General features: G+C 45.5%; 3 protein-coding genes across 3 annotated transcripts; 1 reads left to right on the top strand and 2 right to left on the bottom strand.

Annotated features, from left to right (window-relative positions):
- Positions 1-8,949: 8,949 nt before the first annotated feature.
- Pdik1l (PDLIM1 interacting kinase 1 like) lies at positions 8,950-22,262 on the bottom strand. Its single transcript, XM_027399631.2, has 3 exons — positions 22,137-22,262; positions 19,006-19,307; positions 8,950-12,944 (listed from the first exon to the last, which is right to left on the bottom strand). The coding sequence occupies exons 2-3, from the start codon at positions 19,288-19,290 to the stop codon at positions 12,204-12,206; spliced, it is 1,026 nt and encodes a 341-aa protein (XP_027255432.1). The 5' UTR covers positions 19,291-19,307; positions 22,137-22,262; the 3' UTR covers positions 8,950-12,203.
- LOC118238159 (translation initiation factor IF-2-like) lies at positions 22,030-31,343 on the top strand. Its single transcript, XM_035438642.1, has 3 exons — positions 22,030-22,110; positions 22,181-22,868; positions 31,259-31,343. Exons 1-2 carry the CDS (start codon positions 22,030-22,032, stop codon positions 22,778-22,780), a joined length of 681 nt encoding a protein of 226 aa, XP_035294533.1. The 3' UTR covers positions 22,781-22,868; positions 31,259-31,343.
- Positions 31,344-40,837: 9,494 nt separating this feature from the next.
- LOC100772004 (ubiquitin-conjugating enzyme E2 variant 2-like) lies at positions 40,838-47,383 on the bottom strand. The gene is made up of 3 exons (XM_035438641.1): positions 47,189-47,383; positions 41,830-41,938; positions 40,838-41,380 (listed from the first exon to the last, which is right to left on the bottom strand). The coding sequence occupies exons 1-3, from the start codon at positions 47,381-47,383 to the stop codon at positions 40,962-40,964; spliced, it is 723 nt and encodes a 240-aa protein (XP_035294532.1). The 3' UTR covers positions 40,838-40,961.
- Between the last annotated feature and the right edge of the window lie 6,847 nt (positions 47,384-54,230).

Raw genomic sequence — 54,230 nt, 5'->3', positions numbered from 1 at the left:
TTCCAATGGCTCCTTACATATGCACCGGCTCCTAACATATCCCCCTTTTTTATTAATTAATGATAAGGCTTCATATTTTTACAAGCAAGTAGGTCACCCATACATTGAGGGATAGAGGCAGAGGTTGTACTTCCCAAATCATACAATAAGACTGTGTACGAGAGTCGCCCCTAGGCTGTTAGGTTGACCCGAGCTCTCGACCTGTCTTCCGCCGTTTTTCTGGGAAAGGGAAACTGGGGCAGGCAACCCTTATGCAGGACAACATGCCTCCCAGAGAAACCTGCATATTAGGCAACTCTCTGTGCGATGCTTTGCTCGACATCCCTCATGGGCTGCTCAAGCCAGACACTCTACCCTGTGCAATGAGCCTAGGCTCCGGGTGTGCAAGAGCTGTCTGACCGGCGGCCTATTGCTTAAAAATTGTTAACCAAATTTTAGTGGAAGCCCCTTGTTCCAAGGCTACAAGCACTTGGGTGATCTTAGTTTGAGCCCTGAGCCTACAGACCAGCCAGAGAAGCAACACCAATCTGAAGCAAACGGTTGTGCCAGACATTCCCACCCCCACCCATTCTTTTGAAGTAGGAAACAGCTGAGGTGACCCATGACGACAGTCCCTCCGTCAGTGACAGATCGACAGCGGCTCTCAATTCACGCAGCGTCTGCTCAAATTCAAAGGTTCAATTCTGCAATATAAACTGAAAAAGGCTTTTAGACAAATTAGCTGCTTTGGTAAAATTCTCATATTGGATGGAGGTAACACATAGGCCAAGGAGCTTCTGCTCACAGCCTCTGCTCAAATTCAAAGGTCCAGTTGTTATTGACACATAGGCCTTGGTCAGCTACTGAGAAACAGAGACTTCCCTTAAGGGAAATAGTCCTATTTTCACAAAGCTCTGTTCATCCTCAGGCAGAAAAGGTAAGCCCAGCTCTTTATTGGTGGCAAAGAGTCAGGGAAAAACCTGTGCATTATACATCACCAGCATCGGAAGTGGGAACGTTGACGTGATTCCCCAACGTGGTTCCCCCTAGGGAACCATCTGTGTATACCACTAACCCGTCTTTTACTAATATTATTAAATTTCAATTTTTGGGTAATGCAGAAAGCACGGGAAGACGTCTTTGCACTGCACCAAGGGAAGACATTTGCTCATTAATAGCTCTTAAATCATGGAGCAAACGCCATTTACCTGATTTCTTTTTGATGACAAAAATTGGAGAATTCCAAGGGGAGGTTCTATGTGCCCCAAAGCCAATTGTTCCACATCTAAAGTAAGTTTTTATTTATTTATTTATTATGTATACAACATTCTGTTTCCATATATATATATATATATATATGCATCTGCACACCAGAAGAGGGCACTAGATCTCATAACGGATGGTTGTGAGCCACCATGTGGTTGCTGGGAATTGAACTCAGAACCTCTGGAAGAGCAGTCAGTGCTCTTAACCTCTGAGCCATCTCTCCAGCCCAAGAACAAACTCTTAACATCAAAGCTTTTAAAGACCCAAAGCCCACCCCCAGTGACACACTTCCTCCACCAGAGCCACACCTCCTATTCCTCATAATCCTTTCAAACAGTTTCATTCCCTGGTGACTTGAGCCTTTGAGGGCCATTTGTTTTTTTTTTTTTTTTTCCCGTCTGCCCTCAAAGACAGGAAAAGCCAGCTTTCTTTTTATCTTCTTATAGGGAGGGGGTGCTTTAGGAGCATCCTGCAAAAGCGCCATTTGGAGCTGCCTTCTTCGAGGTTTTTTGTTACTTTGTATATGGTCATCCAAATAGTATCTTTCTTTTTCACCTAGCTGAGCTGCTTCCTCAAAATCTAAAACTTCATCTCCTGAGCTTTCAGAGTCATCAGAACTATTAAGATTTAAAGCTTCAAACTTATTTACAGAATCATTTAACAAATTACTCACTCCCTTGTCATTAGACACCCCGGGAGGTCCTTTTTCCTTATACGTTGCAGTTTCTCTTCTTACACACACTCCCATGTCACTAGACACCCCGGGAGGTCCTTTTTCCTTATATTTTATTGGGCGCGCCCCACCTCTCACTACGTTCGGTTTCTGACATGTAATTCTGGACTGCTTTAAGATTGCTACAACCGTGAGAAAGGTCAAGATGGCTCCTAGTACTAGTAAAAGCACAGAAGCCTCTACACTAACCTCCCAAAATGGCAACATTCCCAAGCTAAAGTCCAGACATGCCTCTCCGAATCGTACCTCCCTGCAGTTCTGAATCCTCCTTGTTGCCAAGGGGTCTCCTATGGTGCTGACGATGATGAGGTCAATTTCCCGGGTTTCGGCACCAGATGTCCCGCGCTAACCGCCTCGCCAGCAAAAACGACACGGGGACACTCCTCAGGATCCTTCTGCAGTAAAGCTTTAATGCCTCTTGAGAGGAAGGGCATCAGCTTACAAAATGGAGACCCTGAACGCCCGAAAACCCCTCCTTATATAGGCTGGCAACCGTCGCCTCAGGAGTGTTACTTTCTGACTGGCTGAAACCCTCGGACCATGTGACGTCAGCTGATCGAACCATATGACGTCACGGGAGGGGTGGAGACTAAGGGCAGGAAAGTTACAAAGTTACCCATTGTGCATGCGCACAGCTTCCAATGGCTCCTTACATACGCACCGGCTCCTAACACACCTGGTTTTATTCAGGGTCGGGGATCAAAACCCAAGGCTTGACGCTGGTAGCAAGCTCTCTACTAACTGAGCCACAGCCCCAGACTCTTTTCTTTTCCAATTATGTGGGGTGGGTGGGGTGGGGTGGGGTGGGGTGGGGGTGGGAGGAGGAGGAGGGGGAGAAGGAGGGGGAGGAGGAGGAGGACTTGAGACTGGATTTCTCTGTGTAGATTTGGAGCCTGTCCTGGAACTCACTGTGTAGACCAGGATGGTCTCGAACTCACAGAGATCCAGCTTGCTCTGCTTCCCGAGTCCTGGGATTAAAGGCGTGTGCCACCATCACCCGGCTATGACTTGTGTGTCTTCCTCAGCTGAGGGCCGGACTGATGTGGCCTTCCTTTTTAACCATCAGTAGTGATTTTCCACAAATGGACAGAACCTCTGAATTTCACTGCAGGAGTTATACCCAGTTCGAGGACAATGATTAATTGTTACAAAGACCCTTTGAATTGTTTGGATCCCAGAATTTAAAGGAAATCCTGAGGCCAGGAAGTTTCTCCTCTAAGGCCTGGGCATGGCTGAGATGTAGGCTGAGATAACATCTGATTTAGCGCCAAAGACTGCATTCTCTCCCCCCCCCCCACACCATCCCTGTACTTGTGAGTAGGCAAGTGTGGATCCCATCAACACCACTGATGAGATTAGAGCTACAGGGCGGAGGCCCCACAGGCCTCAGCTTCAGGAAACCCATCCTTTGCACTGGGAAAAAAAAAGAGGGCCAGGCTGGTTAGTTCCCGAGCCAGCTGGAGGAGGCCCAGCACCTTGCCGAACTCCAGTAATTGTATTTTGATAGGTGGACCCTGAGGGGAAGGACCACCTCCCAGGAGACCTCGATGAGGGGAACTAACCCATCAGAGCCTCAAGATTCCTCTGGAAGTCCTTCCTCTCTAGCCTCCTGTGTCAGGCCCCCAGAGCTCCTGTGACAGATTGGAGCACTCTTTCAAGAATGCTTCATGAGTCTTTGAAACTCTTGGCTAAGTGTGACAGTGCACGCCTATATTCTCAGCATTCAGGAGGATCATGAGTTCGAGGCCAGCCTGACTAACAAACATACACTCCTCAGCTTTTGTTTGTCATTGTAGGGGATCTGCTGACCTTGCTAGAGCCTCTCCTTGGAAGCCAGCTTGAGAAGTCCTAAAGTAGAGAGCAGTGACGGGATGGTGGTAAAATGTGAAGTGCATTATGTACACGTATAAAAAGAATATGTCATGATGAAAAACAAAAACAAAAAAATGCTGAGCAGACTCCATAGCTCACCAAGCCTGATGACCTGAGTTTGAACCCCCGGACCCACATAGTGGAAGACAACCCACTCCTGCAAGTTGGCTTCTGACTTCCACATGTGTGCCTGGTCATGTCCACACCCACACATATTTGCACAAAATAAATAAAAAAAAAAACATCTTTTTTTAAAGAAAGAAAGAAAGTCCTGCCCTAATAGAGTCAAATGCCCCAGTGGGAAAGCCCCAAAGTGGAGATGGGCTCCCAGGTGGGGCACTGCAGGGGGTGTCTTTTTATTTGCTTGATGGAGGTAAGGGAATGCCCAAGATGCTACCCCCCCACCAGCCCCAACAAGGTTTGTCTGTGTAACCCTGGCTGCCCTGGAACTCACTCTATAGGCTAGGCTGGCCTTGAACTCACAGAGATTGATCTGCTTCTCTGCCTCCTGAGTGCTGGGGTTTTTGCCCTGCCCAGCCCAAGACGCTATCATTGCCTTTTCTACCTGTCCCTATGTCTAATTACCTTAGCCTCGTCTGCGTCTTTTAAAAAATATATTTATTTTATGTGTAGGAGTGTTTTGCCTGCTTGTCTTGAGTGCCTGGTGCCTGTAGAGACCAGAAGAGGGCATCGGATCCCCTGGAACTAGAGTTTCAGACAATTTCGAGCAGCCATGTGAGTGCTGGGAACAGAACCTGGGTCCTCTGGAAGAGCAGCCAGTGCTCTGAATTTCTGAGCCATCTCCCGTTCATCTGGAGCCGTCTCTTGCGGTTGTTGTCTTGTTTCTGTGTGGAGCTGTGGCTCTCAAGCTGGTCCTTGAACTCATCCTGTCTTTGCTGCCTGGAGTGAGAGGAATGCTGGTGTGTGCTTAATGTGGTGTCAGAAGCAACATTTTACCCCCTTTGCACATTAGAATATTTTAAAATATTAGAAATGCTGATGGATGGATCTTGGCCATCAGGGTTCCTTTGTTTTGATTTTAGTTTAAATAACTTCATTGGACTATAATAAACACAAAAGGGGTAAAAACCACTTCAGACATGTACAGCCCCCAAAAGGTTCTTCATGTAGGTTGGAATCCATGCTATACCACTTCCTGCCCAGGTAACCACTGTTATGATTTTCTGTCACCTTAGTTTTGGAATGTTCTGTGAATCCAAGCATCAAGCATATCCTTTTGGGGCTGAAGATCATATATATATAATATATATATATATATATATATATGTATGTATGTATGTATGTATATATATATATATATATATATATTTTTTTTTTTTTTTACAATGTTGTACTTTTGTTGTACAAGGTTGGCTTTTGTCCACCTGTCATAAACCCAGACACATCTGGGAAGAGGGAATCTCTTTCTTTCTTCCTTCCCTTCCTTTCTTTCTTTCTTCTTCTTCTTCTTCTTCTTCTTCTTCTTCTTCTTCTTCTTCTTCTCCTTCTCCTTCTTCTTCTCCTTCTTTTTGGCTTTTTTGTAGCCCTGGCTATCTTGGAACTCACTCTGTGTGTCTCTGATGGGGGATGTCCTTCTGTATGCTGTGAATGTATGTTTCTCTTATTGGTTGATGAATAAAGCTGTTTCGACCAATAGACAGGCAGGATTTAGCCAGGCCGGAAATACAAACAGGGATAGAGGGATAGAGAAACGTAGTAGGTGGAGTCAGGGAGATGTCACATAGCTGCTGAGGAAGCAAGAGACCTGGGCAGCACCGGTAAGCCAAGAGCATGTAGAGATACACAGAAATGGGTTAGTAATTAAGAGAGAGCTAGCCAATAAGAAGCCTGAGCCATTGGCCAAACAGTTTAGAATTAATATAAGCCTCTGTGTGTTTGTTTATTTGGGACTAAACGCTGAAGCACCAGGCAGAACAGAAACTTCCATCTATAGGCCTTCAATTCAAGAGATCTGCCTGCCTCTGCCTCTGCCTCTCAAGTGCTGGGATTAAGAGCATGTACCACCACAGCCTGGCATGGGAAGAAGGAATCTTTTTTTTTTTTTTTTTTGGTTTTTCGAGACTGGATTTCTCTGTAGGTTTAGAGACTGTTCTGGAACTCTCACTGTAGACCAGGTTGGCTTTGAACTCACAGAGATCTGCCTGCCTCTGCCTCCCAGGAAGAAGGAATCTTAATGCTTCTGTAATTTTGGCCTGTAGGCAAATTTGTCGACTGTTGTCTTGATTAATGATTGAATGGGGAGGAGGGCTCACTAGGTATTTTCTCCTCTCCGGCTAGGGATCCTGGATTGAATAAGAAAGCAGGCTGAGTCACAAATGGTGGTCCACACCTTTAATCCCAGCACTCAAGATGCAGAGGCTGAGGCAGGTGGATCTTTGTGAGTTTGAGGCCAGCCTGGTCTACATAGGGAATTTTAGGCAGCCAGTCAGTCAGTCAACACTACATTGAAAGATACTGTCTCAAAAAATAAAATTAAATGTAAATTAAAAAAATAGATAAGAAAAGTTGAGCAAGTCAGTGTTCCTCCATTGCTTATATGTCAGTTCTTGCCTTGACTTTCCTTACTAATAAACTATGGCCTGCAAGTGCAAGCTGGAGCAAACCGTTTCCTCCTTGAGTTGCTTTTGGTCATGGTGTTTTTATCATAGCAACAGAAACTGTTAGCAGCTTACAACTGTCTGTAACTCCAGTTCCAGGGGACCTGACATGTTCACACCAATACACATAAAAGAAATTTAAGTCAATTAAAAAAAAAGTCATTCAGGTTTTCTAGAATCTGTAGGTGCATGGACTCTAGTTAGGAGAGCTGGCACAGAGGCACTCTGGGCACCCGTGGACTCCTGACATCGGTATCTCCATTTTCCCGAGGAAAGGGGGCAGTGCCTTCACCAGGTTCTGGGGGGGAGGGGTGGGGGACAATCAAAGCTACATCTGCATGAATCCCTTCATCCTCTCCAAACTTTATTGTGGTGGGTTTTTTTGTTGCTGAGACAGGGTCACACTATGCAACCCTGGCTGATGGGAACTCTGCTCTCATTGAAATTTAGAATGCATGACCATTGAAGAACTCAACATCCAGTTGCTGTGCCAGGCACTATCTCTGCCCCTTACAAAAACAATGAAATGTAAATATTATTTCACCTTGCAGCTATGGGAACAGAGGCTCAAAATGAAGCCACTTACCCAATGGTAAGTAATAAACGTATTACTTATGTGGCTATTTGCAAACTCTAGTTTTCCATACCGGATCTTTCAGCTGCTAGACCACGACAGCTTCTGTAATACCAATTGCTTAACTTCAGCTCAAAACAGGTTAAGCTTGAAATACCAGGCCGAACAGGAGAAGAGTGAAGTCCTAAGCCCTGGATTTTTTTTTTTTTTTTAAACAATTCACTTCTAACCAATGGAAACTCTTTGACTGGGTGAAAGTACCACCTTTAAAAGACGCGCTGTGCTTCCTAGAGGTGTGGCCTCTGCGGGTTTCTCCTTCGGTGTTACTTACTACCTACCCACAAACCGTCACTGCAGGGCACTTTCGACGACGTCTATGATTGGCCGATCAAGACAGCAACATTTGAATTTGAAGGAAGGCCAGAGAAAGGTTGGGTTCCTTCGGTCTGAGAGATAAGCTCTGCTGAGAGGAAGGCCAACTGGAGGCAGAGATTAGGCGGCCGCACCGCTCCGCACCGCACCGTCGTGGTGAGACCACCGTCTCCTGCGGCTCTACTTTCAGCCCTTCCCCGGGAAGAGTCAGCTCCCTCGCCCAGCCCGAAGGTCACGTGGCCGGCTCTGTAACCTGCAAAGGGTTACAGAAGTGCTGATAGCTACAGTGGACAGTGTGAATTTTAAAAAGGTCGTCTGTAAGCAGAAGCAAAGTCCGTATGCGGAGCTCTAGCTGCAGTAGGAGGCAGTCGAGGGCTGCCAGGAACTCCGTGTTTCCTGTCCCTCAGCTATCCCAAAGGCCACCAGCGAGGCCGTATTCTCAGGCAACCATACATTTTACAAAGGCAAAGAAAACATAAAGGCTGAGGCCGGGCGGTGGTGGCGCGGGCCTTTAAATCCCAGCATTCGGAGGCAGAGACATCTCTGTGAGTTGGAGGCCAGCCTGGTGTACAGAGCTAGTTCCAGGACAGCCAGGGCTAGACAGAGAAACCCTGTCTTGGAAAATAAATAAATAAAAAATAAAGGCTCACCACGACATTTTTTTTTTTTTTTTTTTTTTTTCTGAGTAGGTTTCACTATGTAGTCCTGGCCTAGAATTCAGTATGTAGACCTGTTTGGCTTGAAACTCTCAGACAACTGCCTGCTTCGGCCTCCCAAGTGCTGAGATCAAAGGATCTGGCCACCACTCTCTGCTAAACCTTTGACTTCTTTAGAAGTCATTGCTTCATGCTAACAATTGAAATCGCATCCACTTAGTACATTTAATAGAAACCATCACATCTAGATTGAATACTCAACCGAATGAAATAAATGAAAAAAAAAAATCTCTGGGGCTAAAGAGATGGTTCAGTGGTTAAAAGCCCCTGACACTCTCACGGAGGACCTTGGGTTCAATTCCCAGCACCTACATGGAGGTTCACAATGGCTTGTAATTCTAGTTCCAGGGATCCAACGCCCTAGCTGGCCTCCTTTGGTACTGCATGAACAGTGCACAGTCATATGAAAGCAAAACATTCACACCTAGAAAATACCAATCTCAAAAAAGAATCTTAAACAATACATATTTCTCTCTTATACAAAGCAAAAGTAACTAGGTAGCATTATAGTTTCAGAGAACTTGAAATGCTGGAAGTCCGGTAATCCAATCACCTTCCCCAGCAACAGCTTCCATGAGAGAACCATTCACTCCATACATAGGTCTGAAGTGTACATCACTTCACACTGCACAACTCCCAGAGTCACCAAAGTAGCAAGGAGAACTTCCAAAGTATCTTGTTGAAATTCACTTTATTTAAAAAAAAAAAAGAAACCTCATGAACAATAAATTACAATACTTTCCCCTTTATAAATTCTTCATAAAATATATTTGACAATTTTAAAAGAAAAAATTTAAAGTTGCTTTCATTTCTGATGTGCCTATGACATCTTTTTTTTTTTTTGACTATTTTGTCATGCTGGTGAATTATTTTGTAGCTGCTACAATAGTTTGATTGGTAACATTTTACAATTAAAAACAACAAAGAAAAACAAAACAAAAACCCAGACCTGCAGAAAGAACTATTCTGTGCTATTTATCTGACACTTAACACTTACTTCATCAAAATGACAAAGTATCCCTTAGCACCAAGAATCTACAGAACCCCATGTTTCTAAGTGACAACTAGTGCAAAATAACATCCTAGGAACTAACTGTACAACCCTACAGTGACTGGACACAGCTGCCTATAAGCTTTATTTGAAATATTTGGTCTTTTTCAATTAAGACAAATTTCATAAAACACTAGAAACCATGGCAACAGACTATGAGGAATAACTGTTTATTGAGTACCTATTATGGGCAAGGCACTGTGCACAATTTCTTGATTGCATTTTTCTTTTAGCAAATACTCAAAATTTCCAAGTATCAATTATCGTTATTTCTTACAGGTGACCAGAGAAAGTGCATGGCTAAATGCACTTTATAAAAAAAGGTTTATTTTTATGTTTTAAATTATGTGTGTGTGTGCCCACGGAAGCAAGAGGATACTGGGTCCCCTGGAGCTGGAGTTAGGTGGCTGTGAGATACCCAAGTTGGGTGCAAGAGCAGCAATTCTTCTAAACTGTCATCCCTCCTGCACTCCCCCCCAACTGCAATCTTAAACTGTTGTCATATCAACTAAACTTTAGTGCTGAGCACACAGTAGGTACTTAATAAATACCTCTGACTGAAAAAGAACAAAAAAGACAAAGAAATTACTATCCTTTTGTTGATATCATAAGCTATTTTAGAATACAAGGACTTGAGAACATTCTGTAAGACATTTCGTGATCACCCCACACCCTTACCTCTAATGAAGGAAAGAATTGTATTTCACAGGTAAAAATCTTTCAAAATAAATTATAACTGGGGTTAGACATGTAGCTCAGTGGTAAGCCTTGTGTAGCACATGCAAGGCTCTGGGTATGATCCCAGTACCAACCAAAACAAAAGACAAACCAAATTACCATTATTTTCAAGGAGACAGGATCAAAAGCTATGTGCTCAGGACACTGGGCTTCAAGTGCACAGGTATTTGTAGAGCAAATGAACTGTTGGCATACATCATGTATTAATCTAATGGAGTGCCAAGTCATTGATACTACATTATAATGGAATCTTTTCTAATTTCCTGGAACTCAGATCTGTGTCAACTTGGTGACCCAGAGGGTCAATTACCATGAAGGTCCAGTACTTTTCTATTTTAGAAATAAATAGTCTGCAAGTGGTATGAAGTGTGTGTGACTTTTTCATTTGATGAGATTTTAATAAAGCCTTTCAGTTCATGTTTTTAAGCTTCCAGATGTAATCAATCTGGAAGTTTTACATGTTCCATTTTTTGGTGTGTTATCTCTTATTACCCTCTGAACACATTTTATCTATTGACTTACTGATTTTAGGGTGCTAGGGACTGGATGCAGGCTTTCTACACGCCAGACAAGTGCTCTCCCCTGAGCCACACATAGCCCTGTGGATGTGGCTCTCCCCTGAGCCACACGTAGCCCTGTGGAGGTGTGGAGGATCAAACGCTGAGGAGACATGACAAGTGCTGACAATGTCAAAATGCCGCTACTCTTTTGACTTTTGCATCTTAGTGCTTTGCAAAGATCCCAGAGGGGTCAGGGTCAGACTGCTTCCCTAACACGCCCAAGGCCCAAGTTTCTCTACCCCAGGCCTGGATGTGGGGTGCAGAGCTTTATTAAGCTCTAGAATCTGAATCATCCTAGAGACTTGTACTCCAGTTAGCAAGGACTCCTGTTCTCAATTTCCTGCATTAGCATGAACAATCTGGAGATGAGCATGCCGTCAGAATTTCACTTCAGGAGGAGTTAGGAGTCTCTTGCTTTCTCATAGACAACACCAGTGACCAAATGAAACATACAACTTTTCTACTCAAAAAGCAGTTGATGGCATAGAATTTCATCCATCTGCCAAACTCTGCATCATCTCCCACTTTGTAAAAAAGCAACCAGTATTTATGACAGTGATTACCAGTCCCATTACTGTCTCACAGGAGACAAGAGAAAACAGCATCAGTGCCAAGGTGATAGGGACTCCAGTGATCCAACAAAAAGCCACAACAAGGCCAGCAACTGGAGGGTAAGCTCATTTGGTTCCTTCAACTTTATGCTGAGACTTAGAAAAAGTCTTAAACTTGAAATGAATACATCAAGTATTACAGTCATGTAAAGCAATATTTTCAGAACAGAAGAATACCATCCTCAGGTCATGGCAGATGCTCAAGTGCACACACGTTCCAGTGCAGTGGTTTAATTAGTTAAACAAATGCTCAGTTACCTAAAGGTAATGACTGAGCCATTGGCATCCTTGCCAACCAACCTTCTACCATGTGACTGAATGACTAATTCAACTCAAAGAGCTACAGGGCCCTGGAGAACTCAGATGTACTCCACCAGTTTGGAACTGCTTAGCTTCAATTATGTTTAACCAGCCATTTTAGACCATCCAAAATGATGCCTTTAAAGAGAGATGTATACTGGGAAAAAAAAACAAAAAACAAAAAATAAAAACAAGAAAAACCAAACACCCTTAGCATATTTCCAGTATCGGGAGGAGCAGGGAAGAAGATGAGGGGTGGTTTTGTGTAGTTTTCATCACCAATTTCACCAGCAAATCTCACAAACCCAAACCTCTATCAAATAATTTAAACAGAAGTGGCATTTTCTTCATGTGGAATACAAAATGCACACATTCACATACTTACATATACATAAATATATACATATATGTTTCCTTTACAAAGCTTCAAAGGTTGCATTACCAGCATGCAAACCTCTTCTTCCATGGAAATGCCTAATACTGACAAGGAATGTCTAAAATACTTAAAGACAGATTTCCAGAAAACTGGACTCGCTTCTCTGCTTGGCCCTTAAGAGAATTTTTTCTGCCAAACTTTTACCAATGATCATTAAAAAAAAAATGTTTTACACCCACATTGGTAATACACATTCAAAACATACAATAAAATGGTCTGCATGGAGTAAGAAAAGTAAGAGAAAAAAGATTACCCCACAATAAAACCTAAACCCTTCGAAAGTGAAGTCTAACTTCTGTCTTCCTTTCGGCCACGTAAAGGTGAATCACTGTTGACTCAGAAGCAGCACATCATCTAAGGTGCTTGCAAGCAGAAGGTCACGTTTCCCAGCTGCTGTCTTTAAATGCAATTTGGACTAATCTGAGTTCTAGTTCAAATGCATCCGGACGATCCTGAGGGTTTGCAGCCAGCATTTCCTTAATCAGTTGCTTCATTCGTCCATTCATAGACTTTTTCTTCACAGGGATGAGAAGTTCCATTTTGGGGTTTTCCAGAAGTGCCTCCCCAACAGGCACAATTTCGGTCCCCTGCTTTACGTAACTCCCCAGGAGCTCCTTCTTTGTCTCTGTGTCTATGAAAGTGATCCTCTCCAGCATCGCCCAGATAATAATTCCCAGAGCAAAGATGTCAGCTTTTGCTGTGTAGTGTCCTTCCCAAACTTCGGGAGCCATGTAGAAATCTGTTCCACATGCCGTGGAAAGGAAACACTTGTTTACGCTGACAGGTTCTTCTGGGTTCTGCCCAGATGCTGAACAAACTTTACTTAGACCAAAATCCGCCACTTTCAGGGTGGGTTCCAAGTCACTGGTGTCCAACCTGCTTTGAGAAATCAGGATGTTATCAGGCTTCAGGTCTCGGTGGATGATCTGGTTTTTGTGCAAGAAAGCCAGAGCACTGCTGAGCTGAAGCATGAAGCTGGTGTTAGTCTTTCGATTGGGTTTCCTGGACAACAGATACTCATTCATATCTCCTCCGTCACAAAAATCCATCACAAACCACAAATAATAGGCGCTTCTGGGATCAAAGGCAATTTCTCCTTTTAATGAAGTCTCTACAAGCTGTGAAGAAGGAGTAGGAGAAAAAGTTATTACAAAAATTTGACTATAGAAAGGTTAAAGGGTAAGTTCAAGCCCAGCCTGGTCTACAAGAGCTAGTTCCAGGACAGCCTCCAAAGCCACAGAGAAACCCTGTCTCGAAAAACCAAAATAAATAAATATTAAAAAAAAAAGAAAGGCTAAAGGAAGCTGGAAATATGGGTCAGCAGTTATGAGCTTAATGCCCTCAGAGGACTGGACTTCAGGTCCTCAGCACCCAAGTCAGTGTCTCACAATTGCCTGTAATGATAGCTCCAGGGGAATCCAATACTTTTTCTGGACTCTAAGGGCACCTGCACTGACACATATATTCCTCCCTCCACACAAACATACTTAAAAATTAATAACTCTTTTTTTTTTTTTTGCGAGAGGGTTTCTCTGTATAGCCCTGGTTGCCCTGAAACTTGCTTTGTAGACCAGGTGGACCTCTAATTCTGAGATCTGCCTGCCTCTGCCTCCCCAGTGCTGGGACTAAAGGTGTGTACACACCTGGTTGTACATCTTAATTAACATATATATATATATATATATATAATATATATATATATTTAGCTGGGTGGTAGTGGTGCACACCTTTAATCCCAGCACTGGGGAGGCAGAGGCAGGTGGATCTCTGTGGGTTCGAGGCCAGCCTGGTTTACAAGGAGAGTTCCTGGACAACTACAGCTGTTACACAGAGATACCCTGTCATGCAAAATCAAAAAGTAAAATTTAAAAAAAAATGGGGGGCACTGGAGAGATGGCTCAGTGGTTAAGAGCACTGGCTACTCTCCCAGAGGACCCAGGTTCAATTTCTAGCATTCACATGTTAGGTCACAACTGTCTTTAACTCCAATTCCAGGGAATCCAACTTCCTCATACAGACATACATGTAGGCAAAACACCAATGCAGATAAATAAAAATTAAATAAAAAAAAATTACCAACCCAAGCTGGATAGTAGTGGTGCCAACACTTGGGAGGCAGAGTCAGGAGAATCTCTGTGAGTTAGGGCAAGCCTGGTCTACAGAGAGAGTTCCATGACTACACAGAGAAACCCTGTCTTGAAAATAAAAGAAAGTTAGGTCAGTTGGATCTTATACATGGCAGGCACGGGTTTCTTTATTCTTTTCTTTTTGATTTTTCGAGACAGGGTTTCGCTGTGTGTCCTTGGATGTCATGGAACTTATTTTATACACCAGGCTGGCTTTGAACTCACAGAGATCTGCCTGTTTATATTTCCAAGTGCTGGGGATTAAAGTCACCATTGACCATTAAGGCAAGGGTCTCTTACACAGAAAGTAGGAGGTCACACACACAAAACAAACTGCCAACAGTCAAAAGTTTAACTACAAATTTTCAGTTACCAAAAATTAATTCAAAACCAAATTACAGCATTTTTTTAATATATATATATATGTCTGCTATATTGTTTTACTATATATATATTTGTCTGCTCTTATAGAAACATAATGGTTTCATTGGGGTAAACAAAGACTTCTGATATTTTTCTACTGCCATTAATCAGCAACGCAGTCCATCAGTGGGTTATGTTTTCGTGTAATGCTTAATTTGGGTGTGATTTTCTTTCCTCTTCTTTTTCCTCTGTTTTGAGACATGGTCTCAAATAGTTCATGAAAGCCTCAAACTCACTGTATAGTCATGGCTGGCCTTGAACTTCTGACCCTCCTGCTTCCATCTTCAGTGCTGAAATCACAGGTGTGTTATCACTACACCTAGCTCAAGAGACTGCAAGTTTAGCCTGCTGGATTTTGAGTTATATAGTGAGACTGAGAGAAAGAGAGGTTTGGTTTTAGCAGTTGCTGTTGGCGGCACACACCTGGGATCCCAGAACTACAGAAGGGCCACTGAAAGCTGTGAGGACAGAAGTGTGAACAATTTTTGACTTGCCTAAATTTATATCTACTATTTTGTACTGACCTATTTATATGAAACACTGTTCTCACCAATCATGGTCATAAAATAAAAGTATCAATTGTGGAAAACACTGAAGATGTTCTGTTTCACAACAACAAATATTCACCAAATATTTTTTTCTAAATGGATTTAATTTCTTATCTGTGTACTCTCAAGTATTTGAGCACATACGTGTCAGAGGGTAACTCTGGAGGCTGATTCTCTCCTTCCACCTTATGGGACCTGAGGATGGAACTAAGATTGTCAGGCTTACATCCAAGCATCACTGCCCACTGAGCCATCTTGCCAGCCTAAGATTTAGTAGCTCTTTGTTTCGTTTTTTTGTTTGTTTGTTTGTTTTGTTTTGTTTTTTTTGAGACAGGGTTTCTCTGTACAGCTTTGGAGCTTCTATCAGCACATGCTCTGTAGACCAGGCTGTCTTCGAACTCATGGAGATCCACCTGCCTCTGCCTCCCAAGTGCTGGGATTAAAGGCATGCGCCACCAATGCCAGACCCAAGATTTAACTCTTTATGTAGAAATAAACAAGCACATTCACTTCAGTTGTGTATAAACTTGCTTCCTACTTTAGTAAAAGCTGAAATTATATCTATACCAAAGAATTGCTTTAAAATGAAATTATTTATGATTCATTACCAGTACATGTTTATTTGTAGATCTGTTTTACACACCTATATGCCCAGGGTCATGCACATGTTTCTCTGGAGAGATTACAAGTGGAAGGGTTAGGAAGCTCTGCTCTGCGCTGAGGGAAGTCCAGCCCCAGCCTCCAGCTCTAACTGGAAACATCAGAAATATTTTATTTCATCAGTGCTTTTATACATGCCTTTAAAAGATGTTTTTTAGCACTTCAGAAGGCCACCTTTGCCCTTACTAAATACATGGTAAATTTCTGAGTCAAGAAGTAACATTTTTAAGTAGCTCTATTCTGGAAAGTGCCCAACAGGCCTACATTTTCTATATAGGTAATATAGCTGAATTCTACCACTTTCTAGCTCATCATTTCATGAAAAGACTAAAATTGCTTTTAAATTATTTGTTATATGGTATCTTTTTAGATTGGTAGTGTGAAAAGGGAAGATTCAGAGCTGAGCCACTGAAGAAGGAGTAACTGACAAGTTTATATTTAAATTAATTGCTATTGCTGGGCATTGGTGGCGCACGCCTTTAATCCCAGCGCCCAGGAGGCAGAGGCAGGTGGATCTCTGTGAATTCCAAGACAGCCTGGTCTACAAAGTGAGTTCCAGGACAGGCTCCAAAGCTACACAGAGAAACCCTGTCTCCAAAAATCAAAAAATAAAATAAAAAGATAAAAAAATTAATTGCTATTATTAAGTCCTCTGGTTATTTTGGCAAAAGCAAAAAACACCCCTTCATTCTGTCTCCCATGCAGAGGGCAGCAATAGCAATGGCTTGCAGGGGTCTCCTTTTGGCATGGTATACCAATGCAGAGAATGAAACACAGGTGTACTGTTTCTGACTGACTTCAGTTTTCTGTCTTTCCCTAAAATACAAACTTAATAGCTTTGCATATTGCAGAATCCCGGTACTCATAGAGTGGTTTAGAAGGCAGGCACAGTGGTGCAATTGCCAGAAAAAAAGGAAATGTATAGCTCTCACCCACTTATCTAGATAACTCAAGTTAGACTCAAGTTTTAAATAGTTTATACTTTTTTAAAAAGTTTTTTCTAGACAGAGTTTCTCTGTGTAGCATTGGCTGTCCTGAAACTGGCTCTGTAGACCAAGCTTGGCTCAAACTCACAAAGATTCACCTGCTGCTGTCTCCTGAGTGCTGGGATTAGCAGAGTGCAGCACCAGGGCCCAACTTAATTCTTTTTTAACTCCCCAGATAGGGTCTCACTCTGTACCTCAGGCTGATCTTGAACTTGTGATAACTCTTCCTCAGTCTCCCGTGTGTTAGGATTATGTGCAGTTCATAATTCTTCAGCTCCAAGATACGTCTGCTACCCTATTATATGTTCCTACACCAACTACGCCACTAGTCTGAAATATATAGACTGGAGGCTGCAAAGTCTTTGTGCATGAAATTGAGCCCCTGTAACTTTGTCTTACATTTTCTCTTGGATAAGGATTTTTAGCTAGCAAGAATTGATTTAATGATCCCAACTGACAACAAGGAAGAATATATCTAGAAAAACATAAAAAAATGAAAATTTATACAGATAATAAAGACCATGCATAGGAACTTTGTGGTTACATTATAGATTTATGTGTTGACTATATTGTGTTGTTTTGATACAATTCTATTGATAAATATATGGTCAACTATGCTGAGTGAGGTAGTACATGTCTTTAATCTCAGCACTCAGAGGCAGAAACAGGCAGATCTTTCTAAGTGTGAGGCCAGCCTGGTTTACATATTGAGTTCCAGGCTAGCCATGGACACACAGTGACACTCTCTCAACAAACAACCAAATAAATATCTGGCTAACTTATAAATCCATAGAAAAGACTATTTTATTTCAACACAGGTACCTATTTCTGAGTTCTTATGGCCAAACCTTGCTTCAGCATTACCTCTGTCTCTGACAATGACCATGGAAGGCAGAAGTGATCACTATAACCTGTGAACAGCGCTGGGAGTTGGTGGTGCATGCTTTTAAATCCAGCACTCAGGAGGCAGAGGCAATCGGATCTCTGAGTTTGAGACCAGCCTAGTTTACAAGAGCTAGCTAGTTCTAGGACAGCCTCCAAAGCCGCAAAGCCGCAGAGAAACCCTGCTTTGAACCTCCCCCCCCCCAAAAAAAAAAAAAGAAAATCACTTAGTCAAATCTGGTACTTCATATGTTAGGACCTCCAAGTAATAAGCAATACCTAATTGTTACAGTTGCTAGATGTGGACTCAACACTAAACAATATCTAATTCTTGTTACAGTTGCTAAATCGGGACTCCAGTTAAGTCAAATGTGCTAACATCTTCACTTTTCCATCCACAGGGATTGTGTAACTTAATCTCTACAACTCAATGCAAAGCAGACAAGGTTTAGGAGGAATGTAGTTATGCCCCCAACCCTAGCCTCAATCTCTAGCACTGGCAACAACAACAACAACAACAAAGACAGCAAAGTTTCCAACCTTTTTTGAGACAGGGTTCAGGGTTTCTCTGTGTAGTGTAACAGTCCTGGCACTCACTCCACAGACCTGCCTGCCTCTGCCTCTGCCTCTGCCTCCGGCCGAGCTGGGTGCTCCACCACTGCCTTGCTCTGATGATTTTTTTTTTATCATTGTAATTTACATACTTTTAGAAAGATAAACAATAATGTAGTTTAAATTTTTTTTAATTATTCATTTCATGTATGTGTGGTGCTACAGCAAACCCATGGAGGTAAGAGAGCACCTTTCAGGAGTCCACATCCTCTTTCTACCACATGGGACCTGGGAAATGAACTCAGGCGTGGCAACAAGCTCCTTTACTTTCTGAGCCTTTTCAAAAACCCAAAACATAGTTTTGTTGTTGTTACTATCTTCAATTGCTAAATTACATTTATTTATGTTATGTGTGTCTGTTTATGAGTGTATGCATCTATGTAGCGCTTACACGCATGCACGGCACTGGGTGAGTGTGGCGATCAGAGGACAACTTTTACCCTGAACTCATGATTCAGTCCAGGCATGTCCTGAACTCCATATACGGGTGAGTCTGCTCTTAAACTCCTGAGCCTCCAGCCTCCACCTTAACTGACATGTACCAATATACTCATCTAAGGTTTATTATGTTTAGACTTCTAAAAAGGAGAAGTCCAATTACCTATGGGTGTGGCTGTTACTGACTGTGGTGTTCTGCGTTTATTTTCAAAAGAATTGGTGTCCAGGAACTGAACTTTGATGCTAGTCTCAAATTGTCCTATTCCTCCAGTTCCCATATTGTCCTATTCCTACGCAGACTGGCAGGTACTAGGCATAACAGGTGGCTTATGTTATTTTTAGGCATGTGCAGCTCAGGCTTAAAGTAAGTATCTCCTCTATCCTCTGAAGACCTCTACCTGCACTTAGTCATAGAACACCTGCCTTTTAAGGGAGAAGTTCATCTGACACTTTTTTCCTCTTGCTGACCAATATTGCGTCCATTTCCTATCCAGTGACACATACCTGTAAATAAAGGGAAGAATTAGAGCCGTGGGACATCTTTTGCACCATCCCATCTTTTTGCAGGATGCACTCTTCCAAGTGAATCACATTTGGATGCTGGCTCTTGATACTGCTTAGTGCCCAGAACTCTCGAAGGGCTAGTTCAACATTTTCAGGTGCGTGGCATCGGATTTTCTTCACTGCTACTCTCGCAGAGGTCTTTCTGATGATTGCTTCATACACAACACCGTAACTACCTCGGCCTACCTCCCGTATTAGATCGTACTTTGGCTGGCTACTCACCATCTTCAAGGTCGAGGTTTCTGGAAAAATCAACAAAGTACTCTGTTGAAGTTAGGTGTACCTATTGGTTTGTATTCTTATGCATGATTTAACTAACTGTTTCACTGTGGTACTTGAAAGATATCTATCTATACTTTGGAGGAATCTACCAATAATAAAAAAAAAAGGTAACAGATAGCACTTACCCTATATTAGGAACTATTTCAAATACCTTACAATGGTTTCTAAAGTTTTTGTTGTCTTTGAGACAGAGTCTTGCCAAGTTCCCCTGGCCTGGAGCTTGATGTGTAGGTCAGGCTGGCTTCAGAAGCCATGGCTACAGCACTATCATTTCTGACTTTTTTTAAAGTTTATCTTGGTGTGTGAGTGCAGGCATGCCCATGCCATGGCACACCTTGGCTCTCCTGTCACTGCTAACGAGTAGAGCACGGCAGGATAGCTGCCTGTGAATTTCTGGAGACTGTTGTTTCTGCCTCCCATCTCACGAAGGATATCTGGCTGTATGTGGGTTCTGTGGATCCAAACTCAGTTCCTTATATTTACTGGACAAACGCTTTATCCACTCAACTCTCTCTCCAGGCTCCACCCACCCACCCCTGTTTTGGACAAGGTCTTCAGCTCACAGAGATAAGCCTGCCTCTGCTTCCCCAGTGCTGGGATTAAAGACGTGTGCACCATGCCTTCCTTCCAGCCCCCTTTAAAGAGATAGGATCTTGCTATTATATAGCTCAAGATGGCTTTCACTTTTTAAAAGCTGTATTGCATATTTCGTGTGTACGCTTGTGTCTTTGTGGAAATCAGAGGACAATATGTGGGAGTCAGTTCTCTCCTTCTACCATGTGGGTCCCAGGAATTGAATTTATGTTGTAAGGCTTGGCAGAAAGCAACTTTACCCACTGAACCAATCTCAACAGCCCTGGTTACCTCTGTCTCTGGAATGATGGGTGGTGACACTACCTGGCTACTTTATACTACATTCATTTAATCCCTAACCATAATCTGTGTAGCAAGGGGTAGGTGTTATAATGGTCATTTTAGAAGTGAGGAAATTAAAGCACAGAGAGGGTTAAGTACAAAGCCAGTGGCCAGGCAGCTCTTTGGTTCAGATATCCATGACTTAAACCCTAAACTACATTACTTCTTATAGGAACTGCTGGAGCATGTCATTGATAAAAATAACCCAAAGCTGGACAGCAGTGGCTCCAGCCTTTAATCCAAGCACTCAGGCTTTAATCCCAGCACTCAGGAGACAGAAGCAGGCTGCCCTTGAGTTCAAGGCCAGTCTGGTCTACAGAGTGAGTTCTAGGACAGGCAGAGCTACCCAGAGAAACCCTGTCTCGAAAAACAATAAACAAATAAACTCAAAATTCAACATTTTAATTTACTGATCATGAAAAAAATGAAGCAATGTATCTGTATCTCCTTAAGGTTGATGCATATATGAAAGGTAATAAAAACAGTGAAATGCAAAAATCCCCTGACTTATGCTTATGGACTGAAAGTGAACAAGACCATTTTGTTTTGTTTGAGACAGTGTCTCCAGTAACTCAGGCTAGCCTTGAACTCACTATGTAGCAGAGAATGATCCCAAACTACTGATCCTCCTGCCTCCACCTTCCTAGTCCTGGGGTTATAAGCATGCGCCAGTATGCTTGGTTATTTATTTCTTACAAAATAAACACAAAGTTTTTGTAGGAGAACTTCTTTAAAACGAAGCAAGTTGCTCAGACTAGAACTACTTTTTTTTATTATCGTTTAACATAGCTATTTAATTCTAGGTCATTTTTGCCAAAGTGGGGGAGCATCTTATACATCAAAGGGAATTCTCTGAGAAAAGTTCTCTGAAGTTCCAAATTAATAAATCATTTAAAGGCAAGCTACAGCACAGGCCCTGCAGAGCGTTCTTCTGACTGGAGAGCCTGCAGTGTGCTTCCTCACTCCTCAAATGCTCACTCGCCGCTGCCTGTCATCGCCGGCAGAAAAAGTAACCTGAGATTGTATTTACATTGCCCAATCAGAGAAACAAAAAGTGACTGACCCTGGAAGCTGAAAACTCCGGGAACAACTACTTTTAAGTCCATAAGCAAGACTGAAAAGAAAATGACTGCTTCTGAGGATTGCCGAGAGCGCTACTTCCTTTAATTGGTCGCCTATCCTTCAAGTTCCTACTGCTTTATTTCCTAATGTCAAATTTCCTGCCACAGCCCTGCTCTGCTCTGCTCTGCTCTGCGCCGATCGCCAGCTACTGTGCGCTTCCAAGTGGCTCTTTTCTGTGCAGCAGTCCCTTCTCTCCCACTTGCCACGGTCCCCCGAGACAGGGGGGGGACACCTTCCTGAACAAGGAGGGAAGGTGTCTATCAAATCCCCGGGATCCTGGAGGGAGAGGCGCCCCGGGGAAGCATCCTTCGAGAACCTGTGTGCCTTTCGATGGCGTGTCCCGGACCCTCCTGCCTGCTGCGGTCCCCGGGCGCTGGGCACGGCCGGCCTGGACATGCACCTGCTGGTGCCGCGAAGGGGACAAGTGAGGGTGCTCAGGCCGCGCTCGCTGCCCCAGCAGCAAGATCGCTCCCGGCGACAGTGCCCTGAAACCCCGAGGGACCCTCCCGCGGCCCTGCAGCCGGCTGCACGGCCGCTCGGCTCCCTGCGGCTGCAGACGAGGGGCCGGTGCCCGGGAGTGGCCCGGGCGGGAACGGAGGCCGCAGTCCGGGCCGCTGGCCGGGGCAGCGCCGGGCCTTCCCGGGGATGACTCCGCTGAGAGGTCTGGAACGGGCCTGCTGGGCCAGCGACACATGCAGGGAGGGCGGTTCTGAACGCAGGGCATCCGTGCCACGACGAAGGGCCAGATTTACCTCAGGGCAGCCGCCGCCGCTTCTCCCTCTCATGAGCTCTGCAGGCCGCCATTATCGGGCAGCTCGCGCCTCGGCTGCCGCGGCCTCCAGTCAGAAGCCGGCGCGCGCCCCCGTGGTGCGCGGACACACCCCCTCACGCCGGGCCCCGCCCCCTCCGGCTTGCCGTAGTGCGCGTGCGTCACCGAGCGCCGCCTGCTGGGCGAGCGAGCGCCGGTCCTGCGCGCGTGCGGCGTGGCGCTCCGGCGCCGCTCGCTGCTCCGGTGCCGCGCAGAGCCGAGCGGCGCCCGCGGGGTGTGCGCGCTGCAGGGCGGACCACTGCTGCCCGGGCCCGCGGGGGTGGCGGCTGGGGACGACGGTCGCCCTCTGCCGCGGCGGGTGCGGGTGCCTGGACTCTGGGGAAGCCGCGGCCACTGCCCCGGGCCGGCAGTGCACGAGCCCGGCCGCCGGCTGCCCACCCTGTCCCCTGCACACGTACCGAGCGGTCGCTGCGACCCGACGCCCGGCGCATCTTCCGCGGGTGGCGGGTGTGGGCGGCGGGCCCGCGGGGTGGTGCGGCCGGGGAAGGGAGGCTGCACCTTCTGTCCGGGTCCCCCGGGTTGCTTGCGGGCGGCGCCGCGGCCCAGGCGGTGATGCGGGACGACTGAGGGCGATCATCTGGGAGGACGCCGTCCCCTGCCCCACCGGCGCGGTGGTATCTCCCTTAAAGAAGCCGGAACCTCATTGTTCCCGGCGGTAAGGATGGAGTTGCTCTGTCGGGCGGGCGCGGGGCAGAGGGCGCGGCCTACCTGGCTGCAGCGCCCCGCCTAGCAGGCCCGAACTCAGGTAGGAGGGTGCCGGCACGCAAGGCAGGTCGCCAAGGACCAGAACTGCACTCGTCCGGATGGTGGGCGCTTCGGGGGCGAAGCCTTTCGGATCTCCCCAGCAGCTGACAGTCATGTCCCGGCAGCAGTCCTCCTGAACTCTACCATCAGGCTCACAGTCACTCAGAGGCGAGGACCAGTGGGCCGGCCCGTTAGTTACACAGATTCAGTCAGCATCTTCCAAAAACACCCATTCTTTTCTTTATTATGCTGCACCTACTGTTTGCTAATAAGGTACAGTAAGAATCTGTGACTGAGCTCCAGGTTAATTTTCCTTAAGTCTTCTGTTTCTTGGGCTAATGTTTGGGAACTGGGCAACTTTTTGTAGAATCCGTACTAAACTCCACAAGTCAAGGCTTTACTATTGACCCCGCCTTCACAGGAGAGAAAGCTGACTTGTGCTACATTTGACCAAAAGGTGCCTTTCTAGAAAAATCCGCTCCTGCCCCTGGTGTAACAACCTCCAGCTCCTCTCCTAATAAAACTCCAGTAATCTGTTTAGTTTGTCCTGAGTGCCTTCCTGGTACTGGTGTTCACCAGTTCGCTGGGAATGCAGGCTTCAGTCAAGACTTGTTTCCTGTCCTGGAAAGGGGAGGGGACGGGATGGGAATGCTGGCTACTGTGTTACAGGTCAGACTAGGAAGAGATCTCTCTGTTCATTACAGTCATTAAATGTCACAGGAGCTTCAAGGGACATACCTGTTCAAGCTGTTTTCCTATTGCTATGATTAAAAACAAAAAGGAAAGGGTTTGTTTGACTTAAATTTCCAGGGTCAGGGTCATAAATTGATCATTGAGGAAAGTCAGGGCAGGAACTGGGGAAAGACAACTTAATGGCTTGCTACCAGGTCATGGTTCAGCTACATTTCTGAAACAGCCTGTGCTGGCCTGCCTAGAAATAGCACTGCCCACATTGGGGTGAGCACTGCTTTGTCAATTAGCAATCAAGAAAAAAACCCTGGGCGTTGGTGGCACACACCTTTAATCCCAGCAGTCAGGAGGCAGAGGCAGGTGGATCTCTGCGTTTGAGACCAACCTGGTCTACAGAGTGAGTTTCAGCACAGGCTCCAAAACAATACAGAGAAACTCTGACTCCAAAAACAAAAAAAGAATGAACAAAAACGCCCCACGAACATGCTCACAGGCCAGTCTGATGGAGGCAATCCCCTGAGTCCAGCTCAAATAGCTGTAATATCAAGTTGACAGCTGAAGCTAACTAGGAGACCAGTGTTTTATAGTATGCCATCTTTTGTGTGAATGATAAACACATTTGCTTATATTTTAAACCTTTTTTTTTTTTTTTTTGAGACAGGGTTTTTCTGTGTAGCTTTGGAGCCTGTCCTGGAACTTGCCTTGCAGACCAGGCTGGCCTCTGAACTCATAGAGATCCACCTGTGTCTGCCTCCCAAGTTCTGGGATTAAAGGCACATGCCACCACCACCTGGCATATTCTAAACTTTTAAAAGGCCTATTATCAATTCAATTAGAAGAATGACTCCACATTCTTCTGCAGTGCTTTTGTTTGTTTTTGAGGCAGGGTTTCCTTAGTAGTCCTGGTCTGCCTTGAATTTACTCTGTATAACAGATCCACCTGCCTTTACCCTCCTGAGTGCTGGTATTAAGGGTGTGTGCCACCACAGGCCTGGCCAACCTTTAAAAAAAATGTATCTGTGCTTGTCTGATGTATATATGGAAGTCACAGGACAACTTTGTGGAGTCCATTCTCTCCTTCCACCTTTGGGTGGATTCCGGGGATTGAACTCTGGTCACCAGGCGTGTGTGTGATTCAAGTGACTTTAATTGCTGAGCTGTCTCACCAGCCCAGCCTGGAACTCTTGATCCTGTTGCCTCTGAATCCCCACACTCCTGGGGGTGGGGTTACAGGAGTGTGCCATCACGCCTGACACAATTTCATACATTTAAAAGAGAAACAACGGGGCTGGTGTGACACACGTCTTTAACCCCAGCACTCAGGAGGCAGAGGCAGGCAGATCTCTGTGACTTGAAGGCTAACCAGGGTTACAGAGTTGAGATCAAAAGATAAAACACTGGAAGAATAAACACAACTTCTGAAAGTGTCTGTTTGTGGGAGAGAAAAAGACACCGATGAGACATGTGCACTGTAGTGTATAATGAAGATACTGGAAGCATGTAAATGCTTTACATATTTGTAAAATGATAGTGCCTCCCCCAATAAAAATGTAATGAATTGTTTTTAAGTTAACAATGTTTTTGTTGTACTTCCCTGGTGAGATATTGTTTAGGGAGAACAAACCTGCTCAGAAATGGAACTGAAGGCCAGATGAGCTGGTCCAAGGTAGAGGTGCTTGCTAACAAGCATGACAGCCTGAATTCTGTCCTTGGGAGATAGCGGAGGGAGAGACCTGACTCCTGCAAGTGTTCCTCTGACCTCTAGATACACGCCAGAGCACATGGGAAACCACACATACATACATGCACACTCAATAAACACAACTAAAGTTTAAAATGAGGTCCTTTTCATATTGCTAGTTTGAAAGTGTGATTCTGCAAGACAGCAGGTACTTAGGCGATGGCTTTAGGAACCAAGGTCTTCTAATAGATGAGTCAACAGTTTAAAAAGAAGTTTAGTATAAAGTTAAATCTGAGTTAGATAGCACTTTAAAATATGCGTCTCTTAAAAAAAAAAAAGTATTTGAGGGATGGAGAGATGGTTCTGCAGTTAAGAGCCCTGACTGCTTTTCCAGAAGACCTGAGTTCAATTCCCAGCACACACATGGCGGCTCACAAGTGTCTGTAACTCCAGTTTCAAGGGATCTGATAACCTCACATAAATGCACATAAAATGAAATAAACTTTAAAAATACCTTTAAAATACAAGTATTTGAGAGAAAAGCAAAAAAAAAAAAAAAAAAAAAAACCCAGGTGGTGGTATCATACATCTTTAATCCCAGCACTCAGGAGTCAGAGGAGCCTGTCAGAGTTTGAGAGCTGCCTGGTCTACCAACCTGGTCTTCCGAGCTAAGCAAGTTTCAGGACAGACAGGTATAGCGGTTTTACCGGTGAACCTGTAATAGTGGCCACACCCCCTTTGGGCGTGGCTTCAGGTGGACAAAAGCGGAAAGATGGCTTCTTTTTGCGGGGGGAGGAGGGGGGTCCTTTTTCTTGGGTCAGCTGATCTACTAGGAAGGATAGAGAAGCGCTCCCGTGGTTCTTTATATTTATCCGTGTAAGTGTTCCCCAATAAACACCCATTTATCATTTATCTTGGGTCTAGTGAAATCTTTACACCCATACCTTCAGTCAGGGCTACACAGAGACATGTAACAGAATTATTTGTTTATACTGTAAAGATGTGTCTTTACCTTAGGTGCCCTCTGATTGGCTTAACAAAGAGTTAAATGGCCAATAGCTAGGCAGGAGAGAATAGGCAGAACTTCCCAGGAGAGAGAGGACTCAGGGAGGAAGAGATGGGAGGGGGACACCAGCGACTCGGAAGAAGTACAGAGCAGAGGTGACTGAGATGTGGCAGAATGTAGATTAATGGAGACAGGTTAATTTCAGTTATATGAGCTAGTTGGGAAAAAGCCTAAGCTAGGTCAAGCTTTCATAATTAAGAAATCTCCATGTCATTATTTGTAGGCTGGTGGCCCAAGAAAGTCCAGCAAGAACGCTTGCTACGGAGTGTAGCTGTAAATTCCTTTGGGCTTCCAACCTGCTCCTCCTAAATAAAGACACAGAAACTTACTATTAATTATGAATGCTTGGCCTTAGCTTATGCTTGTCCCACTAGCTCTTTTAACTTAATTTAACCTGTTTCTATTCATCTACATTTTGCTAGGGCTTTTTACCTTTTCAAAATTCTGTATGTCTTACTTTCCTCTGTGTCTATCTGTCTGGCCCTTTTCTTTCTTCTCCTAAATTCCTCCACCTACTTACTCTCCCTGCCCAGAAGTCCTGCCTATACCTCTTCCCTCACCATTGGCTGTTCAGCTTTTTATTGGGCCAATTAGGTACCTTAGGCAGGCAAGGTAAAACAGCTACATATCTCTATATAATTAAACAAATGCAACGCATCTTTGCATAATTAAGCAAATATTCCGAAATAGAGAAACCCTGTATGGAAAATAATAGAAAATAAAATAAAAAGTATTCTAAGGGCAGCTATGGTGGCATATGCCTTTAATCCCAGTGCTGCAGAGGCAGAGGCAGAGGCAGAGGCAGAGGCAGGCAGATTTGTGAGTTCAGAGCCAACCAGGGCTGCACAGTGAAATCTTGTCTCAAAACAACGGAGTAGGGTGGGGGCAGATGACTCCGTGTTTAAGAGCGCTTTTAGCTCTTTCGGATCACCCAGGTTCAGTTTCTAGCACCAAATGGTGGCTTACAACCATCTGTAACTCCAGCACCTAGTGATCCAGTACCTTCTAAACCCTGAAAGCACCAGTTATGCAGGTGGTATGCATATACACGTACGCAGAACACACATATAAGTAAGATACATCTAAAAATAAAAAGGAGGGAAAACCTGTTCTTTTTATATCTTTCAGGATTTGAATGGCAGTGATAATATACAGGTATATATTCATAGGATTGGTATCCTATTATAAATAAAAGGATATCATAAAGTAAAAAAATTAAAAAATAAATTAAAGGAGGGCTGGAGTGACAACTCAGTAGTTAAGAGGATTAAGGGCGCTGGCTGCTCTGCCAGAGGACCCATTTTTGATTCACAGAACACATTAATCCCACAAACTAGAGGAGAAAGCCAATTATAGTCAAATTAAAGCAAGCTTTATTCATGTACACATCAGAGCCAAATAGGCAACTGTCTCTCCCTAAGCCTGGGGTTCATGAGACCAGCCCTGAGACAATTTCTCAGTTCCTTTTACAGGACAAAACCATAGGGTAGGGGATTTTACCAGAAAGTGAGTTTACAGAGTGAGACCAGATAGTTAAGGAAATCATCCTGGAACATTTGTTACTGAACGTTTCGAGAAACCCTGTCTCGAAGAACAAAAGCAAAAAATCAGGTGAGCCAAAGGGGGGCTTTTGATTGTTGGACTTTGGTAGTCAGCCTCAGGAAGAGGAAGTGGCCAAGTAAGGGAATAGACCTTGGTAGCTAGCTTTAAGAATGTAATCTTATCTAATGGTTTTTAGCAAGGCAGAGGGGATAGAGAAGGGCAAGGCCTGCCAGAGCCATGTTTGCTGGTGAGACTCAATCTGGTCAGACTCCCTTCACTGGGGCTGTAGCTCAGTGACCTAGCATGTACAAAGAGGTGGGTAAGACCATATATTGGGTATGATAGCCCATGTCTATAATCCAAACACTCAAGAGGTAGAGGCAAGAGGATCAAAAGTTCAGTGTTAACCCAGCAAGGTAACTCAGCAGATAAAGGCATCTTCCACCTGGTCAGACAATGTGAGTTTGATTTTGGTTTGATTTTGTAATCCCCATGATGGAAGGAGAGTGAAGACTCCCTTAAATTACTGTTGTGGAGCAGTTTCCTGGTTAGAAACATTCCATATTTCACGGAAGCTCCTTAAGCAGGAAGGTAAACAACTCAAAATAGTTAAGGAAGTCCCAGAAACTGACCAGATTCACTAGGCCCTTCCCTGCCAGATTAAACCAAGCTGCAAAGAAGACAGACCAGACCAGCTGCTTGGAAGAGGTTTAGACCAACTGAGTAACTCAGAAGGGACACTCTTCAACCTGTTGAGCTGTCTGCGGGCTGTGCAGTGCACTCCGGGTTCCCAGCTTCTGTGAGCGGTCACCCATGCTGGGGTGGACCTTGGTGATGCAGCTATCTTTGAGTATCTTGAGTTCAAGGCCAGCCTAAGGTACACAGACTCTTCCTCAAACAGTGACAAGAGCAACAAAAAAGAAAGAAACATCAATCAAGGTTCTTTGGGTCAGTACCTGTCTTAGGGTTACTAATGCCGTGAAGAAACACCATGACCTAAATAAAGCACCTTGGACAGGAAGGGCTTTATTTGACTTACACTTCCACATCAAAGTCAGGACAAGAACTCAGAACAGGACAGGAACCTGGAGGCAGGAGCTGATGCATAGGCCGTGGAAGGGTGCAGTTTACTGGCTTGCTGCCCATGGTTTCGCTCAACCTTATAGGACCCAGGACTGGTGAGTCCAGGGATGGCCCCCACCCATTGTGGGTTGGGCCCTCCTCCATCCGTCACTAATTAAGAGAATGCCCTATGGGTTTGTCTACAGCTGGATCTTATGGAGGCTTTTCCTTAGTTGAGGTTCGCACTCCCCCTTGTATGAAGTTGACATAGAATCCAGCTGGCACAGTACCTGACTACAGAACTGGAGTAGGAGCAATGAGCTTGCGTCCACTCTGTTCCTAGAAGCCTAAGACTACTAAAATGTCTAAGGAAAGGACTGGGTGGTGGTGGCACACACCTTTAATCCCAGCATTTGGGAGGCAGAGGCAGGCAAATCTCTGTGAGTCTGAGGCCAGCCTGGTCTCCAGAGCTAGTTCCAGAATACCCAAGCTACACAGAGAACCTTTCTGTTTATTTTTCTCAAAAACCAAACAAGCAAAACAAAACCCAGCAGTGTGAACAGCAACTGGGAGTGTCAAAGTTCAAGCAACAGCCTGGGCTGACTGACCAAGCTTAATTACCGTGGTGACACCGTGTCTCCAGGAAATATGTGTCTAAGAACAGAAGGAACCTGAGCCTAATTCAGATGATGTCTGATTTCCAGTTCAGCAGAAATACAGTGGGTAGATGAAAACTACAATCATCACTCAAAATATGAACTATCCTACAGGACAAGCCCCCTGGTTTTCCAGGGCTTTCATATGTGAAAACCAAAGGAAAGGGGGAGCCTGTCTGTACTAGGGATGATGAGGCAGGGGAGATGACAGTGAGACATGACCTCTGACCTCAACAACAACACAAAAAGGGCTATAGAAAGCTTAAGTGGGCCATCCTGGGCTACATGAAGCCGTGTCTCAGAAGACAGCTCCCATACCCAATAGCTATCTTTGGTAAGGTTTGGGGAAGCTAGAGTATGAACTGAGAGAGTGAGGTGTTACCGTGGCTCCTTTTTAGGTGTGACCGTGGTGTTTGTGAAGATTAAGTGGGACAGGGCACTGATGTATTATGAATGAAAGGAAATGAGGTACAGAACATCCTTTAAAAATACTGCACGAGAGCCTGTGGAGATGACTGCTCGGGGGACAAAGTGGTTGTGACAAGGAGTGAGGACCCGAGTTTAACCCCCAAATCCCATGTAAAGATGACAAGCAAAACACAACTCCACAAAGCTCCCTCTGCCCTCCACACAAGCAATGGGATATGATTGCACTCCTTCCATTATACCACACACCATAATAATAAATAAAACCTGTCCAAAACCCAGAGAAGAAAAGGACAATGAGAAATGTTAGTTGTTAAAACTTAGTGGGGTATACAAGAGGTTCACTGTATTATCGTGCTTGAGTTTTTTAACTTTTTTTAAAGATAGGGTTTCATTTAGCTCAGGATGCCTTTGAATTTGGTTTGAACTCCATGCTGGCCTGGAACTTGGAGCCCTAACAATAGGGTTATGGACATGGGACACCACACCCGGGTTTTGTGGTGCTGGGATGTAACCTCAGGCCTTGTGAATGCTACACAGGCCCTCTACCAACTGAGCTGCATCCCCAGCCCTGTACTTTTTTGTATGTCTGAAATTTCCTGAAATAAAAAGAATCATGCTCAAAGTGAAATGCACAGTTGGACAGGTGGAAAATTGGATGGGACGATCCTGCCCCCTGGTGGTAGATTCTGTGAGTGCAGCTGTCAGGCATAGCGGGTCTTGACCCAGCGGCCCTCTGTTGTCCTAGGTCTGTGAATTCAGACATGCCAGCTGACTTGTTTCTGGGCTGGCTGTGTAACGGGAGTCACGTCCTTTATCTCACAGAAGCCGAAAGTAGATCAGCCTAGCATGACATTTTACTCCTGAAAAAAAAAGGACACTGTTGACAAAGGTCCTTCTGTCACAGTTTAAATAGGTAAAATTCATGTGTTGACAAGCTACTTTTGCAAACCTGCCCTTATTTTCAAGTTTTTGCACAAGAGGCCAAGAGTCTGGAAGCACCCAGCCCTGGTCACTGGTAATGGTTGTATATGTCACTTAAATGGGAGAAACTGACACCAAGTGCTTGCTCTGTACCAGGCTTTTACACTCACAGACACGCTCACATTACATCAATCAACACTCTTCATAATTTCACCAACAACCCTGTGAAAAATGCATTTCTACCCATTTTACAGATGGAGAAACTGAGGCATATAGAGGTGAAAGACCTGCCAAGAACCACACAAAATTGATCAAGTGACAAATTGGAGTTACAGGTGATGATACACACCCATGACCCCAGCAGTCGGGAGTTGGTTGTTGGGTATAGTGTGGGTCAGTTGAAGAGATGAAATTTTAAGGGTCACGTGGCATCAGGAAGGTCCAGCCTTTCTGATGGACTGACCCCCAAACAGCTGTTCAAAGGTGTATTTATTGATTGTTTCACAAAGTTGTTTTTTGGATAAAATATTTCCTTATACAAGGTATACAAGGTCCCTAGTCTAATCCACACGTCTCCCTACAGGAGAGCATCACCTGCCCACATGACTTTAGTCCTTTATTGTGGACCATTTGCAGTACACGATAACCAAGAGCCTCAGGTGTGCCAGAGGCGTTTTGTGACCAAAGTAACAACGTGAAGGCTGCAACGCCCCTTCAGTAAAGCAACCTACAAATCACAGAAAACAATCACTGTTTTCCACAAAGATTGTTTACTCTTTACCACAATGGTTCTTGGAGGGCAAAGTATTTCTAGAAAACAGCTATTCATTCTATCCCAGATACAGCAATTCTGCTAAATTCCAACAACAGTTGGTGGCAGGAGGAGCAGGGGTTCAAGACCGCCCTCTGCTATTTGAGGAGTTCCAAGTCAGCCCAGATGCCGGGCTATGAGAAATCCTGTCCCCAAAGAAAACAAAACAAACAAGCAAAGTGGCAGGGCTGGTTGGGGGTCACCCAGCAGCAGCCGGGGGCTTCCGAGGTTTACTGTGCCATCCCCTCTGAAAGGAACGCTGGACGTCTGAACTTGAGGCCTCTGTGATGTGAGGTTGGGGCAGATGGCCTGGTTGTCTTCTCTTGCAGCTACCCAGGAGGCTCCAAACAGTGGAGCACCTCAGAGTAGGACAGCAAGGAACAAAGGCCAGGGCCCACAAGGGAGGTGTGCCAAGCCTGAATGAAACCTGCCTGCTCTTTGCAGAGCTGTCCTTGGGCAGGGCCAGCTGATTCTCCATTCTAGAAGCCTGGGTGGAGCCTCTCTCTCAGGCCGGGCCCTGTCCCTTCCCCCTAGGCTGTGGGAGGCCCAGACCACCTGGCTGTCCTACAATGAGTGCTCCATCCACCAGATGATGCTCCTTGGAAGTCGGTGTCCTCTTGCTCCGCCCCATGTCAGTCTCTGGGTTTCCTAAAGTTCAGCTAGGCTCAGCTAGGCAGGGTTCAGTTTCTTTGGCTCTCACCATCCGAGGGTCTGTCTCAGCCTCGTGCAGGAAGAACATGGCGCATCGGATCGATGGCCAGGGAAAGGAACCCAGATGCTGACAGATGAGATGGGGGTGGGGGGTCAGCTCTGCCACTTGTTTGCTTTGGAACCCGAGCAAGTGAATGCACTTCTCAGGAGCCTCAGTTTCCCTAAAATTACCAAAAAAAAAAAAAAAAATGGAGATATTGGAAGCGTCTGGAGGGGCAGCTATGGAAATGCACATGACAAGGCAGGTGGTTTATTTGGTTCTTTAGCGGGCACCCAAACCAATGTTGTCACGGTGACTTCCTGTTTCTCCACAGAGCAGGGGTGAGGAGAGCCTGCTTGAGAGCCACTGTCAGGCCTGGGCGGCCAGGGAATGCCTTTCTTATCAGTGCAGCCCCAGTGCTGGGCTATTAATACTTCCCGCAAATGCTCCACAGCCTGAGAGCTAGCATTCTAGCATGGAGGTGCAGAGGTGGGAGGGTGGGGCTGTGGAACAGGTGGCCTGGGTGGGAGCGATCCTGCCCAATCTCAGCAGGCAGCACCTGGGCCCTCTGCCAAACACCCTTCACCTGCAGACTAGGGTCTAGACAAGTGTGAAATTCCTGAATGAAGTCAAGCCTGGGGCAGGCATCTTCCCAGTCCCTTAAGGGCATCACACTGTCCTTCCAGGGATCCGGCTGCCCAATAAAGCAGGGCCCTGATGGGTGCCAGGAGCAAGCCCACGCTTGGAACTGTGGGCTGTCAAAGTGAGAAGGCATGCAGACAACTCCAGCCTGCTGACCTGCTCGCTTCACAGGGCACCTCTAGACTTTGCCTGGTGACAGGGAAAGGCTCCTTCAGCTGCAGTCTCAACAGAACCGACGGAACACTGAGGATTTGAATGTAAATCTTCGTTAGCCTGGCGTGGTCACACACACCTGTAACCCCAACTCTCCAGGGCTGAGACAGGAGAACCCAGGGCAGACTGCAATACACAGTGAGACTCTGTCTAAAGAAAAACCTGTTCAGGGGCTGGAACATAGCACTGTACAGGGCCTGGAACACAGCTCTGTACAGGGGCTGGAATACAACTCTGTGCAGGGGCTGGAACCCAGCTCTGTGCAGGGGCTGGAACCCAGCTCTGTGCAGGGGCTGGAACCCAGTTCTGTGCAGGGGCTGGAACACAGCTCTGTACAGGGGCTGGAACACAGCTCTTTTGGTGGAGCGCTTGCCTACAGCATAGGAAGCCCTGGTTCCTGTCTGAGCACTGCATAAAACTGGTCCTGTATTCCACAGTCATAATTTCTGCACTTTTGAGGCAGAGGCAGGAGGACCAGCCGCTCATATTTAAGGCTAGTCTGAGCTACACGAGCCTTGGATTTGGCTGTTGAAAACGCGAACGAGACAATCATACAGAGCACAGGAATTGGTCTGTGGTGTCTCCTGAGCCGTGGCGCTGCTAGCTGAAGCCCTCTCTCCATACAGAAGGGGCCGCAGATCCCAAGGAACAAAGATCTTACAGGAATTCCCTCTTCTGCCATCCATACTATGTGTTACACCAGACAACGCTTCTTTGTTTCTTTATATTGGTTATAGAAATCAATAGTGGGCTCAATCAGTAAAGGACCTATGTGGTGGAAAGAAAAAAAAAAAACCAATTTCCTCAAAATTTCCACTGACCTTCAAACCCCTGCCATGGTAAGCAAATACCAATAAACATGCATGCAACATAAATACAATAATGTAGAAATATATAAATATAGTAACAATGAAATAGAAATTGAGTAAGAATGAATACGTTGTAATAGAATTTTAACTAATATTTATTTTACCTAGTATTTATTTATTTATTTAGGGTTTTTCGGGACAGAGTTTCTCTGTGTAGCTTTGGAGCCTATCCTGGCACTGGCTCTGGAGACCAGGCTGGCCTCGAACTCACAGAGATCCACCTTCCTCTGCCTCCCAAGTGCTGGGATTAAAGGTGTGCACCACCAACAGTAGTATTTATTTTTAATTAATAGCATTTATGTTTATTTGTTTATTTGTATTAAAACAAAACAGAAAACCCCACGAGTATATTGTCTCATTTAAACACCCCCCCCCCCACACACACACTATAATTTTTATGGTTTCATTTCACAGCTGCGGACACCAAACCCTGGGAGGAGCGTCAGCAATTGCCTGACGCTCCTCCCAGAACACTCCGTTCTCATGGTCTCATCACAGCCGTGGCTTTGGGCTTCAGGGGACAGTTCATCTCTGCTGCTTTTGGCATCCACCAGGGCTGAGGCTGGGAACCAGCAGAGGAGACTTGCTTTCATATGACAGGCAGTCCATGCCTGGACTCGGCTGGCACTGGCAGCTGGGACATCTGAGGGGGACCCTCCACACGCTCACCTTGTAGTTCTTGGGTTTCGGATTCCGAGATGCCGTCTGCCTTTTCTTCCCCAGCCCTCAGTCTTCTGTACAGCTGTTCTATTTTGGTTTTGAGACAGGGTTTCATGTAGCCCAGGTTGGCCCCTAACTTGCTATGTAGTTGAGGGTAACCCTTAACTCCCGATCTTCCTGCCTTCACCTCCCAAGTGCTGGGATAACAGACATGCTTTGCCATACCCAGCTTCCTGTGTGTTTTACAAGTAATATTTTATGGACAAAGTCCAGGTTGCCTTACTGTGCCTATTCTACGACACACACTAGGGAACTAACAGACTGTACTGAGAAAATTTTTCTTCCTACTAGGTAATGGGCTTCTTGGTGACAAGGGGGCATGCCAAGGGCAGTTTAGGGGCTGGGCAATTCAATGGCAAGGTACTTGAAGCGCAATCCTAATTAATCTTATTAATTAAGACTAATTAATTAGAGTCAGATATTAGGGGGTGAAAGCTGAAAGATCAGAGAAGCAGAGCAGCCAGCCACTAGATTTCTTACCTCTACCAAATCTCAGACTGAAAGGGCCAGACCATAATCTCTACGAATCCTCAGACTGAATGGGTCCGAGATCCTGTCTCCACCAGCCTTATATTCTTGTCTGTGCCTCCCAAGTACTAGGCTCAAAAGCATGAGATCCCAGGTTCTGGGATCAAAGGTATGTGCTGCCACCACCTGACCTCTGTGGTTAACTAGTGGCTAGCTCTGCCCTCTGATCTCCAGGCAAGTTTATTTGTCAGAGCACAAACAAAATATCACAAACAGGTCCTGGCACCTGGGGAGGGCCCTTCTGCTGTGCCATCCTATGGTGGGGTCTGCAGGAGGGGTGGGGAGCCGGGGCAGTATTTATTGCTTTGTTTTTAGCTATTGATAGTGGGGACCAAACTCAGGGCTTTGTGCATGCCTAATGAGCATGCAAGCCTGTATCTCCTACAGGCTGGCCTCAAACTCAGAGATCTGCCTGCTCTGCCTCTCCAGTGCTGGAATTAAAAGCGTGTGCAATGTGTGTGCCTGGTACCTATGCAATGTCAGAAGAGGATGTTGGATTTCCTGAAACTAAAATTAGATGCTGGGAATTGAACTTGGGTCCTCTGGAAGAATGACCAGTGCTCTTAACCACTGAGCCACTCTCTAGCCCCTATTGATGAGCTGATCGTTGTACTTTAGAAGCTCTTTATATGTGTTAGTTAAGTTTTTTTTTTTAATCACCTATGACTTTCATAGTATTTCTCCCAGTTTTCTCATTATATTTATTGATTTTTTTTTTTTTTTTGAGACAGGGTTTCTCTGTGTAGTCCCGGCTGTCCTGGAACTCACTCTGTAGATCAGGCTGGCCTTGAATTCAGAGATCTGACTCCCTTTGCCTCTTGAGTTATTGGACTAAAGGTGTGTGCCACCATGCTGGACTACAAGGTTTTTTTGTTTTGTTTTGTTTTCTGAGACAGGGTTTCTCTGAATTGCTTTGGAGACTATCCTGTAACTCGCTCTGTATGGCGTGCACCATACTATAAGGTTTTTGTACAATTTGTACAAATACAAATCACAGCTGGGTGGTGGTGGCACCTGCCTTTAATCCCAGCACCTACTTGGGAGACAGAGGCAGGTGTGTCTCTGAGTTCCAGGTCAGTTTGGTCTACACAGTGAGTTTCAGGACAGCCAGGGTTACACAGAGAAACCCTGTCTTAAAAAGCAAAAACCAAAACAAAACAAAAAAAACACAAATCATATTTCATAATGATCAGAAAATCATTTTGTTTTCTGTAAGACTTCATGGGGAGGTTGGACGTTGGTGGCACACACCTTTAATCCCAGCACTCAGGAGGCAGAGGCAGGCGGATCTCTGTGAGTTCGAGGCCAGCCTGGTCTCCAGAGCAAGTGCCAGGACAGGCTCCAAAGCTACACAGAGAAACCCTGTCTCGAAAAACCAAAAAAAAAAAAAAAAAAAAAGACTTAACGGGGAGATGACTCAGTGGTTAAGAGCCCTGGCTGTTCTTCCAGTGCATCTGAGTTCCATTCCCAGCACCCACATGGTCACAGCCATGTGACCAGGTTCCAGGGGATCTGATGCCCTCTTCTGGCCTCTGCTTGATCCAGACATGTACACAGTGCAGTCATGTGAGGAGGCAAAACATTCAAACACATACAACAGAATAAATAAAAACACAAAGTTGGAGAGATCAAGAAGGCTCAGAGGGTGAAGGTGCCTTGTGAAAGCCTGATGATTTCAATTAGATCTGATTCCCGCCATGGAAGGAAGGAATCCATTTGGAAGGTTGTCTCATGACCTCCACATGCGCACAGTGACACACAAGCACCCACCCACACACACTAAAAAAAAAAAAATGCAGAAACCAGCTGGGTATGTGTGTCACACCTGTAATCAAAGCACCCATTGAGGCTAGCCTGGGCTATGGTGTGAGACCTTATTCTGGGGTGGGGGTGGAGGTGGGGCTCAAAACAAAATTTACATTAGCAGATATTATTTTTAATCTATATCGTTCTCTCTTTTTGTAGATCTCTCTCTTATGAAAAACCATGGACCCCAGTTTGTGTTGGCGTACTACTTCTGGTCACCGGGCCTTCCCTGGAGCGTGGTCAATATACCAGGTGTATCTGCTGAAGAAAACTGACTTCCCTCTCTCAGAACCAGCAGCTCTCAAAGGCCAATCATTCCTCATAGCTCCTCACTCATGGTGGGACTTCATGGCCACCTCTTCCCCCACACTGGGATTCTGTCTGGCTTGAGCTTGTGGAGGTCCTGGGCCTGTTCTCACAGTCTGTGCCTTCATCTGTGCCTTGGTCAGCTACATCTGGGAACAGTTTCCTTATCCTCACTCACTACCTCTGACTCTCTTACATTGACAGATCCCTGAGCCCCGACGGAAGGGCTGTGGTATAGATATCCCATTTAGAGTCACTACTGTAGTGACCATTGTGGGTTTCTATATTGATTATCATCTACTGCAAGAAGCTTTTCTGATGAGAGTCAAGCAATGTACTGCTCTATGGGTCCAGTGGTCAGTCGCTATGAATTATTTTATCGCTATGGTATCTCAGCAGGATAATAATAGTGGGTTTTCTCCCAGGGCCCGTGACCTATCTTGGTTCAGTTTCCAGGAATAAGGATGTTATAGACATAGCACAGCTTCCCAGTGAGGAATCACTCCACACACTTAACAGACAAAAGAGAAGCTCTCTACTAAAGCGTGGGTGACCAGGGCTCACGCCCAAGTGAACAGATGATGTCACTAGCTTATATACACCTTAGGCTGATGCATTGCACATACACTGTATTCCTTAAGTCTCTTTTAGGTCCTGGCTTCAGGTCACACTTTGGACAATTTAAACAGAGACAGGAGCCTGTGAGTCTGGCCACTTGGGCAGATGGAGATTTAGACAGCGAAGATATTGCCACAAGTATTTCTTAAGTACATATGCCAACCTTGTTCTTACCCAATAGTTGTTACCCAATGTCGTCTTGCCCACCTGGAAGAATCATTCTTTTTCTAGAAGACAAGTGGGGGCTTTATGGGTTTATCGCCCGCCAGGACTTACACTTACAGGACTTGCTCTGTCCCCTCAAGCTGCCTGTTAGAAGCATGTTCTTTGGTGATGTGCCTGAGGGCTGGGCCATCCGTGAACAAACATTCACATCATAGCATAGTAAACTTTGCTTATCTCTAACAGGTTTGGTTAGCAGACTGCTTATCGTTGGGGTAATTTGGGGGCAGCGCTCTCTTAGCTAAATTCTACTTTCTGCTGCTTAGTGCCACCTAAGCAAATCTATTAGTAAATCCTTTATAACATCAGTTCTATTACTTTGAGTTTCTTCCATGTCAAGGAGACAGGAACATATTTAAATTGATTAGTTAAGGAAGGCGTCCAGGGAAAGGTGCAGCTCAATTGAAAAGGACTAGACTATTTATTAAAACAACTTTATAGCTAGGTGGTGGTGATGCAAGGTTTTAATCCCAGCACTTGGGAGGCAGAGGCAGCTGGATCTCTGTGAGTTTGAGGCTGCATTGGTCTACAAAGTGAGTTGCAAGACAGCCAGGGCTGATACACAGTGAAACCCTGTCTTGAAAACCAACCAACCAACCAACCAACCAATCAACCAACCAAAGGAACAAACAAACAAAAGTATTATTTTCCTATTTATTTATTTTATCGTGGCTGGTGTGGGAGGGCATGTACATGCACATGGGCCCGCGTAGGCAACTGTGGCAGTCAGTCCTCTCTTACCATCCTATGAGTTTGTGGATAGAATTCAGGTTATCAGCTTTGGTCGTAAGTGCTTTTGCCTTCTGGGCCATCTTGCCAGCTCTATTTATTTGTTTTGAGACAAGGTCTTACTCTGTAGCCCAGGCTGAACCCAGTTTACCATGACCCCCCCCCCAGCCCTGAGATTATAGGCATGAGCCACCACATTTAGTGAGGAACAGATTTTTGGTTTTGTTTTTTGAGACGGGGTTTCTGTGTATAGCCCTGGCTGTCCTGGAACTCACTTTGTCAACCAGGCTGGCCTCAAATTCAAACATCCACTTGCCTCTGCCTCCCAAATGCTGGGATTAAAGCCAGGCACCACTACTGCCCGGCTAGGAGCAGACTTTTTATGTTTGGTTTTTTGTTGTTGTGTTTTTGAGACAGGGCTCTCTATGTAGCACTTGCTATCCTGGGACTTACTATGTAGACCAGGCTGGCCTCCAGCTCACAGAGATCCACCTGCCTGCCTCTGGACTGCTGGGATTAAAGGCATGTTGTACTATGGCCTGGCGTGTTGCACATGGTGCTGACTTTTTTAGGAAGAGAACACAGCAACATAGGATGCTTCCTGGCATAGTGCTCAGTCAGGGAGAAGATGGTCCTTGGGGGCTGGAAGGTCAAAGTCACGCCAGTTTTCAGCAAAGGGCTTTCCCTGTCCCAGCCTCACTCCTCTTCTGAGTGTAGCTGTACTTTTCCCTCTACCTGATGTGGGATGTCCTTCTGTGTGCTTTGAAATTGTGTTGCTTTTTTTGGTCAACGAAAAAAGCTGTTTTGGCTTATGGCAAGAAAGAATATAGCTAGGCAGGAAATCCAAACAGATACCGAGAGAAAGAAGGCAGAGTCAGGGAGATGCATGTAGCCACTGAAGGAGGAGGATGCTGGAACATTACCTGTAAGCCACAGCCATGTAATGATATGCCATGCCCGCATGGCCTGGGACGAGAATCTGCAGAAGGTGTCGGGATTAACAACACAGAGAGCTGGCTTGGTGGTAAGAAGGCTCATTATTTTTATTTTTATTTTTTTTATTTTTTTGAGGACACATTCCATATTTTATTTACATTTCAAGACTAACTTTAATCTCAGAATCACATATCCATTCACCTATTTCCTTTTTGTTGACTTCACTTAAAACTTCTAAGAATGTTTTATTAAACAAAGACTGTAAACAATTATTTATCATGTCTGTTACATGTAACAAACAGGAACAGCTTTTAACAGAGAGTCATCAATACCCAACATCTTTTTATTATAAATACAGGTATCAAAACAATCCTGAAGCAATTTTTGATGCTATAGTAGCCAGCACCCACATCCACACCACTTCAAGAGTTAACACAATTGTGACTACTCATTATACCTACTACTTTAAACAGCTCACTGCAGTCTAAGGATGATGGATAGGGCATGCCATTTCTGTTCTTCCTTCTTGAGACTTTACTTTTCAGAAAGACAAAGGTTTCCACTGCCATCTGACACTCCTTTGCCATGCTTTTGTCTTGAAAACCAGAATTCAATTTTGAATATTTCAGGTTCATGTTTAAATGACAGTGCTTTAAGAAGACAAAGAAAAATTGTGCTGCACTTCTGTTACCTGAAAACATAATAGGTGTACATATATTAAATATATTCTTACAACTCTCCGGATCATGTTTACCAGCTAAAATTCTTTTACTTAATGTGTGGGTATTTTGCATGGTGATATTTAATCAAGACATTAACATGAGTAGAAGGTTGTTGATTTAAGACAAGTTTGAGATCCACTAAAATCAGTTGTTGTATGTCTGTCCTTCTGGTGGTTGTGGAAGCTTCCTATTTTCTTTGGACATCATTAAACATCTTAGCTCTTGAAGTACAACGTTAATGCTATAGAAATTTTGCCATTTTGCTAACACTGGTATGCTTCGTGCATCCACCATTCCACTGGAATTATTGATTCCATTCATATTAATTTTTGTTACAAATCTAACTGATGGAGGAGCTTCTGGGTATTTAGATCCACATTCTACTTTCAGGCTATATATTCTGTTTTCATAGTTTGTCCTTGGTGGCCCAATAATCATGCCTGTCCACCTTGTAAGTGTCATGTCTTCACCATCTTCAAGGCCCCAGCTAACCGTACCATCACCTACTCCTTTCTGTCCTTCTTCAAGTTCTTCCAACAAGCGAAAATTCGGAGGAACTTTAACTCTTGGTCGTAGTTAGCTCTGACCGGAAGAACACTGATGTATTTCCCCGAGGTAAAACTGCTGAAGATTTTACTATCTATGACAAGACTTAATCCGTATGAAAAACATCCACTCCTCAACCTCTTCCATTTCTATGACCCAGATTCAATAAAAACTGTGGAGACCGCCATCTTCTCCTGCTCCCACTATTTTTATTTTTTCTGGGCTGGTTTTAAACCAAAAGAGGGAGGGGGAGCTCAGGAAGAGGCCGTTAGTCTCAAGCCTGGGTTCAGGGCATGGTCATGGTGTTCTCAGAGGGAAATAACATTCTGCTCCAGTAAACATGTTTTGCAATGGCATTGGGGGTTGTTGGGTTTCTGCCAGGGCCACTTTGTTCCCACAATTACCCCTTTTTTGTTTTATATGAAGGGTCCCTGTCTTAGGTCACATAGGCTTTCCTGCCCCTTACCCATCATTGGAGAGCCCTGATCTCCTGTCTTAGGTGGGGCGGTGTCCCATGGGTTGCCCGTCATGGGGACCCCTTCATCTCCTGTTGAGCATCTGTAGCCAAACCATGGCTACCGGGAGAACCATGGGTGAGGCTAAGTAGGACTTGTCTATGTTATCTGTTCATTTGTTGGAAGGTCCGCCAGACCTTGCATAGTGCAAATAACCCTAGACCGGCCAGAAGTACTCCCATAATGGCAAAGGACACAGCGCCTCCCCATCGCTGCACCCAACCCCCTACCTGGGTCATGGCATTCCACCACCCCTCGCCTGAGAGTGGAATAACCCTCATCTTATTAATTTCTACAACCTGATGAGCCAAAACATTGGTAAAACTTACAAAAGAATCATTCCCGGGTCCAGCCAAATATGCATTCAATCTGGACACTCCCATAGAAACATTTTTTACAGGAAGCAAAGTAACACAGGCAGAATGATAAAAGTATGAGCAAGAGGCTTGTTGTACTGTCCATAAAGCATCAATTTGTTCTTGCAAAAGAGCAGTCTGCTGGTTTAAATTAAGTAAACCAAACTGAATATGGGAATTTAGGGTATTCTGCATGGCCAGGGCCTCGCTGACTCTGCCAGCAAGGTTATTAACAGTCTCTGCATTGGAAGCGGACTGAGCAATGGCAACAGCCACAATGGGGCTGGGCGGCTGTGGTCGCTGAGATGGCAATAGCGGCAACAACAGCAGTGGTGATCTCGAAATCTCTTCTGGTCCAATACAAGATGATTTCTTCCCGGGTATGGTGGTCTTCCACTACCATGGGAGCTAGGAAGGGATTCGGACGATCAGGGCATTGGCATTCTCAGGAGGCCAGCAGTTACTCAGGACACAGGAGCTGGGAGAACAATTGAGAGATTCTGCCCCTCCCCCCATCTTCAGTCCCATTCCATGTAACAAAGAAAAAGGGAGATAGCACACAAGCCTTACTAAAATTAACCTTTATTGACGTCTCGAATGCTTGGGAGGCATTCCAGCTGGCTGTTGCATTAAAGGCAAGGCCTTGCTACAACATAAGGGGGCGGGCATCGGTGCAGGCCCGAGGCCCACATAAAAACGTCCCAGAGAAGGTGGGGGTCACTCCCGTTCTTCTCCGCGGTCGGAAGCATTCTTAAATGGTGGTTGGTGTCTGAACCACCAGAGAGAATCTTCTCCTTTCAATATCCAGGGCTCTTGAGTAATGCATTCTCCCCAAAGCAAGGGGGAAGAAAGTGAATAATCCCTCCCTCCCTGCCAGCACAAGGGGCTGGCTTAGGTAGGGGGGCTTTGTGTTGAATTATTTCTCTGTTGATTAATGGGATATAGGATATTTCTTAATCCCAGCATTTTACTATTGCTACTATGGGGTGGGGGAATCAGCAATGGAGGAATTACTCAACACCACACAGTGACCTTTAAAGGAGGTGCTCGATGGCAAGTCACTACTATTCTGGATACGCCTAAAGCATATGCTACCTTTTAGCAAAAGGGTCAAATTAGATAGTGGTCTCTGTTCCAACTGTATGTTGGATGCTGCCATCCCCAATGTGTTATTGGTGCTGAAAAAGGCAGTGAACAGGGAGCTACTCTGGCTGACCAGCATCAGAATGGGTGGATTCCTTACAAGGGCCCATACTTCCCTTGCTGGTCCACTCGGTGATGTTTGGGTTGTCTTGATCAGGGCCAGCGTGAGGAGCAGCGTCAAGGTCCACAAGACGGACACACCGTTCAGGGACCCAGCTGGGCTTTTCACATCCTGGAGGAAAAAAACAACTCCTCGAACCCTAGCTAACAGGGGAGTGGGTGGCTGCCATTTTTCTGTAATCAGGTCTTTCCATCCAACCCATCCCAGTGATTGAGAGGGTTTGTTCCAATGTCTCTCCATTGCAGACAAATTATTTTTATCTATAGTCAAAAAATTTAAAATGTAAAGTATGGTAGATAATTGAGAATTGGGGGAGGTCATATATTTCCCCCCCTTTTTTAAAGATTTTATTTATTTTAAAGATTTTATTTATTTACAACATTCTGCTTCCATACATATCTGCATATCAGAAGAGGGCACCAGATCTCATAATGGATGGTTTTGAGCCACCATGTGGTTGCTGGGAATTGAACTCAGGACCTCTGGAAGAGCAGTCGGTGCTCTTAACCTCTGAGCCATCTCTCCAGCCCCTATTTCCCCGTTTTTATTTTATAAAAATATTGTTTAAGGGTGGCATGAGTGTGTTCCACGATGGCTTGTCCTGTAGGGTTATGTGCGATGCCAAATGAATGATCAATATGATGTTCCTTGCAGAAGGCTGAGAAACGATGACTAGTATATTCGGGGCCATTATCTGTTTTTAAGATATCAGGAACACCTATATAGGCAAAGGCCTGTAAACAATGAGAGATGACATCTTTAATCCTTTCTCCAGAATGTAGAGATGCAAAAACCACCTTAGAATATGTATCCACAGAAACATGCATATATTTTAATTTTCCTGCTTGAGGCAGGTGGGTGACATCCATTTGCCAAAGATTGTTAGCCCTTAGGCCCCAGGGATTCACCCCCTCGTTGGGGGAAATTATGATAAGGGGCACAATCAGGGCATTGAGAAGTAATCTGAGTGGCAACAGGTGAGGAACAGCTGGTATGAAACTTAAGGGAGCGTGCATTTAGGTGGCACCACTCATGAAAGCTGGCGAGCGTGTTGTTCCTCTGTAAACATGACTATTGGGGGTCGAGTTAAGGAATCAGCAAGCTGATTGCCCTGGGCAAGGGGTCCTGGGAGGCCTGTATGCGCACGTATGTACCCCACAAATACAGGGTGTATGTGCTGCCAAATGAGATGTTGGAGCTTAACTAGAAGAGAATGAACTTGAGAGGTGGAAAGAACATATGGAGAAGTCTCTAATGGCTTTACAATACTAGCAACATAAGTGCTGTCAGGATATAAATTAAAAGGTTCTTTATCAAACAACTGGAAGCCCATTAGGCAAGCAATCAATTCGGCAGCTTGTCCCATAGATAATTTCCTTTGTACTTGGGAAGAAACCACCACTGCAAAACCCTTGGAGGAGCCATCTGTAAATACTGAGCGCACCCCTTGAAGGGGGGCCTCCTTTATAATCTTAGGAAAGATTACAGGGTGCTGCCTAAAAAAGGACAGCAAGGGGCTATTTGGGGAGTGGTTATCAAATTTGGCTCCCGTAGATGTGATAAAGAGTGTCCATCCATCATGAGAGGTCTGTAAATAAATACTCAACCTCTTTCTTGTCATAGGGGAGAATGATCTTATCAGGAGGCTTTCCAAAGGTTTGGACGCTAAATTTATGTGCTTTCTATAACAATTGTAATATCAAATCATAATACGGGACACAACCTTCTTAGGGGAGGCTGACAAGTGGATCCAATATATAGGGCCATTTTGCCAAAAAACAGCGGTGGGTGAAAAACTGGAGGAAAGTACAACCACAGTAAGGGCTTGTCCATAATCAGGCGCCAAAGATGGGCTTTTCCAATGCTCCTCAATAGCAATTGTATGGCTTCCTTGGCCTTCACGGTAATTTGTCTGGGAGAGGTTGGAGCTGAGTCCCCAGGAAGAATATCATAAAGGGGTCTAAGCTCTCCTGTTTTAATGGAAAGAGAGGGGCGGATCCATTGAACATCACCCAAAAACCTTTGCCACCCATGGAGAGTCTTCAAATTTGAACAATCAATTTTGAGCCTTTGAGGCCGGAGGCCGGTCTGTTGGATCTGATGGCCTAGATAGGTGTAAGGAAGTTTCTTTTGAAACTTTTCTGGGGCCAAAATAAACCCATGGGCCTCCAGGAGCTCCTGTAATTTAGCAAATGCCTTAAGACACCTCTCCTCAGCAGGCACTGCCAATAGAATATCATCCATATAATGGAAAATGTAAAGATCAGAAAACTTGCGCCAGATAGGATCCAGGCAGGCAGCCACATAAGCCTGGCAATTTGTAGGTCTGTTAGATATTCCTTGGGGGAGCACCACCCATTGAAAGCAAAGGGCCCAAGTATCTAAGGGGAGGGAAGCCACAGAGCAAACCTCTCCTTGTTCTAATTTACCTAATCCTTTTCCCTGGTTCCAGCCCGTTCTCTGCATTACTTGGAGGGCCTTGTTTTTGGGCTTGGAGCCTTGGGTGATGAGGACAACTCCCATTTCTTTTAAAAGATCCTGTCCCCAAAGATTAGTGGGGAGGCCAGCCAAAACATAGGGCTGAAAATATCCTGTATGACCCTCAGAGTCTTGCCATTTTAGAATTCTGAGGCTCTTTTGTGGGATAGCCTGCCCGATTCCCTGGAGGGTGGTGGTCCCCTCTTGCTTAGGCCTGGACTCCTCCAGGAGAACGGAAACATCCACTCCGGTGTCCAAAACTCTCTTAAAGGGCTTATCCTCTATTCTTAATGTAAGTTGGGGGTGGTCTGCTTGGCCGGAGCTTCCAAAGCCTTGGTTCCCCCTTTCTCTCTGATATTTTGAGCCTCATGTGGAGCCATAGGGAGGAGGAGCAGTTGAGCAATTCGTTCCCCGGCTGGTATGGCAACAACTCCATGGGCCACTGATGTCATTATCTTAATCTCTCCTTCACTATCCTGATCTATAACTCCGGGATGTATCTGGATGCCTCGGAGGATGGTACTAGAGCACCCCAAGATTAATCCGACCGTGCCTTGAGGCAAAGGCCCATATATCCCCATAGGGAGGGCCTGAACCCCCATCTCAGGTGTTAGAATTGCTCGGGTGGAGGGACTGAGGTCCAATCCTGTGCTCCCTGGAGTGGCTCTGAGGAGGTCTGAGAGGTGAAGGGTTGCTCTGAGGGAGAAAGCGAATCCTGCCACTGCCCGGGGCAGGGGTCATTGTCCCATACTCATTGGCTCTGGGGCCCTGAGGCGAGGCCCTTCTCCAGTTTCCCTGATTGGCATTGGGAGGAAGAGGATTGCCCTCCAAATTAGTTTTGGAATTTCAGTCATTGGCCCAATGGTGCCCTCGCTGGCAGAGGGGACATAGTCTGGGTCTCTTAGGACCGATATTATTTTGAGGGCATTCCCTATGGAAATGTCCATCCTTCCCGCAGCCAAAACATGTCCTTGTTCCTACCCCCTGGCTGGATTTCCCCTTCCCTCCTTGGGGTCTGATAGCAGCGGCCAGCACCTGCCTGGCCCTGGATGAAGTTGCTATCAATGTCCCTGCAAATGCCAATGTAATCATTCAAACTTTTATTATGATGGAAGCGAAGAGCCTCTTTGCAATATTTGTTAGCATTTTCAAAGGCCATCTGCTTGATAACTGGCATTGCAGGTCAATTCCCCAAAATATCCTCTCTGCCACCTGACTAAGGTAGTCCACAAACTCATGGAAGGGTTCAGAGGCTCCTTGAAGGGTCTTGGACAAGTGGTCCCTTCCCTCTTTGGAAGGCAGCGCCTTCCAGGCACCCTGCGCCACAGTGGCCACTTGGGCATAAACCCCGATGTCATACTGCATTTGCTGTTGGATGGTGGCGTATTGGCCACTCCCCATAAGCATGTCTAGATTTCTTTGGGGTTGTCCAGCCTGTGTGTTTCCCTGGGCCGTTTGGTTTCACCTCTCTTGATATTCGCCTCGCCAAATCAAATAATCTCCACCAGAGAGAGCAACATGGCAAAGTTGCTGCCAATCTCTGGGTGTCAGATTAAGAGCCCTGAAGGACTCCACCAGGGAAATTGTAAAGGGAGCTTGGGAGCCATAGTTCAGAGTCGCCTCTTTGAGCTGTCTTATCTCATTGAACCCCAGGGGATCGTGGCGTCGGATAACCTGTTCAGGATTGTTCGGGTCTGGAACTTCCATTACCGGGGCCACTATGGGGTGGCATTGGACTCCTCCCGTAGGCCCCCTTCAGGGCCTGAGAGGGACTGGGCCGTGGGGTAAGAGGAGGGGTCTCCTTTTACTGAGTACGGAGGGGGGCTGCTCTCCCTTTCTACTCTCTCCTTAATCCGGGTCCTTCTCAGTTCCTTCTTGAGAGCCGCGATCTCAGCAATCAATCGTTCCTCCTCTGATTCTGACAGATCGGAGTCTGAGTCACTTCCATTTTCTGTATCTGATAGAGAGGGATATAGGCAGTTCCCAGCGGGGCGCCTCTCCTTGGGCTGCGCTCCAGGGTCCCTCTCTGCCTTTCTCTCATCTCTTAGAGACATATCCTTTCTTTTGGAGCCATAGGCTCCTTTAGTCTCCTTGACCTTTCTTTCATGTACATAACCATCACTCCCTGCCTGGGAACATAGGGAGGCTTTAGTCTCCGTTTCCTGTATTTCTGACAAAACCTCTTTAGTAGCCTGTACCACCTGGCGAAGACAAACTCTATCTGTCAGGAGTGCATCTTTTACCAATCTCCATAAGGAGAAGGTGGAAATAGATAAAGTGTCAGGGCCCTCTGTCTCTAATAATTTCTGAAGGTTGCGGCAAACCTCCTCCCGATCTGGCACATTTAGGCCTCCGCCAGTAATGAACCATGGGCTCGCTTGTTCTATTGATTTCAAGAAGCCTTCGAGAGTTTTGGTTTTGACTGCAGTTCCCTGTTCCTCTAGTAATTTCTTTAGTTGATATTGTAATTCAAGTTTTCTGGGTGAATTCCCCATTTTTCTTTTACTATCTACCCCAATACGTCCCAGCAAGCACAAGGGACGACCCTGTCCACTTACCTCGCTGTCAGATCTCAGTGGGACCTCCAATGGCCATGCCTGTATGGCCTGGGACTGAGAACCTGCAGAGGGTGGTCGGGATTAACAACATAGAATGCTCTTTATTTTTTTTTCTGGGCTGGTTTTATACCCTAGCACCAGAAGAGGGAGGGGGAACTCAGGAAGAGTTGGTTAGTCTCAAGCCTGGGTTCACGGCACAGTCATGGTGTTCTCTGAGGGAAATAACATTCTGCTCCAGTAAACATGTTTTGCAACGGCATTAGGGGGTTGTTGGGTTTCTGCCAGGGCCACTTTGTTCCCACAGTGATACACAGATTAGTAAAAATGGGTTAATTTAATTGTAACAGCTAGTCAGTAATATGCCTGAGCTATTGACCAAACAATTATAATTAATATTAAGCCTCTGAATGTTTATTCAGGAACTGTTGTGTGGGAGAGAAACCTCCATTTACATCTGCCTGCTGTTGGACCACAGAGAGCAGTCACCTGAAATACACGGTCCTTCCACGCAGCACCCACCTCCCAACCTCCTGCTCCCCTTCATTTCCGCTTGGCCCCACCCTGTTCTTTCCCCTTTCTCTCCAGTTTGCCCTCTTTCTCAGGCTTGCTTCTGGGTGCTGTGGCATCTGTAGTAGGACTTTGGAGGCTCTGGAACGTAGGTCCATAGCTTGGCTCTGACATTCAGCTGCTATCACAGGACCATGTCGGGGAGCCGCAAATGGGGTGATGACGTCTGTGACAGCAGCTGGCACACAGTGGCTATTTGATAGATGGCAGTGTCATGCCCTTTCCTGCCAGTCTTAGGGGACTGTCTTATATTCTACACAGCTTGGCTGTTTCTGTCTGGGAGGCAGAGGGGTGCTTTAGATTTGGGGTACCCACTGGCTCCCTAAAAGGCTCTCTGGGGGAGCCAGATGTCTCTTTTAGCCCTATGTGGAAGAATCTGGAACAATAGCTGGAGCTGAGGTGAGATCCTGCCATGGACTTGGACTTGAAGCACACCTGTCACGGGCTGAGCCCCTGCTGGGACTTGCTTTCCCCATCCTCAAGAAGGTCTGGGTGCACGCCTTTAATCCAGTACTTGAGAGGCAGAGGCAGGAGGATTTCTGAATTCAAGGCCAGCCTGGTCTACACAATGAGTTCCAGGATAGCTAGATCTACACAAAGAAACCCTGTCTAGGAAAACAAAATGAAAACAAAAAACAAAAAAGGTTCATCCTTATCTAACAGGAAGTCCATCCTTACCTAACAGGAAGTCCATCTTTACCTAACAGGAAGTCCATCCTTATCTAACAGGAAGTCCATCCTTATCCTCCCTGCACATTGCAGGAAACAGGTTCAGAGAAGTAAAATTCACATCCTTAAACCATACCATTAAGAAAAGAAATGAAGAGTGGAGTCAATTTTTCCTGCCCACCATAAACCCAGGCACCCTGTCACCAGGCCACTTGGCCTTACAGCCTCCCTATTACAGGTCTGGGTGCCAGCAAGCCCCATTCTCTGCAGAAGCAGAACAGAGAGGTAGGTGCCACAGTGAACTGGTCATGAAAACAGAAGGATGTGACCCCCTGCACCCCAACAAATGGGAAGTCTGAGACTTTAGGGTGCTCTGGCCCCCAAATACTCAGCCCAGAGGCTGATCCCCGCCCTGCCCCCAGCAATGGGGTTTTAAACACAAACGGATCTCACACAAGGAGGGCAAGCTGAGTCACGGTGTATTAATAGACGAGCCTCCTCACTTCTCCTTCGCCAGGGTGTATTAGGTTCACTCGGGGCACAGGGTGACAACCTGTTTATCATCCAAGGTGCCCAAGCAAGCTGTTGAGACAACCCCTGAGAACGAGGTCTGGATGCCGGCCCAGGCTCAGACCTGACCTGACCCTCACAATGCCCAGACCCAGGCAAGTCTTCCTACTCCAATTGCCCCACCTCTCCTCGAACACCCCAGGCTACCTGAGGCAATCACACACACCAGGGAGTTCAGACTTGGATTAAAATAGGACAGAAATGCTACTTCTTCCAGGAAGACAGCCTGGCTCAATCTGGGAGGCTACAAGTCTTCGCTGGCCTCACTGCCATGGGTCAAATGATTAAACTAACCATAATATTTACTGGGAACTTATACATACCAAATGCTAAGAGTTTTAACATTGCCTTTTTGTTTGTTTATGTATTTTTTTTCTTTTAAAAGACAGTCTTTCTATAGCCCTGCTGGATGGGAACTCATTATGTAGACCAGACTGGCCTCAAACTCTCAGAGGTCTGCCAGCCCCATCAACCCTGAGCTGGGAGTAAAGATGCACCACTGGACCTGGCTGAGAGTTGCTCTTTTGAGACTGAGTCAGACTCTGTAGCTAGGCTGGTCTCAAATCTACAATCCTCCTGCCTCAGCCTCCCAAGGGCTGGGATTATAGGCTTGCTTCCTGATATCCATCTAAGATCACTTTTTTGGGGTAGTCCTAGGGCTCAAACCTAAGGCCTTGAGTATGCTGAGTAAATGAGCTCTCTCTCGACATCATTTCACTTTTTTTTTCCAAGATAGGGTTTCTGGGTGTAGCCCTGGCTGTCCTGAGACTCACTGTGGAGACCAGGGTGGCCTCTAACACTTGCCTCTGCCTCCCAAGTGCTAGAATCAAAGGCATGTGCCACCACTGACCAGCTTTTTCTTTCTTTTTTTTTTTTTTCATTCGTTAACATTGTGTGTGTGAGGGGTGTGTTGTCATGTGTGCCATCACACACCTATGAAGATCAGCAGATAACTTGCAGCAGGAGTCAGTTATCCTCTTGTCTTGTGGCTCTGGGGTGGAACTCGGGTCTTTTGGCTTGTCAGCAAGCACCTTTATCAGCCAGCAGTCCTTCTATTCTGTCCAGGCTGGCTTTGAACTTGTGATTCTCTTCATTAGCCTCTGGAGATGCTGGAATTTCAGGCCTGCACCCTCGGGTTTGTCTTCCAATACCTTAAGTAATCTGCACAAATCTCTAAATTGCATGTTAATTTAATATAATTTCTATAGGTGAAGAAATAAAAACGCAAAGGGATTAAGCAATGTGCCAAGACCACACAGCTGAGCAGGGCTGTGTGGAACGTCTGTAACCCCAGCACTCAGAGGTGGGAGCAGGAAGATGAGAAATTTAAAGTCATCCTTGGCTAAGTAGCAAGTTCAATGCCAGCCTGGGCAACATGAAACCCTGTGTCAAAAACAAATTCACTGTGTAAACAAGGAAAACTTGCAGCAATCCTTCTGCCTCTGCTTCCCATGCTGGTGTTACAAGCATGAACCAACACATCGATTGGGGATTTCGTTTAGCGTTTTTGCTGTTGTGGTTTCCTTTTGCTTTTTAATGCCCAAATCACATTTTTTTTTACCCATATGCTTATTTACATATCCACATATATTTAATTTATTTTCTTACTGCATTTATTTATTTTGTGTATAAAAGAAACAATGCGTGCTCATTATATGTAACCTAATCTGTTACTAGACTATTAAAAAATAATGGAGCCAGAGAGATGGCTCAGCAGGTAAGGGTGCTTGCTGTCAGGTCTGGCAACTTGAGTTCCATCCCTGGGATGCACATGGTGGAAGGAGAAACCAACTCCTAGACTTCGTCGTCCTCTGGCCTCCACCTGCCGGGCATAAGTGCACACATGCCTGCATTGTTTCTTTTACGCTACTAAGATCCTTTCGTATTAATATTCAGTATGGAAAGCTAGGCCCTGGAGAGATGGCTCAACAATTAAGAGCACTGGCTGCCCTTCCAGAGGATTGGGATTCATTTTCCAGCACCAACATGGCAGCTCACAGCTTTCTGTAACTCCTGTTCCAAAGATCAGAGGCTCTCTTCTCACCTCCACAGGCACTGGGCACAAACAAGGTCCATAGACAAACATGCAGGCAAAACACCCGTACACATAAACATAAAAAACATACGGAAAACTCCATGGCTTTTTCTTTTTCCTCTCTCTTGTGCTAATTCACCCCCCTCATTCTACTACTTTCTCTCTCCTTTCTTCCCTTTCTCCATTCCTGGTGTGAGTTTCAAGACAAAGTCTCACCAGGTAGCCCAGGCTAGCTTCCAACTTGAGGCAATCCTCTTGCCTCAGCTTCTCCCAAGTGTTGACATGACAGGTATGAACCAGCACATCTCACTTCCATGTAATTTTTAAAAAATTATTTATTTTTATTTCATATATATTGGTATTTTGCCTGCATATATGTGTGAGGATGTTGGACCCCCTGGAATCTGAAGTTAGAGACAGTTGTGAGCCACATATGGGTGCTGGGAATTGAACCTGGATCTTCTGCAAGAGCAGCCAGTGCTCTTAACTGCTGAGCCATCTCTCTGGTTTCTGTGTATTTTTTAATTGGAAAAATTCTTGTGTAAATTTCCATACTAATTTGCTTTTCTATGAGGACAGTGGGGATATTTGTGGAGGTATGCTTTTCTTTTGTTTACATTTGGTTTGGACACAGGGTTTTATTGTATAGCCCAGGCTGTTTTGTTTGTTTGTTTCAAGAAAATTTTTCTTTCTTTTTTTCTGGCTGTCCCTGGCTGTCCTGGAACTCCCTCTGTAGACTAGGCTGGCCTCGAACTCAGAGATCTGACTGCCTCTGCCTTATGAGTGCTAGGATTAAAGGCGTGTGCCACCACTGCTTAGCAAGAAATTTTTTCTTTAGATGTAATTTCTTAGCACACACTTCAGGCATTTTCACAAAGTGAGTGTGAAAGGTTCAGGCATTATGCTGGCCTGCCCGTTACCTGGTGGAATCCACTCAGGCAATACCCTGGTCAACCCAAGGTTCCATGGGAAAGAAGTCTGTACGCAGGTGCAGAGGACCCCTTTAAAAGATAGGCCCCTGCCCTCTCTCTCTCTCTCTCTCCCTGTTCCTGCTCTCTGTCCCCTCTCTCTGTTTCCCCGCTCTGTCTCTCTATGGCGACCGGCCATGGCGGTCAGCCATTACCCTGTTCCTCTTCTTAGTCTCCCCATTCTACCGGGCCTTATAATAAACTTATAATCTTATGTCCGTCTCAATATTTCTCTTTTCTTCTTTTTAAACAAAAGAATAACATTTTGGCGCCCAACGTGGAAAGGCTCTGCCCTTATACCTTCTGCGACCTGCTGGCGGGCGCATGTTAGGCTAAGGGTAACCTTACAATCCACTTCCATCTCCGCTTTTCCTGGCACTCCCTCCTGCCTGCAACAGCCTGAGATGCCGGAACTCAACTTGCGGCTTTTCCAACTAAGTATTTCTGGAACTCACTGATCTGCCTATTCGCTACAATCCGGTAAGAAACCCAAACCGTTCCTATGGGGCAGACCCAGCGCTGTTCAATCTGGGTCCATTTTTCGGTTTCGGGCCGGGTGCTCTCAGACAGGGCAATCTGTACATTTTTCGGCCTTGCCCACGGGAAGTACATTTTTACGGGATCTTTCGGTTATTGGCAGCGAGTAGGTAAATGAGCGGAGTTCTGCCTCCCAGTGGGAACTTTCTTTCACCTGGGAATGTCCCTCATTGTTCTGATTGTTCTTTCTCTGACTGTGTTTCTTCTTGGTTGGCAATGTCTGCTTGAGATGCTCTGAGAGTTTTGTTTGTCTGCTGGTTTTCATTTTTCCACATGAATGAGGTTTGAAACTTTTCTGGCAATTGAGAATGTGCTTACGGGGTCGCCATTGACCACGTGTACTAACCTGG

The sequence above is a fragment of the Cricetulus griseus genome, chromosome 2 (assembly GCF_003668045.3).
Source record: "Cricetulus griseus strain 17A/GY chromosome 2, alternate assembly CriGri-PICRH-1.0, whole genome shotgun sequence".
NCBI classification, from domain to species: domain Eukaryota; kingdom Metazoa; phylum Chordata; class Mammalia; order Rodentia; family Cricetidae; genus Cricetulus; species Cricetulus griseus.
Note: the sequence above shows the minus strand (reverse complement) of the source record. Positions and strands in the feature narration are given on the sequence as shown.

Bases quoted from the DNA above. Each gene is read 5' to 3' on its own strand.
- Pdik1l (XM_027399631.2), bottom strand. From the start codon at position 19,290: ATGGTGAGTAGCCAGCCAAAGTACGATCTAATACGGGAGGTAGGCCGA. The intron at 12,945-19,005 runs GTATGTGTCACT...CCTTCTTCACAG, and splicing joins ATTCTTCCCTTTATTTACAG to CTTGTAGAGACTTCATTAAA.
- LOC118238159 (XM_035438642.1), top strand. From the start codon at position 22,030: ATGACTCCGCTGAGAGGTCTGGAACGGGCCTGCTGGGCCAGCGACACA. The intron at 22,111-22,180 runs GTGCCACGACGA...TGAGCTCTGCAG, and splicing joins GTTCTGAACGCAGGGCATCC to GCCGCCATTATCGGGCAGCT.
- LOC100772004 (XM_035438641.1), bottom strand. From the start codon at position 47,383: ATGCTTATGGGGAGTGGCCAATACGCCACCATCCAACAGCAAATGCAG. The intron at 41,939-47,188 runs GTGGCAGAGAGG...TTCTCCCGGTAG, and splicing joins TTGTGGACTACCTTAGTCAG to CCATGGTTTGGCTACAGATG. The intron at 41,381-41,829 runs GTAAGGGGCAGG...TACGACCAAGAG, and splicing joins TCAGGGCTCTCCAATGATGG to TTAAAGTTCCTCCGAATTTT.